General features: G+C 40.5%; 1 protein-coding gene and 1 pseudogene across 1 annotated transcript; both read left to right on the top strand.

Moving 5' to 3' along the window:
• Positions 1 to 1,314, top strand: part of LOC117270211 (G2/M phase-specific E3 ubiquitin-protein ligase-like) — an 8,602-nt pseudogene extending 7,288 nt beyond the window's left edge.
• Positions 1,315 to 37,314: 36,000 nt separating this feature from the next.
• On the top strand, positions 37,315 to 39,185 carry LOC144466478 (uncharacterized). The gene is made up of 2 exons (XM_078173542.1): positions 37,315 to 37,374; positions 37,636 to 39,185. The coding sequence occupies exon 2, from the start codon at positions 37,645 to 37,647 to the stop codon at positions 38,524 to 38,526; it is 882 nt and encodes a 293-aa protein (XP_078029668.1). The 5' UTR covers positions 37,315 to 37,374; positions 37,636 to 37,644; the 3' UTR covers positions 38,527 to 39,185.
• The last annotated feature ends 32,904 nt before the right edge of the window (positions 39,186 to 72,089 follow it).

Below are 72,089 nucleotides of genomic sequence, written 5' to 3'. Positions count from 1 at the left end.
ACAGTCTGACACTGAGTAAACTTTGTTAAAGACAAATATTTAACTTTTACATACGCATGTCCACTGGATTCAATTGAAAGTTCTGTCTTATGTACCTTTTGACATGGCAAACCATATCTGAGCTCCACTGGTTTATTTCTATTCATTATACACAATTACCCAGAGTAACCAGCTGGTACTACTGACACTAATCAGCTGTTTGAAACCAAAAACTCATTTTCTCATAAGGGTTCAGTAATTAGCAGCTCAGGTTATGCTCCATTTGACCCTCAAATACCATCCGGCTTGTCTGTCTATTTTTCCTTGGTGTACTTAGTGCTCAAAGAAATTATTGTGCTTTGTTTAGCACACTTCTGTTTCTTGCAATGTGAAAGCAAGATTTTTAGGGGAGAAGTCCAAATCATGATGATCTCTCCTTTTTTGACATCACTATTAATTTCTGTGCACTATGAAATGTTTTCTGTATGCTCCTATATAAACAATCTACCTATGACATGAGATTATACAATCAGAATTTATGTCAGAATATATTAAATTAAAAATCTGGTCTGTAAGTATATTTGCATACATTGTTGCTATATGTTTGGTAGTATTTTTTTTCTGTCAGACCTGATAAACCACACCTATGTCTTACACAATAATTGTCCTTGATAGATTCAAAGATGGACTGGCAAGTCTGCAGTTTTTGACTGCACTGCAGCAGCATTCTGGTGTGCTGGCTCCTGTCCTATACCATTCTTCCAAGGCCCTGACTGCTGCAGAAATGGAAAGCATGTTCAGTCCAGACCTCAGCCCAAGAGGAAGCAACAGGCAGCAGAAGGAGGTCAAAATAATTGGATTTTGGGCTGATTTTCTTCTCGATTGTGAAGGTTTGTGAAGGCTGTTTTGTTAGATATATATAAATTGTGTAGTGTAGTTATATTTGTAAATCTTAGTTTCTTTGATGAAATATAAGACTAATGATTCACTTTATGTTTTTAGATAATGCAGAGTCAAACAATGCACTACAATGTTGACTTTCTCTTTTTAGAAAAAGTGACGGCTGTGTCCCTCGAGGATGTGCTGATGTTTGCCACTGGTTTAGCAGCACTTCCACCAGCAGGAATAACACCCACTCCAAGCATTGAGTTTTTAACTGATTCACCTTTTCCAATGGCAAGCACATGTACAAACACACTGAAGCTACCGCTCTTGGATTCCTACAGTGTCTTTACAGTTTTTCTCAATTGCTTACACACTATTACCAGACTTATGAACTAAATATCCTAATGCATAATGCCATCTCCCAAAAGACACACCCATTTCCCTAAACTGTTTACCGTATTGAGCTGTTTACACACATGATTCAAATTAGTTTAACTTTTAGTGCAAAACTGTACATACAAATCCCCTTAATTATCATTGGCTGCACCTTGTGTTCATTCAGAAAGCACAAGCATTCGATATTGTTCACTCAGTCAGCAAAGGCTGAACCCAATTAGCACACAATTACTTGATTGAAAACACGAGGAGACAAAATTGTTCACACACCAATCAAAACGTCTAAAAGGGCCCTGGGTCAGTTCATTTTTTAGAACAATGGATCCTGGACGGCAAGAAAGAGGAAGAGGTCAAAGAAGAGGAGGAGGAAGAGGAGGAGGAAGAGGGAGGCGGAGGACGAGGAGACAAGTAGTGAGTGATGAAATTCGTGCCACTCTTGTCGACTATGTCCTTGTGCATGGCCTGACAATGAGGGAGGCTGGGCAACGAGTGCAGCCAAACCTTAGCCGCTTCACTGTTGCCTCCAACATACGGACCTTCAGGCAGGAAAATAGGTAAGTATTTTATGTACATACTGCTCTCTACTGTACTCTACTTTAGATTGCTGTACCCTGAGCTCTTACAGTACCATACAGCATGTATAAATTTACAGTATTGTAGCTGTTTGCTCTATCATTCTGTATGCATCTCAGTTACAGTATGTAATGTGGAATTACTGTAGGCTCCCATTTTGTTACAGTAAAAGAATTGTTTACAGTTACAGTATCCCATCCCACTTCTGTTTTTGCATGTGATGTGGATGAGGTTCTCTGGCCTGACACAGACCAGAGACGCGATGCTGTACAAGAGTGAAATATTTTCTGTATTTGCCATTTTATTTTGCCATTTTCTGTATTTATATTTTTGTGCAAATATGATTTTCTTTTTTTCCTCCCTTATGAATAAAAAAAGTAAAAACAATTGTCTACTGTGTTTATCATTTAAAGAGATTTTGTGGAGGAGAACCAGAAGCAACATTATTTATTTTAGGTTTTTGTGGCAGTGTTATGAATTGATCTCCACAGTGTCTAAGACTATGTTGTAGTGTGTGTGTTTTTCTGGACTATTGTGTGATGTGTGAAGGCAACATTTGGTCTTGAACTGGAAGTCTGACATTTGGGGAGTTGAGTGTGCAGTTTTGGATTTGTGTTTAGGGTTTTGAGGAATGGAGCTTAGTTTCGAGAAATGTGTCTAAGCAATCGAGAAAAACTGTAATATAATTGTGAGCGATGACAGATGGATTATTGTTTGTTGGTCCACAAACAAGCCACATTATTTTTCTTGAGAAGCCATCTATACATCCTGAAATGGTTTCAGTTTATCATATCTGTCTACATGCCATATGTAGTTTGGACCCATGGAGTGATATGTACGTCTTGTAAACCTCCTGCGTGTTCTCAAAGCCGTCCCTCGTGGATTCAGTTGTTTCAATAACCTCATTACTACATCACGTGTAACGTGAAGTCTGTGTTTTGTTGGAGAACTTGCCACATAGTCCAATAACTGAAGAGTTGCCCTGGTCCTTCCAGCTCAATCAGAATTGCACACCTCACCTCAGGGAGTGGGGAATAGTTGAGTCTTCTATACAGCCCTGCTTCTTTTAAACGTGTCTTCAGCGTACGCAGACTCATGTTTATGTTGTGAATTGTCGACAGCATATCCAGTATCACGTCATATCCGTGTCCTGCATCAAAATATCCTTTAATAGCAGCGCGTACGTTGTCACTGGCGGCGCTCATATTTTGAAAACATGTAAACCATGTCCTTCCGGTTCAAAGGACGGATCAGTCCAATCAGCGACGATTCATGTCGCCCGATGGTACCTTCCTCTTCCAGTTTGGTTAATGTCGTTGTCGTTTCTGTTTTGTTGTTGTGTTTTTTGATTTGTTGTTGTGTTTAGTAATTTGTTGTTGTGTTTTCTGTTTTGTTGTTGTGTTTAGTAATTTGTTTTTCTGTTTTCTGTTTTGTTGTTGTGTTTTTTGATTTGTTGTTGTGTTTTCTGTTTTGTTGTTGTGTTTAGTAATTTGTTGTTGTGTTTTCTGTTTTATTGTTGTGTTTAGTAATTTGTCGTTGTGTTTTCTGTTTTGTTGTTGTGTTTAGTAATTTGTCGTTGTGTTTTCTGATTTGTTCTGACGTATTATAAAAGTGGACGGCGATAAAACCGCGAGAGCGAGGCGGCCGCAGTTTTTAGAGCCAGGCGCTGCAGCTGCTCTCCACCGACTGCACCGCCTGGCTCTCACCTGATCTAACAGCTGATTGGTTTAGATTTCGACTCAACAAGATGACGTTCTAGATAAACTATTCATTTTTGTTGAATTTTAGAGATTAAGATTGTATTTGTCTGATTTGAAGGTTTATTCTGTAACAGAAAACATGTTGTGTGACTGATGGTGAAGTTTAGTTGTCAGAGACTAAATACATTCATCATAAACTATACAGTCTACTGTATATTAACACTGGACTGTTTTAATTGTTAAAGTATTTAGCAACACAGAGACTTGTGGTCAGTGGGATGTGAGGATTCTTAAAATAACATCAGATGTGAAGCCCTGACTGTATCTGACTGAGTCTTAATGAAAGCTGTTGTCTTGTATAAAATATGAACCTTACAGTCAAACACAGTTTATTCAGCCTGTGTAGTTGAAGGGACAGATCAAACTGATATGATGCTGATTTACAGGAGAGTTCATATGAAATGGAGGATAAACCATGAACATAAACTACAGATCACCTGTAAAGCATTTTAATAAATGAATCTATCATAATTAAAACAACTGGAGACTGAGAACAAACTGATATATGGGTCTGATCACTTTTGAATGAACTGACATCATTCCAGACAGGATGTAAGTGTGTCTGTGACTTCCTGTACGGACTGAAGGCTGCTGGAAACTGTCGGGAAACTGTCCGACTTCACCGTGGCTTTTTGTCACCGCCCCCCGCTGCGGCCGCCTGCTCTCGTCTACTTTCCAGGCGAGGCGCAGTTCATCTCGAACGAGCCTATTGTCAAAGAGCATGGATACCAAGAGGCGAAGCTCCGTTGAATTTTTGCCAACAGCCACTAGGGGCGCTGCCGCCATTTTGGACTGTTGAGCTTGGACTGTTGCGCCCAGACAACATGCAAGATGTCAAGGAGAGAGGAGAAAAAAAGTAAAAGAAAACAGTGTAGTGCAATTAACTGCAACAACTATCAGTGGAACACCCCGCACCTGGCCTTCCACCGTTTCCCGAAGGATCCCGACAAGTAAGAACTCCTGAGGTGTAAGTTTTAAAGTGTTTTAATATCAATTTAATATGCCAGTTTTGGAGGGAAGGTGACACACACACACACACACATACACACACACACACACACATATATATATATATATATATATATATATATATATATATATATATATATACATATATAAAATAAATAAATAAATAAGTATATATATATATATATATATATATATATATATATATATATATATATATTTAAATATATATATATATATATATATATATATATATATATATATATATATTTAAATATATATATATATATATATATATATATATATATATATATATATATATGGCCTCCTGGACCATTTATATCAGAATTGATTACTGCTTTAACATTAAAATATAGCCTATCATATTAAAATAGCTTATATATTATTATTATTATTATTACTGTCCCCTTACTGTACAAACTGTAAATAAATCTTTATTCCTGAGTATGTGATGTCGCCATTAATGTGTTTCTAGTTAAAATATATTTTTTATTTTTATTTTTTTAATTTTTTTTGGTAGATTGGCTTATGGGGTGATTTTGAAGGAGTAATTAAGTTAATCTTCTCATAAGTGGATGTAATATGTAGAGATGCCATCTAGGCCGTTTTTCTTCGTTTTTTTTTTTTTAAAGTCTATATTTTGCTTTACAAAAACGTGAAAAAGCAGCTGTGACCAAGCTATCACGAGGTGAGTAGCATTGTAAGCATAATTAATAGCGATATACTTGAGTTTGTCTGTGTGTTTTTGTATGCAAGCGGGTCTGCTGCGGTCTGCTGACAGTCCAAAATGGCGGCGGTAGGACGAAACCATGGGCGAGTCTGTTGCTATGGGGCGTTCTATTGAGCTTCGCCTCTTGGTATCCATGCTCTTTGCTATGGTCTATGGTCTATGGATCAAGGCGAGCGCTTCTTCCTACGTGCTCAAAAACGTAGGTGCTGATTGGCCGAAGAGGAGTCCTGTGTATCTGCGCTCGATTGCTCTTCCTTCATCCCTTAAACTACCTGGATGTCTGTCACAGTAAATTGAAATTGAATTTTGAGAACTGAATTTGAATTGTGAGAACTGAATGTGAAGATATATAGAAATAAATTCAATTTCAAATTATACTATTCAGATTCAGTTTTTCAATGCAATGATTCAAATGAACAATACAATTTCAAATTATGTGATTCAAATTCAGTTTTTCAATGCAATTATTCAAGTTTAGAAATTCAAATTCAAATATAAACGATTCAAATTCAGTTTCTGGTGGGACATATTTCAGCCCATAGTAATACTATTTGGACTAAATACATAAAAACTACTTCAGTCATCAAGAGAACACCATAATCAATTTGTAAAATAAAAAATTACATTAAAAAATTGGTTCATTTATATATGTATGATGTATGATTCAAGAGTTATGGTTATCCCTCATTTTGACCTGTCTATCACAAATTTGGGAGTAGACATAGCTCTAACAGTCTAAAGTAAGATGGTGAACATATTGTACCTGTTTAGCAGCGTTGTCGAGTCAAGGCCTCCTAAACCAAGACCAAGTCATGATCAAAGACTAGAATTTGTCAAGAACCGAGAGAACCCCTCAAAGACAAGACTTTCAAGAGGAATGCATGACACACTTACGATAAAATGTGAAACATGCAAACCATAGGGTCTCATCAAATTGAGATTGTACCATGAGAAATGTCTGGATAAGTCATCAAAAGGCATTGCAAAGGTAAATGTTAGGATGTTATCTATGAGCAAACAAACACAAACACTAAGGAGCTAAAATCACCTTAACCATCTTTATTCAACACTCCTTTTTTGCACAGGCAATTTGTGATATCCCTTCAGTTGGTCTTAAACTAAAATCCAGAGTCCTCTTTGTCCAACACCAACACAAGACCTAATTAAAATGTGGTCAATTCCGAGACAGTCAGACTTTATTTTTTTAGTTACAGCAACATGTAACCAATCAAATGAAAGCTTAGAGTGCTGGGCAGTTTTCTATAGCTATTAAAAAACTGATGTTTCTCACCAAATACCGACAAATTGGGAAGATTTCCTATAGGTCATAGCTTTTTTCATATTTTTTCTGCTAAATTTTGCAAAAAAAAGCCAATTACGCATAGACATACATTTTAAATCATTAAAATAACCATTTTAATTGATTTCTCGTGCTTAATGTATGCAAAAAGATGGTTTATTTGTCTCTGTACAATATATGGTTCAAAAGTTGTGGATACATTTGATTTTTAATTTTTTCCATATATTCCGATTGACTGAATTCGAAATTCCGCCGGAATTCCGAGGACTACCCTTTTTAGCGATGGGAACATCAAAATTCATTATCTACAGACCTTCACGATTCCAAAAATATAGGTTTCATTTAGAAATCCACCGTGACCATGGGGACCCCCCCTTCCTACTAGACTATATTATTGTCAAAACCAGGGTTCCTACAGCTAATGGCAAGTTAGATTTAAGAATTTTTAATGGCACATGAAAAGAAATTTAAGACCAATAGTACAATAACTAACTGAAAAAACATGAACTGACATATAAAAATAGAGACAATTTGGCACAAATGTTTTTTGCAGCATAAAACACGACTTCTTTGTATCTTGGTGAAGACAAGGGCAGAACAGAGCCTGGAGATATCTGCTGTTTGTTGGTGAGTTTTCTGGGTGATTTTGGTTTCCCTCCATATCTGAAGAATACCACTGCACTGTCCTGACCGATGACAACTCCTGGTCCTTTCTACTCTGGACAGTCCACTCATTTGTAGCGCACTTAATCACCCATTTTGTATCTCTCATCTGTGTGATGTAGCTGTTTTCGTAGTGCTCTGCTTATTCTTTCTGGACATACTGCTTCTGTAAATGCCTTCCTTGATGCATGTAAGACAGAGATGTGTTTTGCCACCCATTCACTTTTTGTTGTGCCATCTAAAGCTGGGGTTTATCAGTTAGCACAGAGGGCAGGTTGGGATTCTGTCCAAACACCAAGTGATATGGGCTGTGTTCATAGACATTTTGCATGTTGTTCTTTACCATGAGAGCCCAATCCAGCGCAGTGTTCCAGTCACCACCATTACTTGTCTTCACTTTCATTATGATCTCAGTAAGTGTCTGGTTGTGTCGCTCCGTAAATATTGTAAATAAATAATAGTTTTTAAAAAAGAATCCTGAGACGCAACCGTTGCTCAGATGTCATAGCTCCTCGAGTTCTGTTGTCGGTGTAATGTAAGTTTATGTACAGCTGCTGACAGAAGTCTGAGGAGAAATCCTCTAACAGCTCAAATTAACTTAATGTGTCACCATGTTTAAGAATGTGGCTTGTCTGACCAATTCTGGTTCCATATGTGTTAAAATAACAAAACTAAAAGTAATATTTCTGTTAATTTAGCCCAGGCATGTCCAAAGTCTGGCCCAGGGGCCAATCGTGGCCCCGTTGTTATTCAAAATATACTATATGTGGTCCACCACACAATATTGGTGAAACACGAAGATTATTTTTTTACTGTCATTCAGTTTGTAGACATGCACCAAGTAGGAACTACACAAGCTGACCTAATGTGTTTCCTTAAACAGATGACAAACAAGCAAACGAGCAGCTACCTAAGAGCAGATATTTCCCACTATAGGTAGCAGACATGGCCACAGTAAAGTCAACAGCGAGGGCCGCAACTTTCAGGAGCGCTGGAAAGTAGAATGCTTTTCACTAAAAGATTAAACAGTTGGGTTTGTTTCATTTGTATGTTTTGAATAACCCATGTAATGTGAGAAGCAGTGGCCCCCAGGTATTTTCACATGATCTAATCTGGTCCCCATCCAGAAAAGTTTGGACACCCCTGATTTAGCCTGATAGATTACATAGGTATCAGGAGATGTTGTTATTCAACAGGACTGCGCCACAAAATGAAAGAAGTATCAGTAAAATCAATAAATCTGAAATTAACATCCTGTAGAAAAAAATTGTTGATGTATTTTCCTGTTCATTTCTGTTTTCCTCTCATCTACTACTCTGGTCTTCTGTAGTCTACCAGCTGTTCCAACTGCTGAGCTCATCATTTTGTCTTTACAGTGTTTCAAACAGCTGATTTCAGCACTGCTAATATGATGGCTATATCACTGAGTCATTTATTCTGATTTTCAGCATCATTGTGAAGGTGGTCTGGCACTGAGAGACAATAGTGTCCAAATGTCAGTGTCACAACAAGCATTGGAAGAATAATGATGAAAAAAGAGCGACTCCCCAAGAGACATTTGATCATACAATTAGGGTTAGTCCTTAAAACTTTGGACTACAGAGTGCTCCAGGAGTAAGTCCTAAAACCTGGAAATGAGTCAGCATTTTAGCACTCCCAGGTCCCTCGCTTCAAAGTCAGTGGGTTTTTGAATGAGTGAAATAAGGCCTGTGGTTAACACAAACTTAAGAGACTTTCACATTTTGTTCACGGACATAAAATACATCAGTAAAAACCCCTCTTGTGAACTTTGAAGCATTTGTGTGTCGTAAAAAAGGCGTCTGCTAACAAGTAGCTAAATGAAAACATATAAAGTCATCACGCTGAACACGGCCTTACAGCCATGATTGCTAAACTCTTTAAACCAAAATTCCTGGAGGCTGAAGAGTGATGACCTCCACCCCTGCTGTGAGTAATGTCACAGAAGGCTGACTCATAAAATACACCGACTTCACCAATGATGAATCTCTCTTGGCACCTGATTGAAAAATAAGCAGTTCTGTTTGGCTGTACAGTTTTTGAGAAAATTAAAGGTTAAGTCAAATTACACTATAATGTTCACAATCATCCAGTTGGTTCTGTGCACATCCATCACTGTGTGGTTTGGATCAGACACCAAACAGGACAGGAACAGACGACAACAGGCAGTCAGCACTGCAGAGAAAAAGTCATTGGTGCCAACCTGCCCTCCATTCAGGATTTATACATGTCCAGAGTCAGGAAATAGGCAGGAAACATCACTGCAGATCCTGCACACCATGGACACAACATATTCCAACTTCTCCCCTCTGGTGGGCGCCACAGAGCTTTGTACGCCAAAACAACCAGGCACAAGAGCAGTGTCTCCCCACAGACTGTCACTCTGATGAACAGTTAACATCAGTCATACTGTATCTGTAACCCTCCAACACCAAACCACCCACTTAGTTGCATTAAAGACAGGATTTTTACAGTTTAAAATAAAGGTGATTCTGGTTGGGATTGTGATACTGATCACCTTTATGTTATGCTATACAATATTTCAGCACAACATAATTATACAGGTAAATTGTAGGCTATATCTTCCTTTATTAAAGACAGCAGGATACTATTACAGTCTGTGTAAATCTCACTTGATGCCATGTTATATTATTCTCTGCTAACATGATGATGATATATCAAAATTAATGATTTGTTTATTAATTGGTTAACTGTAGACATTTCATGCATCTGCATTTTTAGAACAGCAAATAGAAATGCCCTCTTTCTGACAGACAGGTAAGCTATCCAAACATTTCATACGGCCTGAAATGATAACATGGGCGCATTCCAGGCCTGTGACGGCCACAGATACTGGATTTTTTCTCTTTTAGAGCATTTCATTCATTGATTGCTCGGGATGTAAATAGAATTTCAACAAAAATAAGTAACTACCTGAAAGGTAAGTACGCTGTCTACCCTGACATTAATTTCACAGGTGTCATTGCATGGGGCTGCCCTGAGGACCCGTCCTACCAATGAAACATCCTGGACTTCATGAAGCCAACCAAACCTATACAGAGCCAAAATGAAACCAGAACTTTCTGGGTTCAGTTCAAAAAGTAAGAAAACCTCATTCAAAAGCTAAGTGGGGCTAAGTGGAGACACGCCGCCCATCTTTACATACAGTCCATGTTTCCAATGTGTTGTCATCCCAGGTCATCAAACACAGACTCTTTGTCACATCCCTGGTGTGTGAGATACCAACGCTGAAGGCATCATTTAGCATCTTTATGAGATGCACCCTTTAAAGTTTGTATGTGACGCACAGCTGTCACTCAGGTGCAAGTACATCATCATATAGGCTACATTATGACTCACTGAAACAGCACTGAATTTTGGTTTCAAATGGGACATGAACAGCATGGCTGAAAGTCTGTGTTTGTTTGACCCATCCACCACCCCTCCCACCAGCTTCACAGAGATGCCAAAGCGGTGGTTTCAGCGTGACAAAGCATCAGTTTTTAACAACCTGGAATTAATAACAGGTTGCTCTTTCTCAAAGTCCTGCCAAGGACGCCGTTATTATTTTTGCAGCTGCGACTTCCACAGAACTGAGACACACATGGGAACACACACCCTGCCCTCTCTCATGGATGTTAAACCTGCCACACCAACTGAGCTCTGTCAAATAAATGTTTCAGCATTTGGTCTCTGTATTTCTTGTGCTTAACACAGTATTACAACAAAGCTATTATTTTTTTAGGTTTCTATCAGCGAAGTTAAATAGGATGTCAATACAGATATTAACACAGTACTGAGTTTTTGGAATTGCTATTATTATAGAAGGCAAGACCCCATTCATCATGATTCTCCTATGTAGAGAAATATATAAAATAGCATTGACCTTTTTGAAACTGGTTAAAGAACCCATGGCCTCACTGTGTCTCCCCACATCTGAAACCAAACCTATAGAAAGCTGAAATGAAACCAGAACTTTCTGGGTTCAGTTCAAAAAGTAAGAAAACCTCATTCAAAACCCCCATCGACATTTGTAATACTACAGTGTGTTGTGTGTTTTACTCCATTTGTTTAGGTTAGGACAGTAATATTTAAAAAAAAAAACAATAGCAAATAAAAACAATTTTGGTACCTGTAGTTTTTTGTATGCTCACAATGTCAATCACATAAAGTTGCTCTCAAATGTAACACACGCACTTTGCTGAGAGTGGAAGGAAGTCGCCTGATAAATTTGTCTTTTTCTTTACACTCAGGTCTTTGGAGCACTTTTTTACTCAAAAGAGGTGTTTTGACATTAATATGTACCAACATATTCTTATCCCAACTTGACAAATATCACTATTTGGTCAGTGGACTTTCACGTCTACGTTATGCACGTATCATCCTGTGTCTGTTGTTGACACACTGTCCTGGAACGTCAACAACAGACACAGGATGATACGTGCATAACGTATCATCCTGTGTCTGTTGTTGACGTTCCAGGACAGTGTGTCAATTTACACCTGTAAAATGCCTTGTGTCTTTTCAAAATACATGCATGCATGGTCTCTGCTCATTAGTTGCATACAGGCTTTTTCAAAATAAACTTACAATGTCAGCATTTACGTTTATTTCCTTGTGCAACAAAAGCACGTGGGTAGGTTTAGAACAAAACATCATGGTTTGGCTCAAAATGTATACGGGAAGTGAACAGTGGGTTCTTGAGTGAAACTCCGAGGTTATGTACGGCATGGTTACAGCCAACAGTAGCCAAGTTTGTGCCTTAATAAACACCCGGTTGCAAGCAGGTCAGTCCTCCTGTTCATTCAAAGCATCCATGCGGACAGGATGCTACAATATTATGGTATGATGGGTGGTGTTTCAAACTGACGCCCTTCAGCGACATTATAGGCTGACACTGCTCAATGGCGTATAATATAATCGCAAAAAGTGCCTCTTTGGTGTCTGCCACTGAAATCACTGACCAAGCTGCGTTATTTGAGGACTTGGGAATGAGAACGGGCTGTATGTACAGGAAGCATTTCAAAAAGAAAATGTTAAATAAACTTCAAGTTAGAGCTTTATATGTGGAACACATTTTTCAAGTCTTTTTTTTCATGTTTGGTGATACTGGGTTGTTAATAGGAAGATGCATTTCTGATCTCTATAATTAGCCACAGGTACTGAGATGAATTTGGGCATGTTAGTATATTCTGATTAAGTGTAATACAGTTTTGTCTCAGTGAAGCAGAATTCACATGTTCAGGATAAATGATTGACTCTGATTTTTCTGCAGTATTTTATATTTGTATCCTCACAGCTTCTCATTTCCAGAAAGACTTTGGCTCTGTCTGAGTTGAAACAAAACACATTTGTATTCAATGTTATAGATGTTTTAATAGTTGCACACCAAGTGTTAAAATGTGTCTACAAAGACCTCTGAAAATATTTTACTGATTTAGTTTTCTTTCTCTGCCACCTGTGTGGTCACAGTTCAATAATAACTGATGTGTCAGAAGACAGTCTTTGAAAATAAAAATGTGGTGCTAACATAAAGTCGATGGTCATGTGGAATCGTAACCTATGATTCAGACTAAGTGTGATGTCAAATAGAGAATGTAGTGCATTCACACTGTACAGTATGTGGACTTTGTGTATGTGTGAAGTGCCCGCATGTGTTAGTAGATTAGCAGGAATTTCAGAATATGTGGTGTGAGCCTGCTTGACACACTCAAGTACCCACAATGATTTGTGTCCCAGCAGACTGTGCAATGGTGGTGATCTTGAGCCAAAAGTAGTTTCTCTGAACCTGAACCAAAATAGATATACAGTCCATGTTTCCAACGCATTCTCATCCCAGGTCATCAAACATCAACTCTTTGTCACGTCCCTGGTGTGTGAGATACCAGTGCGTGTTGTGGCAGGAGCTCAGAGGTTGAGCTTGAGAAAATTTGATGAGTGCTAATCAGCACATTCATCTGGTTTCCATGGTGTTTGATAAGAGAAACATTCCTTGGAATATAACTCTTCACAGGTAGTGACTGCTCAATAATCAACCTGCTGAAGAGATGATGTCAACAGGTTCAAGGGTTTAGATGTGTAACAGAGACATGTATCAAGACAGGAAGGGCGGGGGGCCCAAAGAGACTGTGAATGTATGGGACCCAGAATTTGGTGCTACACCCCTGAGCATCAGGCCCATGTGCATGCTGTTTTACACATAAGGTCTTATCACAGGATCCAACAGACTTGACATTGGACAACATCAACATATGTTTTACCCTGCAATCATTATTACGTATCTGTATATGACAAAAAAAAAACCCAAAGAAAATAATTGATTAATTTTGTGTAATTCTATAGTTTATGTAGTGTACACCTATAATTTTGTTCAAGATGCTACTGACAATTTTGAAAAAAGAAAAAAACATGACAGGGACGGGTTTGTTCTTTTGAAGGCATATATTAAAAATGGCACTGTTTTAAATTCAATGAGCATTCTTCTTTGAACACAGACATATTTCCAAGGTGGAAATCACTGATTACAGCCCATTCTCCACCCAACACATTGCTGGAGGGCCCCCTATAAAAGTAAAAATCCTTCACATTTATTACTCAAATTCTTAACTTTTGAATTTCTTACAAAAATGTATTTTAAGTTCACTTGTGCTTTTGCAAAATGAAAAGTAAAATGCTGGGATTCTTTTTTAGAGAATAGTGTTTTATTGTTACAGTTGAAACTTTAAGGTATGATGTAATCACACACACGTTGTCTTTTCCCCTTGATCAGTGTGATGGGATTGAGTGCAAAAGGGTGACAAATTAGACAGACACAGTGATGGTGAAATATACAGTATGAAACACAATACATAACAAACAGAGGGTCAAGCCTCTTAGACTCCAAGACTTTTATTAATGGGTGTGTGTGGGTGTGGCTTTGACTTAGACACAGTGATGGGTAACGTGTTGATTCTGGCACTGAGCTTTATGGGTATGGGCAGGTGCTGGTTTTCAAAAAGGGAGCCATGCAGGACTCGTGCAGGACTTGAGTAGGGCAGATGTTTTGCTGTTTTGGTTAGTGGGAGTATCATATGTGTGAATACACAAACATACTTGCACATACACTCAAATATGTATATTACATGATAACACTAGTGATAGTCACAGCACCTTGGGCTTTTCAGGGGTTCAGTGCAGTTCTCTTTGTTTATCAGACCACAAATGAGACAACAATTAGCAAGCTAACATTAGCCACCCCACCACTGTGGACTGTTTATGCGGGATTAGAGCAGGCAGCAGTTTGGGAGACAGACCATTGGTTCGACATCCCATTGTTCCGACCATATTAAACTCATTGCTCTGAAGTCCGTTCCGAAATCATCATGATGCCCTGTGGTTAAGGTCTGGTTAGGTTTAGGCACAAAAACCACTTGGTTAGGGTCAGGAAAAGATCATGGTGTGGGTTAAAATGAAAAATAAAGTGACAAACATAAACCGTGAGCCTGCTCCGCCTCAAGCCGGTCGCGGCGCACCATATGCCCGCCGCGAGCAGTTCAGCACTGCGGACAGTCGGACTAATGGGATGTCGAACCAATGGGCTGTCGAACCAATGACATGGACCCCTTGAATTCCAGGTCTAAGCGATTAGCTGATCCGACAGAGAGCCGGGGCTGTCGGATCCCCCATTGCTGTGGTTAACGCTGGCTAGATATGTGTTGCCATAGCTGCTGACTGGGGGTCCGTCTCTGGAGCTGCTGCCCTCTCCTTCCGGTGAGACAGCCCGTTCTTACTTCCAACTCGTCAAACTGTGCACTTTCACCCGGGAGCCTGCAGCTCAATTCCTTTGTGAAACCAAAAGTTGTTTGAGTTATTTTTATACCAATGTCGTGTGCTAGTAGGCTATGTGTAGCATGTTACACTAGTGACACATGTCACATGACGTGCGTCTTATGACGTTAGATAATTTTAGTAACAACCACACTTATTTTAAGCCAAACCATGATGTTTATTTATTTCTAAACCTAACCATGGGACTTTTGTTGCTTAAAATTAAGGAAATAAACCTACAAACAAAGTGTATGACATACATTGTAAGTTTATTTTGAAAAAGACTGTAGTTATTTAATGAGCAGAAACTGTACATTTCTTGTGACAATGGAAGTGTATTTTGAAAGGAACAATGCATGTAATGAGTTTCAACTGACACATCGTCCCTGATTTTGACATGTAGGTCCACTGACAAAGTGACAGTATCTGAGGAGTTGGGATGAGAGTGTGTTCCTTAGTTGAGGCAGTCTGTAGTGGCGGGGAGTGAAGCGGAGGACAACCTGTGATACGTTAGCTACATAAATGTAAACATGAAGCTGCAGCAATGAACCTTTAGCTCCAGCTAGCAGAAAGCTAAAGTATTAGCAACATTTTTTCTCCATCTCTGAAACACTTTGCTGACACATGTTTTATTGTGTTTATTGTCAGATTCTTTTAGATTCTCTCCTTGAGAAGTCCCAATTCATTTCTTGGGTTGCTTTGCAGTGTAGGCAGTTGGTGCCATTGCTGGAATAGCAACTTTCTCTGCAGGATTCTCTGCCATTAAATCAGGCTTTTACCAAAGGGACGTACACATGCATCCGCATTTGTTGAACAGCAAATAGGAGCACCTTCTCTCTGACAGACAGGTAAGCTATCCAATGATTTCATTCAGCCTGAATGAAGTGATTACAGGGGCTGATTACAGGCCTGTAACTGCCACAGATACCACATTTGATTCTCTTTTGTTTTCTGTTATTTGAGGGGACCCAACTCTCACCATGTGGCCCCATGGTGCTCAGTTCATTAGGTCATTACTTTGTGTTCAAATACATGAAAACAAATGAACACGTAATAACATTATTATCTGTAGAAAATTCAAGTTTGAAACTTTCAACAAATTTTTAAAACGGATGCCTTGTTTCCATTCAGCTCATTAAGAAACACGATATTAATGCTAATGCTTTGTTTCAATTCCACATCAACAAACCAAAAGTTTATTTTAGATGTCACTTGTTTTGAAGGCACAAAATGAAGAAGATATGTGGAGTAGTTGTGAAATTCTTCTGTGAAATGCAGTGATAAATTATGCTCAGATTTGAATGAATGTACAATAAATGTTTGAATCTACAAGTTCTGCTTTTTTGGATTCACACGTCTCTCCAGCGTGTCCTCATCCAAGGTGGTCAAATACAGATGCTTTGCCACGTCCCTCATGTTTGAGATACCGACACTGAAGACACCATTTTGCATCTCTATGGGATCCATACGTTGTGTGTGATGCACAGCTGGTGAAAGCAGTAACACATGGTTAAAGTTGTCAAACAGTTGTAGTTAGGTTTCAGCACCAGAACGTGGTTAGGTTTAGAAAAAACATCACATTTTGGGTTAAAATAGATATAAAATGTGTCATAAATATGTCACATGAGTAATGTAAGTACATCATGGACAGACATCTTAAAGCAGCACTGACTTTTTGGTTTAACACGGGACATGAACAGCATGGCTGAAAGTCCGTGTTTGTTTGACCCAACCACCACCCCTCCCACCAGCTTCACAGAGATGCCAAAGGAGTGCCTTCTGTGTTTGCATCACATGCTGGGTGGAGTGACAAAGCATCAGTTTTTGACAACCTGGGAATAAGAATGAGTTGCTCTTCCTCAAAGTCCTGCCAAGGGCACCGTTATTATTTTGCAGGTGTTATTTCCACAGAACTGAGACACACATGGGAACATGTACACTGCCCTCTCTCATGGGTGTTACCTGGCACAACAACTGATTTTTATCAGACAGATATTTCAGTCTTTGCTTGCTGTATTTCTTTTGCTTAACACAGTATTAAGACATAGCTATTATTTTTTTATGTCTCGATCAGTGAACTTAAATGTGATGTCAATGCAGATATTAACAGAAAACTGAGTTTTACTAAATTGCTATTATTTTGGAAGGCAAGACCCCATTCATCATGATTACACTGTATAAATAAATACATAAAGTAGCACTGATGTTTTTTCCACTGCTTGAAGAACCCCTGGCCTCGCTGTGTCTCCTCATGTCTGAAACCAAACCTTTTGAGAGCTGAAGTGACACCAGAACTTTCTGGGTTCAGTTCCAAGTGTACCAACCAAACACCAGTAGGTTAATAGATGTGCTCAGTGTAATTATTATTAGAGAGTTTATATGATGATTCCATCTTCATGACAGTACCTACTATCGCAGTATGTTTAAGTTCTATACTGACATTTAGCTACTCACTTATTATTCTGGCTATTCTATTCTTTAGAATTAAAACATAAATGATAGGTAAATTGTAAACATATATATGAAGAATATGGATTAGGACGGATGTTGAGCAGCTTCCAGGTGTCTCCAAACACACCTGAGCCACATGACCTGCTCTCCCCCATAGAGACCTGAATAGAGGTCAGATGACACAAACACACAAGAGACTAAACTGAAGCACACTGATAGGAGAAAGCAAACAAACTCCCACAAGGCCTGAAGTAACCAAAGAATAAGTAACTAACTGAAAGCTAAGTGAGAACCCTAGGGACAGGATCTTCTTCTGGCTGAAGAGAGAGAACCCAACATACATCTGTGATGTGGCTGCCACTGACTCCTACAGATCAGACACCGACTACCTAAAAGGAGGTTACATCTGTGTGGATGAAGATACTAACCGAGGTGCTCAAGGAGGAGGAAAGCCTGTCTTCATCTGGTTCCGTCAGACCACCGACTCCCAGGGTGCAGTCAATGATCTGAAAGTCTCCACCAATAAAACCGACTATCTGGCCTACCAGCAGCAACAGTATTCATCAGTGAATATTAACCTGAATGAGGGGAGCAGTGGTGACAAGGTGACCCTGTGGTTCAAGAAGGGATCCAACAACCCCATCCAGGCCATCACCCTGCTTCTCAACAAAGCTTTGATTGAGAATTATCGCAAAGCTGGTCTCACTGTGATTGAAGAGGATCTCAACACAGGCAATGGTGGATGTCCTGAGTACCTGTGTTACTACAATAAGTGAAATCCTGAGAAAGCCTTCTTCATGGCAGCAGAGCTGAGAATTCTCAACACTCTCTGAGGTGCAAAGCAAAGTCCAACAAAGTTGTTTAATCATTTTGGTGATGGCCTCTTTTACTTTTTACTCTTTTCCTTCAGTATATAAAACAATGTGATTAATTATATGACAGTAATTCTACCGGTAAAATCAGAAAGTATGGATGGTGTATGGGATCCAATATTAAACTTGATGTTAATGAAATCAATCAAACAATTTCAAATGGCAATTTTTCTACAAAGATGTTAATGACAGATTGAATATTAAGGCTCTGTATCACTTTATTCTGCACATTTCCTGCTTTTCAATAAAGACAACTTTGCATGTGAAGTGTGTTTGTTTCAGACTCCACACAATAGAAACTTCACTGTGAGTATTTACATGTGTTCTTTTAATCATCATAGCCCCTTCTGAAGAAGAGTAATTTAGATCCCAATGTTCTTAATAATTACCGACCTGTATCCAATGTACCATTTTTAAGTAAGATTTTAGAAAAACTGGTTTTTAACCAAGTAAATGATTTTTTAAATAGAAACAATATTTTAGAGAAATATCAATCTGGTTTTAGGGTGAACCACAGTACTGGATCTAAGTGCTGCTTTTGATACAGTAGATCACCACATTTTATTAAACAGACTCAGAAACCTTGTCGGCCTCTCTGGTACTGTTTTTAACTGGTTCAGCTCTTATCTCAGATCAATGTTTCTTTGTAAGTATGGACACATGTTCCTCCAGAACACATGAAATTAGGTGTGGGGTGCCCCAAGGGTCAATTTTAGGTCCAATTCTTTTTAATCTATATATACTTCCGCTTGGGGACGTCATCAGGAGGCAAAGCATCAGCTTCCACAGTTACGCAGATGATACACAGTGGTACATCGCCGTCTCCTGATGACACAGGGCCAACTGATGCCCTTTTTATCTTTATTTTAGATGTCAAGTCATGGATGGCAGTGAATTTCCTACAGCTCAACCAGGACAAAACAGAGGTGTTACGCCAGGGCCACACCGGACACAGAAGCGCTGCGAATAGTCTCAAAGCACCAAGAAGCGAATCCAGTTTCCTTTCGGCGCCCATGTTAACTGATTGTGTCATCTACACAGCTCTGCAGCCGGCGCTGCAGCGATTGTTTCGGCGTCTGGTCTATTTTCTGCACGAGCCGCGAGTGAATGTGTCAAGCCAGGCAGGAATATAGGCTATACATATTAGTCAGTGGTATCTAAACAGAGCGCGAGAGAGATGAACACACACACACACACACTCACACCCACTAACAGACACAGACACACACACACACACACAAGAGAAAGAGAGAGAGAGAGAGAGAGAGAGAGAGTGAGTGAGAGTGAGTGTGGGCTGGCTATAGGGGGTGGGGGTGGTGGCACACACACGCAAACAGAGAGAGATACCCATGATGGAAAAACAGCCCCAAATGTGACGGAGACAACAGCTGGGAGCAGAAGCGCTTGTCGACGGGCATGGAGAAATGCGCGTCTGATGTGAACGGGCTCGCGCGAGATTTTCGGTGCGCTGCGCTTCGCAGCAGTTCGTTGGCAGTGTGGCCCTGGTGTTAGTCATTGGTCCTGAAGGCAAGAGAGAGAAACTTTTACCAAAACTACAAGATTTTAAACCTTCACAATGTGTGAATAACCTGGGCATCATTTTTGTCTCTGAGCTTAATTTTATTCCACAGATCAAAAATGCAACAAAGATTGTTTTTTATCATCTTAAAAATATAGCCAGAGTCCGCCCGTTTCTCTCTCAGGCTAACACGGAGGTGCTGATGCATGCTTTTATCTCTTGTCATTTAGACTACTGTAATGCCCTGCTCTCTGGTCTTCCCAAAAAGACCATCTCTAATCTGCAATTACTTCAAAACTCAGCTGCACATGTGCTGACAAAGACCAGAGGGCGGATGCATATTACGCCGATTTTAAAATTGCTGCATTAGCTCCCTGTGTGTTTCAGGATCGATTTTAAGGTTCTTTTATTAGTTTTTAAATGTCTTAGGCCATCTCCTTTATCTGACCTGCTTTTATCATATCAACCCTCGCGGATCCTGAGGTCCTCTGGCACCGGCCTTTTAATCATCCCAAAAGTCAGAACAAAAACCCACGAGGAGGCTGCATTCAGCCATTATGGCCCACACTTGTGGAATAGCCTGCCAGAGAGCATCAGGACTGCAGAGACTGTTGATGTTTTTAAAAGAAGGCTCAAGACTCACCTTTTTTGGCTTTTAACTGATTTCTATATTTTATTTTATATTTTATTTTATCTATTTATTTATTTTTTAATGTCTAATGTTCTTAATGATCTACTTTTAAATCCTTATGCATTTTATTATTATTTATTTTAAACTCTTTATTTTTAGAATTTTTAAACATCTAAATTGGGGGGCTCTGCACCATGTGTGGAGTCCACCCCGATCTATCTGGGTTGGGGTGGTCTCTGTGGCGGCGCACAGGGAGCGCTGTGTGTGTGTGTGTGTGTGTGTGTGTGTGTGTGTGTGTGTGTGTGTGTTATAAATGGGGGGTGGGAGGGGCGGGTTTTTCATTGTTTTTATTTTGTGAAGCACTTTGTGTTGCAGTTTTAATGTATGAAAAGTGTTATATAAATAAAGTTTGATTGGATTTGATTTGATATTTCCATCACATTTAATCAGGGCCCATATTCATAAAACTGCTCAAGGGGACATTTTAGAATTGGGATGGTGGAAGTACTATTAGTACTACAGTACTAGCATCAAAATACACTGCCTGGCCAAAAAAAAAGTCACCACCAAAAAAAAGGTCATACACTCTAATATTTTGTTAGACCGCCTTTAGCTTTGATTACGGCACGCATTCACTGTGGCATTGTTTCGATAAGCTTCTGCAATGTCACAAGATTTATTTCCATCCAGTGCTGCATTAATTTTTCACCAAGATCTTGCATTGATGATGGTAGAGTCTGACTGCTGCGCAAAGCCTTCTCCAGCACATCCCAAAGATTCTCAATGGGGTTAAGGTCTGGACTCTGTGGTGGCCAATCCATGTGTGAAAATGATGTCTCATGCTCCCTGAACCAGTCTTTCACAATTTGAGCCCGATGAATCCTGGCATTGTCATCTTGGAATATGCCCGTGCCATCAGGGAAGAAAAAATCCATTGATGGAATAACCTGGTCATTCAGTATATTCAGGTAGTCAGCTGACCTCATTCTTTGAGCACATACTGTTGCTGAACCTAGACCTGACCAACTGCAGCAACCCCAGATCATAACACTGCCCCCACAGGCTTGTACAGTAGGCACTAGGCATGATGGGTGCATCACTTCATCTGCCTCTCTTCTTACCCTGATGCGCCCATCACTCTGGAACAGGGTAAATCTGGACTCATCAGACCACATGACCTTCTTCCATTGCTCCAGAGTCCAATCTTTATGCTCCCTAGCAAATTGAAGCCTTTTTTCCGGTTAGCCTCACTGATTAGTGGTTTTCTTAAGGCTACACAGCTGTTCAGTCCCAATCCCTTGAGTTCCCTTCGCATTGTGCGTGTGGAAATGCTCTTACTTTCACTATTAAACATAGCCCTGAGTTCTACTGTTGTTTTTCTTCGATTTGATCTCACCAAACGTTTAAGTGATCGCCGATCACGATCATTGAGGATTTTTTTCCGGCCACATTTCTTCCTCGAAGACGATGGGTCCCCACTATCCTTCCAGTTTTTAATAATGCGTTGGACAGTTCTTAACCCAATTTTAGTAGTTTCTGCAATCTCCTTAGATGTTTTCTCTGCTTGATGCATGCCAATGATTTGACCCTTCTCAAACAGACTAACATCTTTTCCACAACCACGGGATGTGTCTTTCGACATGGTTGTTTAGGAAATGAGAAGCAACTCATTGCACCAGTTGGGGTTAAATAACTTGTTGCCAGCTGAAAGATAATCGCCCATGCAGTAATTATCCAATAGGAGGCTCGTACCTATTTGCTTAGTTAAATCCAGGTGGCGACTTTTTTTTTGGCCAGGCAGTGTATATATAAGGTACAAATGTTAAAGTACACACTACACAGAATGGCCCATTTCACAATCAAACATATAATATGATGATACGTCAATAAGTAATGCATTTCTCTATATCGCTTTATTGCAGTTTCTGTACTGTACTGTAGTTGTTGTTGTTTTTTAAATGTAGCTATTACCGGGAAGCAAGGGATCAATAAAGTCTCATCTTTAACCATGACGTTACATCATCATTTATCTATTGACAGTCAGGACCATTACACACCACCATACAGGAACATAATTTACAGCATAACCTGTTGAATTATAGCAACCCATATTCAAACAGAATGTAATGAACATAGTGAGGGTCACCCTGAACAGATATCCCTTTAAAATTGCATTTAAAAAATGTATGAGGAAATTATGAATGTAATAATGTAACTAGAGACACTAGGAGACACAGGAGCAAGATGGCTGATGAGGACTCAGGTGGTTTGTTGGGCTCCACTCAAGTCCTCCTTATTTTAAGATTTTTCTTGCCATTTGTCGGTGTTTTAACATATTTCTCATTGGAAGTAATTAATTGGAATAAGGTTTCTTTAAAGAACACTTTAAAGCAACAAAAACCCGTCAAATCTAAGCTGCTTGATCCAGGGAAAGTTTGTCTGATGCTCTTCTGCTTTGTGATCCTGCTGGTTCCAATTAGACACTGCTGGCAATTTAAAGACAACCACAGTGAACCAAGCTCAGCATGGTTAGATAATCATGTTTGCCAAATAGATCTTTTTTTTCTGTGGACATGGATATATATCATATCCTTTACACTGCCTGCTCACTAAAGGGATTAACACATTAAGGAAAATCAAAGACTGGTTCGCAACTTTCTGCGCAGCGTGGTAACGGGCGCGTGCCAAATTTCATACTGGTTCTGCTACTCCTGGCTGGCGATATATGATATGTATATATATATATATATATATAAATAAATATTGAAGAAATTTGATAGCCACACGGAAACAACTAGGACTATATATGGAGATTTTAATATTAACTGGTTGAGTAAAGTAAACAAAAACAAATTGCAAGTAATCATGACAATGTTTAATTTAAAGCAGATGATTGAAGGACCCACGCGCATTAAGAGAAACACACAAACTCTAATTGACATGGTATTTACTAACAAATCAGATTGGATAAAAAAACTAATAATTTAATAACTGGATTGTCTGATCATAATATGACCCTGTCTGTCAGGAAACCAACAAAAAAACGACTCCAGCTATGGAGGCTGTATCTCAAAGACAGTCATCCCTAAATCCAAAACTGCACAATTTGAGCAGGAACTTAGGAATGTTAGTTGCGATGAGATAATAGAGTTTCACGATTTAGAAATGTGCTGTGACTCCATGACTACAGCTTTAGAAACTTTAATAGCAAAATATTCCAAAAATATTAAATGTAAACAAAAGAGAGCAACTCCACCATGGCTAAATAATGAAATATGTACACTAATGAAAAACCGGGATCTGGCATTAACAACATCATTATCATCTTAACTTAATACTGATAATCTTCTCTACAAAAGTTTGAGAAATAAAGTTGTACAGGAGTTACGCAAAGCAAAGTCATCATATTACACACAGCTGATAGGAAATACTAATGGCCATAGTGCATCCCTGTGGAAACACTTAAATAATTTAACCGACAGATCACACGGCCAAAAAGAAATTAAAGAGCTGAAAACAAACGGAATAACCATTACTGATCAGGCCACAATGGCTCATGAATTTAATATATATTTCATAAAATCAGTCCAGGAATTAACACAGAATTTTGATTGTCCAACAACTGTAGCTGACTCGGAGGCTGTAGACATATGTAATTTATTTTGCATTAAAGAGGTAAATGAAGCAAAAATATTGGAAGTAATTAAAAATCTGTCAAATTCTAAGGCAAAGGATATTTATAACTCAGACACTCTGTTCATTAAGAAGCACAGCGCAGAGCTTGTTAAGCCCCTGACTCATCTTGTTAATTTATCAATTAGAGAAAATAAATTCCCAAATAACTGGAAGAAAGCTATCATCACGGGGCGGCACGGTGGTGTGGTGGTTGGCACTGCCGCCTCACAGCAAGAGGCTGGGAGCTCTTCTGTGTGGAGTTTGCATGTTCTCCTCGTGTCAGTGTGGGTTCTCTCTGGGTACTCCAGCTTCCTCCCACAATCCAAAGACATGCAGGTTGGGGATAGGTTAATTGATAACTCTAAATTGTCCGTAGGTGTGAATGTGAGCGTGAATGGTTGTCTGTCTCTATGTGTCTGCGATAGTCTGGCGACCTGTCCAGGGTGTACCCTGCCTCTCACCCAATGTCAGCTGGGATAGGCTCCAGCCCCCCCGCGACCCCCAAGAGGATGAAGCGGTAAGAAGATGGATGGATGGAAGCTATTGTCACACCAATTTTTAAAATCGGTGACTGTGATTTGGTCAGCAACTATCGCCCTATCTCCATTCTGCCTGTGATGTCAAAGGTGCTTGAAAAGGTTGTGGCATCACAGGTTATTGAACACCTAGAAACCAATCAACTTCTTCATCCTCAACAATTTGGTTTTAGACCAAAACATTCAACCGAAACAGCAAATATTTTTTTCACTGAAAGTATAAAGCAATCTCTTGACAGTGGTAACGTTGTGGGGGCAGTGTTTCTAGACCTTAAAAAGGCCTTCGACACTGTCAACCACAACATACTCTTGTCTAAGTTAAAATCTTTCAAATTTTCTAAAGAAGCAGTTGATTGATTTGAGTCCTATCTTCAGAATAGAGAGCAGTGTGTAAAATTAATCAAGAAAAAATCTTATTTTTTAAACAATAGAATGGGGATTCCTTAAGGATCAATTCTTGGGCCATTGCTTTTCAGTCTGTTTATTAATGATATAACTAAAACCTGTCCTGAGGCTGGCTTCCAGCTTTATGCAGATGACGCGGTCATTTATGCTCCTGCTAAGTCACCTAGCAAGGCAGCAGAGACCCTAACACAGCACTTGTATGAAGTCCAACAGTGGCTGGAACACAATCATCTCATTTTGAATTTAAATAAAACTGTGTCAATGTGTTTCTCAATAAGAAAACCAAGCTCGCATGAAAGTTTACATGTTAAAATAAAGAATGAAGAAATACAAGAGGTCAATGAATTTAAAGTCTTAGGAATAGTTTTAGATCCACAGCTCAAGTTTGATAAACACATCAAGAAAATCACAAAAACTGTGAAGAGCAACCTTAACTGTTTCAGATTAATTAGGCATTATATTCCAACTCAAGCAGCTCAGATCTTCATGCACTCTGATTTTTTCTCATGTTGCATATTGTTTGACAGTATGGGCTCAAGCCTCACCTTCTACAGTAAGGAAAATTTCTTCATTATACAACCAGGCTCTAAAAATAATGGATAATAAACCCATCCGGTGGCATCATCGCCATCTACAAAAAAAAAAATAATAATCTTATGAGGTTGACAGTTTTGTACATTTGGTTTTCTTAATGTAAAAATGTGAAAAAAAGACTTGAAAAATGTGTTCCACATATAAAGCTCTAACCTGAAGTTTATTTAACATTTTCTTTTTGAAATACTTCCTCTACATACAGCCCTCATTCTCGTACGTCATGCGTACTCACAACCCAAAGCGACGCCGTAGAGCCACACATTCTGTTCGACGCTCCACGGACCCGCTTCTCCCTCCAGTGTTGTGTCAGATCCCAGTTCCCCCTCAGGCTGTGTCTCTCCTACTGTTTCCCACGGAGCTCTGCCCTGTTTGAAAGGCAAAGGAAGCCTGTATGTGGAAAGATGTTGCCTCCAAGATGTAAAATGTGTATTATAGAAGAGAAACACACATTTCAGGACTACTGACTTGTATCATCACAACAGACATGTCCTGTGATTTTCAGCCTCCTTTCATATTTAATAGAGGGGGGACAATACCTGACAGTAATATTCTCAGCTGTCAGGATGTGCCTGCTGTAAAGGGTAAATTCAATTCAAATAAACACAAGAAGTTTATGCTCTAGAAAATAATCAGCACTCAGTGAATAACCTCCTAAGCCCTATGATAAGCTACTATGGCAAGGCTTAACTATACAGATCAGTAAGCAGTGATAACTAACTATGTCTTTGGGGTCATCGGGTGGGAACCTCCTTTCACCGGTGTTTCGTCTAGTTGGTCCCACGACACCTCCAGGAGGCTAGACAGTGATCTCTGGCGTCCCAGAGACACTCCCCTAATGCCAGGTCTCACTGCTCTCCACACCAACATAATAACCTCCTTTACCTTACTTACACATGGCTTTCTCAGCCCAAACAGCACTGCCACCTTCAACCAAACCCAGGCTCCGTACATGCGAGCTCCAGGTAGAAGCAATGCTGATACTACCTTTCCTAGAACATTCACCATACTCTGTTTCACATGCTACATAGCATAACTCCAATATAAGCTAAAGTTAAAGGAGATAAATAAACTTACAGGATTAGCAAACACACTCACCTTGCAGCATGGTTTCAAACAAAAGGGATTCAAATAGGCCACTCCCACACTTAAATAAACTTCCTCTTCCTGGATTTCCTCCTGAGAGGAAGTGGATCTCTCCACCTGATCTCAAGGAGTTATGTACCCTGCTTAGTAGTTCCCCCTGCTGGCCCCCAACTGACATTATTTCTTCTCTTATAGATAAACTGGCTGGCTCTGACTGCTTAATCTGACATTTCCCTCACTGTCTTCCTCAAACTCTGTCCCCGCACTCCGAGTTCCCCCAGGAGCGAGACAGCTGATCTTGCTATGAATCCCCTACACCCCACTTCCACTGGACAAATCCTAGTTTTCCATCCTCGCTGCTCAGCTTCTGCTCCTAAGTCTACATATCTAAGCTTTTTTCTTTCATAGGCTTCTTCCACTACTAACTTATCCCTTCTGTATTTCTCTCCCTCACGGACAAACTGAATTGCTGAACTCCTATCCTTAACACCTTGTGAATTCACCTGTCTTCGTTTCTCTTCGATTCCTGCAGCTAAACATTTCAACACCTGGTTATGTCGCCATGTATATCGGCCTTGTGACAAGCTAACTTTACAGCCTGACAAAATATGCTTTAAAGTTGCGGTACGTGAACACAATGGGCATGATGGGTCCCCATTTACCCACAGTTTTAGGTTCTGGGGGGTTGGTAACACATCGTATGTAGCCCCTACCAGGAATCTAATACGATTGTCCTCCATACTCCACAGGTCCCTCCAACTAAGCTTACTCTTCTCTACACTTTCCCAATTCAACCACTGTCCCTGTTTAGCCTGGGCCACTACCTTTGCACCCCTTACTATCTCCTCCTGTCTACGTATCTGTTCCACAACCAGCTTTCTTTTATCTTTGAGACCTGCTGTATTCCATACCGGTTTACCTGAGCCAAGCCCCAGGCCTCCCCAGCCAAACTGAACATTACCTACAATCTCTGCATGTCTAAGAGCTGCCTCTGCCTCCTGAACTGCCGATTGTGGGTTCCACTTCCTCCCCTTGGTTGGATTTGGAACCACACTCCTAACTACCACGTCCTTACTTCCAGATAACAACAGCTCTGTCCTGACCTTGGTACATTTAAATTCCTCTGTTAAACTAGATACTGGCAGCTGAAGTATCCCTTTTCCATACAATGCAACACTACTTAGGCACCTAGGAGCGCCCAACCACTTCCTAATATAGGAGCTAACCGACCTTTCAATTCTCTCCACAACGGATATTGGAATTTCATAAATTGACAATGGCCACATTAACCTAGGATATAGTCCAAATTGCAAACACCACAACTTCAACTTTCCTGGAAGTTCTGATTTATCTATTCTATCCAATCCTTCAGCCACATCTTTTCTAAATTTCACCACCTGTTCCTTATCATTCAACTCAACATTGTACCACCTACCTAAGCTCTTCATTGACTTTGCCCTAATTGTTGGGATGTCCTCATCATCTATGACAAACTTCCTATCACTTAACTTCCCTCTACATATCAAGATGCTTCTAGATTTACTAGGCTTGATCTTCATGCTGGCCCACTTGAGGTTCTTATTTACCTTCTCTAGTAGCCTCTTTGTACATGGCATTGTTGTGGTCACCAGTGTCATGTCATCCATGTAAGCCCTAACTGGTGGAAGATGCAACCCGTTCTGCCGTCTCTCTCCACCTACCACCCACTTAGAAGCCCTGATGATTACTTCCATCGCCATAGTAAATGCCTATTTCTAGCCTCTGCCAACCTGTTGTGAAGCCTGCCGTACTTAGACACAACCTAATATCCTGAAAGTATGCTTTCACTAAGTTGACAACTACCTGTGGCACTCTGAAATAGTCAAACGCACTCCAAATGAGGCTATGCGGTACTCAACCAAACGCATTTGCAAGATCTAAAAACATTACATGTAAGTCCCTTTTGTTAATCTTCGCTGCCTGAATCTGGTGCCAGATCATGCTAATATGCTCTAAACACCCTGAAAAACCTGGTATTCCTGCCTTCTGCACCATGGTATCTATTAAGCTATTCCTTTCTAAGTAGCTAGATAATCTCTGCACAACTACACTAAAGAAAATCTTCCCCTCCACATTCAAGAGAGAAATCATCCGGAACTGGCTAAGGTCCACAGACTCCTTCTCCTTAGGAATGAGGACACCCCCTGCCCTACGCCATGCTCTTGGTATAATTTGTTTTTCCCAAACTATTCTTAGCTGTTTCCACAAAAATTTAAGGGTATCAGGCGCACTTTTATAAACCCGGTAGGGGACTCCATTAGGCCCTGGGGCCGAAGAAGCCTTTGCACGCCTGACCACCTCCTGAACTTCCTTCCACCTCGGTGGCCTGACATCCAATATATAATCATAGAAGGCTGAAAAATCACAGGACATGTCTGTTGTGATTATACAAGTCAGCAGTGTAAAGCTCAAGCATGTGGGGGCCTCCTTTCATATTTAATAGAGGGGGGCACTGTATCTAAAAGTACAGCTGTCAAGATACCCCCCGCCACAGGCCTTTGCCACCTTGGTCTTGAAAAAAAACCCAGGGAAAACCCTGCCATCTATATGGACCCTGAGCCGTTTCCCTGATCCCTGACATTCTTCGGGCACTGCCTGAGGAGATGGCCGGGGAGGCCACACCCCCAGCAGACCACGGGGCGTTGGCGAGGGTGTGTGGCGCTGTTTGATGATTGCAGAGACACAGCACGAATCAGTTCAGTCACCTCAGCTGCCCAAGCAGGTTTGTTGTGGGCTGATCTGCTGTCCACTGCGGTTCTTACAACTGGGCTATTGTCTCTCGGTCAACTCTCCACGGCCCCGGCTCCCACAATCTCTCTCTTGAGTGCCAGTTCTAATGCCTCTTGCAGGGTACGTGGGTGTGCCAGTTGAGTTTGAATAAATAAACTGGATAAACTGATCCCTGGCCACTTCGCTCTGCACCGCGGGGTCACGTGGGCATATGCTCTCCTGGCGAGAGTCTCAATGTCATTGGCCAAAGCACAGAGGGGCTCACCAGGTTGTCTGCGTCTGCCACACAGTTCTGAGTGCAGGAGGCCGAGCTGTTCACAATGTCCAAAATGTCTTTGCAGAGCCCCAACCAAAGCCCCGTAGTCGCTCCAGGCTAAGCAGCAACAAACACGGCAAAGCCTCGTTGGTAAGACACAATGCCGGTTGCAGAGCCATGTGTTCCTCTGACCAGCCTGCAGCCCGTGACAACAGTTCAAATTGACCATGAAAGGCCTCCCAATCCACCTTACCGGAGTACTTCAGAGTTTTGACTGGAACGCCATTGCTGTTGGCGCCGCTATCATTATTTACAGCCGGAGTGAAATCCTTGTCTCCACGCCAAACTGTTGCCTCCGCGCTGTAGAGGGCACTCGAGCCATTCGTCCCGCTCCGCTGAGTGTCGGCAGGGCTCAGTCCCGCGTCGGCAGCTAGCCTCCTGATCGTATCTCTCAGACGGGCCTTTTGTTCCGTCACCTGCGCAAACTCCATCACCAAACTTGCAGTCAAGGGAGAATGAACACTATCCGCCTTCTTCTCCTTAACATTCGGGCGCACCCCATACCTCAGCGTCTCCTCCATCACGGTCGCAGCTCCACTCGACAGGCTAGTTAGGTGGTGGCTAATGCAGGATGGCACTCAGTCGTTTTTACTCAGTTGTTTTTACATCAGTCCAAGGCTTTAGTGGAGTTGTTCAGAAAGTATAGTACGTGGCCACCTAGGAGTTTGAACTTTTGATCTCTGTATCCACAGAGTAGGTGACTTACTCACTGGGTTTGTTTGTTTGTTGTGTCTTTTTAGCCTTAAAGCCCTTACAACAGTCAAAGCACCGGTGATAAAATTTTAAAAAACAAAAAATCTCACTTCATTCTGCTGTTTTTTTTTTTGATATTGTCAAATACTTTGGTGACAAATGAGATGAATTAGAGAATGTTGTGCATACAGTACAAATTACAAGATACTAAATATCACTGCAGGCTCACTATTAAACTGATCTGAACACCACTTGAAACGGGGTCTGCCCATTGGTCCGACAGTCCATTATTCCGACATCCCATTGTTCCAACCATATTAAACCCATTGTTCCGAAGTCCCGTTGTTCCGAAATCATCATGATGCCCTGTGGTTAAGGTCTGGTTAGGTTTAGGCACAAAAACCACTTGGTTAGTGTTAGGAAAAGATCATGGTGTGGGTTAAAATGAAAAAGGAAGTGGCAAACACATAAGCCGTGCACCTGATTCGCCTCAAGCCTTTCCCAGCTGACCCAGAGCCGGTCGTGGTGCATCATCAAGGTAGAAATATGCCCGCCGGGAGCCGTTCAGCACTGCGGAAAGCTCCCCACACAACCCGGACCCCAGAGTAATAACAGGAGGTTATGGTGTTTCATTCTCTCCTCTCTACACTTGTATCTCGACCAGTAGCCTACTTTTGTTGCATTGCTGATCCTCTATGGTACACAAATACAGTATAGCCTAGTATAATCACATATCATAACAACGGGACGTCGGACTAATGAGAAGTCGGAACAATGAGAGGTTGGAACAATGCTACGGCACCATTTGAAACGTGATATCTATTATCCAAAGAAGGTCTGTGCCCATTTTGCTTGCTTTTAAATGAAGACTTCTATAGATAGAGATGCTAATTAATTTTGTATATACTTAAAAATATAGAATGACAGACTTCTGAATTGGCTATACGTTACAGTGAGGCAAACTTTTGCCACAATTCAGTGGATGAGCTGAAAAGATTTCTGCTCTGTAGGATGCACTTGTGATTTATTATGGTTTTTTTAAGCTTGGAATATGAAATGTCTTGAAATTTAGATGTATTGTCATAAGCCACTCCCTATTCAAGCAATAATCACCGCATTTTATGCACTGATTGAGTCATGACCCAAGAGGGTGCAGATCAAATTTGGTACGAATCTCTGTAGCTGATTATGATATAAACTCTCAAAAATGTCTGTGCACGGAACTGGTGGCTGCTAATACTCAGATATCAGTCAGAATATGGTCTGATAACTTTTCTCCAACTCAGCCAGACCTAATATCCTGCATCACTTGTCCACGCTGACTCAAACTTGGGTACACGAGCTGAGACCTGATGAGAGATTTGATCGTGTCCTCTGCTCACGTCCACATTGATAAGCTGAGGTTTACGTGCAAATGGCCGCACGCCCAGTTTTCTGTTGTAAAATTTGTTTCATAAATGAGGGCCACTGTCTGTGCATTGAATCATGTCCCTCCTGACCTTCTCCCTTTCCTACTGCCTCTGACAGCATTTGTTAGAATCAGACCCCAGCGTACCAGAAACAGCCAATCAGAGCTGAGGAGTCTCACAGCTGTCAGTCATGTCGATCACTGCTCGTGAACTGTGGTTAAACTGTCAAACTCGGCAGCACTGATCAAATATGAATCAAGATTCTGTTACTGCATTTCTCACCTGAAATGTTTTTAGAAACATATCTTAGTGTACTGTTTAGCTGTATGATGGGAAAGTTTGTGACCCAGCCGCCATGTAGGATACTTTTGTCTGGAGTACCAAGCACTGCTCACGAGCCAGACCACCTCTCTTATTTTACAGCTAAACAGTACACTAAAATATGTTTCTGAAAACGTTTGAGGTGAGATAAAGGCATTGCAGTAACAGAATCCTGATTCATATTTCATCATGAGCAGTGACTGACATGACTGACAGCTGTGTCAGAGACTCTTTGGCTCTTGAACGCCTGACTGAGGTTTACTCTTTTTTTTTCTCTTCTTTTATCACTTTCCTTTTTGCTCTTCTTTGCCTCCTCAGACAGAGGAGCTCGTTTTCTTTTGCTAGGCCGTTTTTCACTTATTTCCAGACTTTGTCTGTCTGCCATTGTGCTTGTGACTCAACTATCTCATGCCCAACTACTCATAAGGACCAGCTCCAGTCCCTGATTGGCTGACCGACCAGTTTCGCAATACATGACGCCAAGGGCGTAAGTTTGATTTTCACATTGGTAGGGACATTAAAGTGCTCCATGGCGACGACCTGTACGTTGAGGATTTTTTAATGCAATTTCACGTCATGTGAAACTGATCACTGCTTTATAATGCATATTTAGATATCTACACTAAATACAAGAATGTCTTGGTTAATGTATTCTCTAATGTTATCAGTTACATGAATATACACTGATAACTTCACCACATGTGTCCGTATGTGCTTCCCAGGGTAAACTATAATAATAATAATAATAACAGTATACTCCGAAGGGGCGTAACTTCAGTACCAGCCTGCGGTCTACAGTTGGGTTGGTAATAGTGATCCGAATTGATATTGATATGGGGTAAAAACTTGTATTATGTATGAATCAATATTTTTACTTACCCCTAGTCACAATGCTGAATCTCACTATCAACATATATCCTTCACCATTCAATCTCACCTGTGAGGCTCCTGTCTCTCCGCTATCTCCCCCTGTCTCTCTTCCTGCCTCTCCTCCTCCATCTCCTCCATCTCCTCCAGTCTCTCTACTACTTGTCACCTGACAAAAAATATATTGATGCAAGACATGTGAACAGTGGGACAATTTGAGATGCAACAGTCATAGATTTTGATTGTCGTAGCCTGAGGAAAACATACTGTATGTTTTACAATTGTGTAAATCATTAAACAACATCTGAATGTATATAGGCTAAAGAACAGCCATAATGTCAACACAAGTTAGTCAGCTTCATCATGTTAAACATAAATAAAATAAAGCAACAAAAATGCAAATGCTCCAAAATTATTATAATACAACTGTGTGCAAAATGTTGCACTTACACCCAATATCTATTACATAAATATAACTCAGTGTTGGTGTTTTTACTGGGAGCAGTGGATCTCTATTCTCCTAAGTCTCTCCTTCACACACCATGGATGCTGAAGACTGTCACTGAAGGAGCTATTGTTTATAGTGTTTACACTTTATTTATTCAGACTGTTTCTATCATGTCATCTTACTACAAACATTAATTTGAACTGTGTCATCACTACATGACATCTATGATTGCTGATGGAGCATGTGAGGTGGAATTTCATGTTTTCTGGCATATAATATTGATCTAATAGTTGCCAAACTTAGCTCAGCTAGTATTAGCTCATTAGCATCTCATTATCTGGCAAAGAGCTGCCAAGGAACGCCATTCAGTTAGCCTAACATCATCAGGTGTTGGCAGAAAATACGATTTTTTTTAGCTCATTTACTGAACCAACCGACTCACTGTTCACAGTCGGCGCTCCGCTGTGGAACGCTAACAGTGACACACGTGTATGTGTCGTTCCCTCACAAACTGCCGTGAACTGTACGGTGACGCGCACCCACAAAGTCAGTGGAGAGAGTGGCGCTGGGGAGGAATAATCACACGTTACCAAAATAACAGTAGAGCCAATCGATGAGCAATACGAGGTTAGAGGCGGGACGTATGGTAGACACCAACGATTGTTAACCCTTTGTGTACCATATTGAGCGGACGCCGACAGCCAGTGTTTATATTGGTAGGGACAATACAGAAGGGGCTGAATATTGGTAGGGGCGTGTCCCTACCGCCCCTATCCAATCCTATGCCTGTGCATGACGCGTTTCCTGCCCTAAAGCAGATTTTTTTCTGCGAAATTACGCCCCCAGTGGAAGAGGCTTAAAACAAAGATTGCAAAGCCACTAAGTAACCTATGTAAACGCTGATAGTCTGATTTTATTGTGGCCACTACCCTGTGCAACCCACATTATTTTCATAATGATATATTTAGGAATATATGCTATCTGTTGCCTCTTTAAGGAAGAATTTGTTCATAATTTTTTGTAAACAGGAATTAATAATTTAAACATAAATTAATAATTGTTGTGTTGTTTTAATTTCATGGACTAGGCTTAAGTCTGCTGCGTGTCAATGCTGCTCGATCAATCGAGACTTACACTTGCCAATGTCTATCCAATCAATAATAGTTATCCTATCAATGACCACAAGACAACCACCCTATCGTCCTTAACACACATAAATCTATCACCCAAAGAAACAGTGGCCGCCAAGCGGTCCGTCTGTTCAAGGTAACAATTTCCACTATTAACACCTGCTGCTGAGCATCGGGGCCGTCAGGCGGTCAGTCCGTCCCAGAACAGCAGTGTCCCTCACGCCAGCAGAGGACTATGCATGCGTTTTTCTTTTCATTTGTCCCACTCTCAATAGTGGACGCCTTATTAGTCCCATTCGCTAGCAGAGGACTATGCATGTGTTTTTCTATTCATTCCTCCCACTCTCAATGGTGGACGCCTTATTAGTCCCTCTCGTCAGCAGAGGACTTATATGTGCGCGTTCTTCTTATTGCCACATTTAATTTAATACTCTCTGTCCCATAAAAAACTGACAACACACCGCCTCAGTCACACCACAATACACAAAACATCACGTATCTGCCTATTTGGTGAGCATGCCCATGTGGCAACGTTGATACACAGCAGTACAGAGCCTTTCAGAATAAATCAGTTGTAAGCAATGCAAGTAATTTCTCAGAATCATCCACAGAACTACTCAGGTACTTTTTACGTGGGCCTTGAAGGTAAGCAGAAAAACTCCATATATGAGAGATGAAGAAAGAATTCTGCTTACCTTTAAAGGTGCACCTTGACCTTTCGTGACACAATTGAGAGTAGGTGTTTCTGTGATGATCTGGAGAATGCAAGGATGAGGCCGATCACGGAGTTCTTTCTTAATACACGTTTATTACGAGCTCGGATCAACATTTGCTACATACGGAAGCCAAGTGTGATACATAAACAGTGAGAGACACAGCTTATATACTTAAAATGGTATCACGTGTGCTGTTACCTACATGGTACTTTGCCAAATTTAACTTGGCCTTCAGCCAACTGAAATTAGTCTAACTTGTAGCTGTCCTGGCGGAACATGATCCTCAGGGGTTCTTTGACCTAGTATCCATTGGTCAGTGAAGATGTAAAGATACATACTAACACGTGTTAACATTCTGCTCTGCTCTCTGTAGCCTATTGCCCACACAGACATGGGTGCACACACACAGGTGAGCACGCTAGAGCGCGGCTTGGGCCGCATTTTCCTGACCAAACCTGACCCGAGCCCGGCCCAGTTTGTTACCTGACATAGGTATTGTTATGGACAGTGTGTAAATAACCATCAACAGACTGCTGTTACGTACAGTCAAACAGTCCTCTCAGGTGGAGAGGAGCCTGTGTTGCGTTCAGGCGTTGTCACGTAAATAACAACTTCCAGCACAAATGGTCATGGCACAAAACAGCAGCATGTCAAGTGACTTTTTGCTTTCATTATGTTCAATAAAATTGTATTTTCCTAAATCTTGAGACACCTCATATGTAAGCTAGACAGACATTTCACCTGCTCATTACTGTGCACACATGTACTCCATGCACTTTGTCCTAAAGAGCCCTTTTGGTGCCAGTAGATACATAGAAACATCCCAGCAGGCTGTGCTTTGCAAGCCTACAGAAAGGTTTCGCGCGTGTGAATTTTTTTTTTCGTGCGTCACCTCCGCTGCTCCATCACTCCATCCTAGGGGAAACACTGCAGGCTGAAATTGGCATTTCATACTCACATGCAGCCGCAACAAGGGTCAAGCTGCACGTAGCCTGCAGAGTTTAACTGAAAAGGAGTGAAGTCACTAATGCGACATAATGTGGTCCTGTTTATCTTATTCTTAATTAGCATTACCATGAACCTTTTCATTCCCTCTGAATGGGTGAGTGTTTCCATCTGAATAGGTTTCCCAGTCACTCAGATCATCACACCAAGTGGGCTATGCAAACTTTTGATGCAAACATTCAACAACACATTGTCACTGTCGATGTCTGAACTACCTTGTAAACGGGACATTAACTCAATATCTTCAGACAGGGGAGACCTGGGCCAATTGTAACAACATTTTAGGTTTTCCTTAATAACTAATGTGTTTATAACACTGATGCTGCAGCAGATAAAGGTGGTCATTTTATTAACTTAAATACTGCTTGGTGGCTTATTGTAACCTGTAATAATATACCTTAGCAACACATTTAGGCTATATTATTGTACAAAAGTACTGTAACTAATAGGCCAAACTAGATCTTTAAAATAAAAATAATGCAATTAAAGTGTAATATTCGCATCAGAGACAGTGGAGTAGATTAATAATGTAGCACAGAATGGAAATACTACTAGGTAAAGTACAATCACCTCTAAACCTCTGTTAGTTTTTGTCTTTCTGTGAGGGAGGCGCCATCTCATGGTGACACCCTGTAATTGAATAAATGGGTGTGTCACGGTGGAATCTGGGCACACCTCCACTTTGGTGGGGGGGTGGCATTTGGCTGAAGTTGGCTGGCTTCCGGAAATTTGAAGTGGCTGCATCTGTATATAAAGGCAGCTGATTTGTGGTAAGCACAACAGAATTCAGCAGATCGGTTGACTTCTTACTGGCCAACATCCATCGTCAGCAGACATGTAAGTGTTAATAATTAATATTTTCTTGCTGTGGACTGAACATTTTTTAAATTTTAGATCTTAATTGGTTATTCAGTATGAATAATGTAAATAAGTGCAATATGCATGCACATTTAAAATATAAGTTGTTTTGGATGCTGTTATGGTGATCCATATTTGACAACTGATGTATAAATTGTTTTGGATTATTGGAGCTCACCTGAAAAGGCACAGTCATGCTGCTAACTTGTTATTTTGTGTTTACTGACCTTCTTCATGCAGTTACCCACAATGAGCAAATACATCACAAAACTTGAGGTGTCCCTTGATAAAGCTGAGGAGCAACTGCTCCAATCACAGGGCTTCAAGAAAATCCCTACTGATCTGAACAAAGGAGCATACGGGAACTACATCTATATTTGGTATAAAACAGAATCCTGCGACGCACCAATCACCAGGATTCAGTTTACATTCAGAGATGATATGGCTGCTGGATTGATCACAGCAGGGTTCACAAAGATCCCTAAAGATCTCAATGCTGGAGCATATGGTGATGCCATCTACCTCTGGTACCTTCAGGGGAGCACCGAGCATGATTATCCAATAGAAGAGATTGAAGTCACTGTAAGTGCAGCAAGTGAAGCCCCACAGTTTAAACATGGCTGGGAGAGACTGGCCCTTAATCTAAACCGCGGAAATGATGGTGACTTGATCCACGCCTGGGTGAAAAGAGAGAAGGAAACCTACATCTGTGATGTCACTGCCACTGTTGGCTTTGAATCTGATGCTGACAACTTTCAGAAAGGTTACATCCGTATGGATGAAGACATCAACAGAGGTGCAGGAGGAGCCTATGTCTTCATCTGGTACCGTCTCACCACTGACCCCAAGCTTGCACTCAGTGATCTGAAAGTCTCCACAAATGATAGCGAATATCAGATGTATCAGCTGCAAAATTACACGTCAGTGAGTGTTAACCTCAACGAGTGTACCGGAGGCAACGTGGTGTACCTGTGGTGGAAGAAGGGGAAATGCAGTCCCATTAAGGATGTCACCCTCCTTCTCAACATGGAAGCTATTGAACTGTATAAGAAGGCTGGTGTCATTGTTATGACTGTAAATCTCAACTCGGGCAATTGTGGCAGGTGTGAGTACCTGTGTGTCTATCGCTGAAAGCCTTCATCATGGTGGCAGAGCTGAGAATTCTCAACACTCAATCAAGGAAAGCAAAGCCCAATATTAAATCATTTTGGTGGTGGCCTCTTTAACCTTTTTTTTCTTCATTTTTTCATATCTAACAATTTGATTAATTATATTAGAGCAGGCTAATACTGCCGTCAATATCAGGAAGTATTTATGGTATATGGGTTCTAATGGTGAATTTGCTGATGTAATCAAAGAATAGGCAACTAATGTAGAGTTAAGACAAAAATATGAGTTTTAGTTGACATTTAAAGGCTTAGCTGTTTGATATCAGCAGGGAGGTTATTTTGTATTCTGAGGTTGAAGTGGATCAGACAGGTGAAGGGGCACAGTTCAATAATCTGATTTGGTGATGGCTTTTTTTTTTTAAACTTTTTTTTGTTTAAAACAATGTGATTAATTATGTTACAGTACTACTAGAAGTAACATCAGGAAGTATCAATAGTATATGTATTCAAATGTTAAAGGTGTTGTCAGTGAAATTAGACTCTGTCAAATGGCTGTTTTTCTAACAATGATGTCAATTAATGATGAAATATTAAAGCTCTGTATCACTTTATTTTGTAAATCTTTTGCTTTTCAATACATACAACTGAGAAGTATGTTTGCTTCTGACTCTCCATTAAAAACCTTACTTACTAGTATTTTCATGCATTTTTTTGTCTTTGTATTCCCATCACTGCAATCATGCTGACACATCAGGGCCAAACTGCAGAAGTGATATTTTGGACTTGCTTGAAAAATAAAAGTAAGAAACATTCACATTTATTACTTGCTCACTTACAATTAACTTAATAATTCCTGATGAAGTAGAGTGCTCTTTGAGAGAGCTCAGGAGGGCTCAGGTTAGTTGAGATTGGATCCTAGATAACTGCAGTACAGTAACATAGGCACACAGACAGATATTAGTGATATCTGCGCATGACAGTGTATGCAAATACATAAATACATAGAAAAACACAATAGTGATAACTAGTGATAAATTGGGTGGCAACAATGAACACTAATGACAAACATAATAATGATAACATCATGTTTGTGTATTGTTGGATTGTGCTTGGTGGGGGGTTAGGTACATTTGGGAGTGGGTGTGGCTTGTGGGGGAGAGTGGGGTAAGGTCAGACAATTTTTACTTATGTTGCCCTCTAAGGAAGGAAAAATAAGACAAAAGATGAATGAACAATGAAAACATTGAAATTGAATTGAAATCATAAGAATGCATCTGTGACAAAGGGCCTGAAAGAAAAAAGTGGCTCCAGAAAAAATGTGTTTCTGTGGCTCAGCTTGCCCAAGGTTAAGGGTAAGTCGATCCGAGCTGGTGGGTACGTTGAGCCATCTGGCTTTTTTAGGCATAATGCCGTGTAGCATAGGCAGTATAGGCTAATGCTGAGGGCGCTGTCAACTATAGGAGGCGCCACAAATGGGGAAAGAAAAGAAAATCAAAATGTTTATCTTTTGCTATCTTTTTCCTAATACTATTACTACTATTATTTTGAAATATGACATAAGGCCACAACAGCATAACTACATAGCAAATCCTACTGAATAATAGGGAGGGCTTTTTTGTCTGGGTTCCTGCAGCAGGAGGAGAGCTGGTTATCATTACCTTAGCAAACAGCTCATGAAGGTTGCATTAATTTACACTGTGAAGCATTTAAGCTCTATTCAGTAAAAATGGGTATTGGGCTAAGGTAAATTATAAGGTCCTCATGTGTTGATGTTTTCACAGCACTATAAAATAGACATTAGAAAGGGAATTATGATGTATCATATACACAGGAAAAAGGCGTTTTGCTTATTTTTTAAAGATGTTTTTTATATGAAAGAAGGTTATGTTAAAGGTTGTTTCATAAATGTGTATTTGTTGTGCCCTTAAACAGGGGGAAAAGTAGTGAGAGAGGAATGAGGACAAACACAAACTCACTTATGTTCAATCAGGAACATATTCAACACACACAGTATCAGTCCCACAGATACCCTTGCAAATATGTATTTTTTTTTAACTTCGCTTAAATTGCATGACAAATGAAATGAAATGTGTTTTTAACCCACTAACTTATTTCTACTACCAATATGAACTTCTCAGGGACAGAATAAATATTTTATCTCACTGCACAAGCATAAATGTAACAGTAGCCTAACTAGCTTAAATGGTGAGACGAGAAGGTAAACTTTTCAATATTGCCGCGCTGCCATGCAGTATCCAGGAGCCGACTTATGCATCGACTGAATTCACAACAAACTCATTCAACAATAAACCACACAAAACATATCACTTCATTCATATAACATCACAATAACACATGAAAAACTATAACATGTTTTGTTAAGTTTACAGTGCTTTATGTACGGTAATTGCCTTAAACAGGGGGAATAGTAGTGAGAGAGGAATGAGGATAAACACACGCAGCTCTGTCGATCACTCATGTGTTTTGAGTGAGGAAGCAGAGCACGTTTCCTCTACTGGAACCCGAGCAATCAACCCACTCATACAAGGCTCTACATCACCTATGTGTTCATGTGTGGAGAGCGGAGGACCTGCACCAGCTTCACCTCCAGCATCCTGGCATTAAGATAATATTTTCTTCATTGGCCCAAAGGTGCAGGTGGCAATCCAGCAAAGATTGATAAGGCCAGGAAATGTGTTATGTGTTATGGCTACATTTGTTCATAGTATAAATGGTGCCATAACTGAGCACCTTCACATCAGACATGACAGTCCTGGGCTATTTTTGAAAGATGGAGTTTATTTCACACCTAGGGGAAATTATATGTTTTTAAGTAAATTAGTTAACTGTCTTAAAGACCACCTCCAAACGCAGTGAACTGCTTACTGTTGGCAGTGTCACTGCTTTTGAATTTGGCCTTTAGGACACATTTTGTTAGGCCTGAACATAGCCCAGGCTGTCATGGCCAATGTTGAGTTTTTGTATTCCACAATCAAATCTGACAGTTGAAAGGACAAACAAATCATACACTACAGATAAATCATAAAGCATTAATGTTTAACATTGTCATTAACAAATAATTAAGCAGTCCATTTCTGTGTGGGCCAGATTTAACTTTGTACTTGAAGATAACTAAGCACCTTACACCCAGCAGCAGAGCCTGAGAAGATTTTGGAGAGTAACCTTTGTTTGCTGCTCTGTTAGAACTCTAATTTTAACACAGAAGAATGAGACTGGATAAAAGGGCTCAAGTGAAAAACAAAGAATTAGCTGGACACAATAGTTTTGAAGCCCCCAAGGAGGTATCATTTGTTCGCTACGTTGCCAACTCTGAGAGGGTCTTCCTCAGGCAAAGGTATTGTGACGTTTTTATAGTGAGGCAAACAGAAACATATTCAGCCAATAGTGTGTTACGTTTTTTTAGCCTCACTATATAAGCCTCAATACCGAGTAATACACACAGAACCTTCTCATTTGTCACAACGTCACAAATAAATAATACCTCCTACGGGGCTTTAAACTATTCAGTGTGCAGATATTTACTTGTTTTTCACAAAAGGAGAATCGTTTCTCAGTGAATTTTCTTCATTTGTCTTAAAGAAATGTTCAAACAAAATGAGCACATAACATCAGCTTTTCAATTCTTTTTTTTTACATTCTGCTAAGATAAATGCAAACTTGGGTAAATGTTAAGACATAAATGAAAACATTAAAATGCCATTAATAACTATTATATTTTGTGAATGGTTTAAATCACCACTATATTTCCAATCATCACAGGAAACTGATGAATGACAGCTTTCAAAGAATTTGCTTTTACTCTAAAGTAAATCTTGTCTGATCCATTTTATATAACAAAAATTATAACCATTACACAAACAGTTTAACAAAATAAAGTCATGAAAACATCCATATTAAAAGGTTACAAAAAGACAAACACAAACTCACTTATGCCCATATTAAAAGGTTACAAAAAGTACACATGAAATAAATGAAAAGATTTGTAACAGTAATTATAAAACCTATGGATTAGGACCCAGTGTCATAATTTGCAAAATCTTAATTTCTTGTGAAACAACCTCTTTACTGTGGAGTAAACATCACATTGGTCGAGGCGTTGTAACTTTCCTCAAGTGTCCTACATGAGAGAAAGATGACAGGTTAAAAACACAGGTAGAAAACACTGACTATGTAGTATCTGAAGTTCTACATGGTAAATGATTTCCTGGGTCTGATATGATCAGTTAGGGGCCCAGGTCAAGACTTTATTATGGCCCACGTCAAGGATTGATAAGCTAGGTTGAACGGTTGGATTCCATCTACACTGTCTCTCTGTCACCTGTCTCATTTTGTCTCAAAGTTCACAAAAACAACCAACCTATATAGGCAGGGTAGTTGGAGCTGTTATTCAGAGCAGTTCATATTGGCTTCGAACCCTCTCTCAGGCAATCCTAGGTGCTTGATTTGATGCTGGACTTCTTGTAATAAACCTTTCTATATACAAGCAAGACGGTGTCAGCGGAGTCTCCTTCATCACCTTCACATCATCGCTATTTAATAAACAACAACTTCATCCTGTCTTGGTTAAAAGCCCACTCACCACCAAAATGATCTTATTGCTGAGTACATGGCTGTCATTCATAAAATAGTTTTGTGTTTAAGTTCTGTAGATATTTGACTTTATATTTGAATGTGATTTTAAATTTAACAGTGTACTACCAAGACAACTGGAGTATGAATGTACAGTATGCAGTTCATCAGCATTAAAATAATTGTTGCTATCAAAAGGAAACTGAACTGTTATCAAAGCTCACTGCCACTGTGGAATCATGCTATGTTCAGCTGTCTCATTATGAGAATATTTTTTTTCCATTGGATCTTCACAGACTGTATGTGGGGGGAAAAAGTAGTAATTCTTACTATGATAAAGGGTCTTTGCGTAAAATGCACTAAAATATTAAAGTTGGTAAATACATGTTATGTTCCTTGATTAATAAAATCTTCATTTGACCTTTTGCATCAGGGGAACACTAAACTGTACTGGTGTGTCAGTAATTTCACCTTATCAGTAATAGTGCTGTGCACTAATCGAGTACTTAGTAATGTATGACAATTAGTAATTTATGTAATGCATTTAAATGTATTATGGTCAATAATTAATCATTTTAAACTAATAAGTTTCTTGACTCTTTGTGAGGTACTGTATGAAAAAAGGTCTTTATCCTGGAGTCAGTGCTGAAGTGATGACTCTCAAAGTGTTCACTGCACAGATGGGAAGTCTTGTTTGGAGTCCAGTTCTGTCTTCTCGTGTTGACTCTTCACTGGTCCAGTCTGTCTGGGTCACCTAGAGGAAAACCTTACACAGACAAATAGATATTAAAAGTAATATATGTATTAGGTTACCTACTTCACAGACTCCTTTACATGCAAACAATACAACTTAAATTACTTCAGTGTTCAACAGATCATAATCAATTTATTTTAGCAAAACAAATAGGTGGTGGCCATCACAGTCCTCATATTCTGTCTGTACATTATCTATTGTTGTGTAACTACACGCCTACAGGCCTATATCATACACTAATCTTAATATTTTTCATGTGACAGTCAAATGTCACATTAGTTTTTTTAATTACGTTACACACCTTATTGTAATTTCACACAGTTCGCCATTTTTTAATTTAGATACACAAATATAGCCTTAATGTTACGTTAACGTTACATTGCTCATATAACACATTTAACGTTAACATTGCATAACGTTAGCTAATTAACGTGGTGGACCTTTATTTTCAAAGCTCACACAGTCTCAGCCTTTTGTTCAAAATATTCTCTCCCCAAATGCCTAAATCCTAACACTTCTCTGTCAGGCTCTGACTTTGATGCATCCCGGATTGGTGTCTTGCTTGAAGGCTAACCGTTAGCTGGCTAGTTAGCTAGTTAACAAGCTAAACTTGTTTTGTATTGTATTGTATGTTGCTCTGTAACTTGATGTGGATGTTGCTGTTGTGATACCGGTCGCACTTGAAAATGAGACCTCCGGTCTCAATGTGATTTTACATGTCCTAAATAAAGGCTTAATAATATAATAATAAGCTGACAAGCTAGGTGGTGACCGCAGACACCGATACACGCTAATTAGTGCTAATATATAAAATAAAATAATACTAGAATTTCCAAATTTCACTTACCGAAAAAACTGGAGCACAGACTTCTTGGGCGGTTCAATGCGTACAAAAGTACACATTCAGTAACGTTACCTAAGTAGAAGTACAGATACTTGTGTACAAAAGTCTGGTAAAAGTAGAAGTACTGATTAAAGTTCTTTACCGAGTACGGTATATGTAAAAAAAAAAAAAAAGTGCTGGCTCTGAAATGTATCTCCAATCTCCAAGCATAAAATAAATAAAATAAAATATAGCCCTCTGAAGGACATTTCTACTGCCTGTTTCTGTGCAAAGCTAAAAGCTCTCTTCTGATAGCTTGAAGCCATTTTGTCCTCCTTTGTGGTTCCGTTTTATTATATGGTAAAATGTAAAACTTTAATTGGTGATTTTTTTGTTTATTTGCGGTGCAAAAGGGCACACAGCAACTCTTCGGCGTTGTGGCTAATGGCAGAGACCGGTTTGTTTTCCCCCTCGGCTCTAACCGGATGTGACGTTTGTGGAGCCGAATCGACACTCTCCCTCCCTAGATTACATCCTCCCGTTCCGCCGGCTGCAGGTGCGGGGTTACGTCCTTGTACAGTACACGGAGGTGGCTTCCCTCCCGCGAGTGGCCGTGGACTGAATGGCTGCAGCCTGGAGTCATGAGACAAGAGGCTGCAGACATACCCTTCCAGACACGCCCCCAGCATTTCACAGCAGAGAGAAGTGCTTATTTTTCCATGATTTTGAGAGCTAATTTTATATACTTAGCGATTTTTTTAATCTTTCAAATTTGTCTCAGTGATTAATGACACATATTTCTGTGATGTGACAAACTTATAACAGACATTTTTTGTTGCTTTATACAGACTTTAATGTATAATATAGAGGTCATGATTAGGCCTATATTGTAGACTTATTCATTATAGACTTTTAACAGCTCATATTATAAATAATTTGATATTAGTTTTTGGGTTATAAAATTGAATATTATCTACTAGTGTCTAGAGCTGAACCGCTGTGAAAAAAATCATGAAATAATGTTTTCTCTGATTTGCCTGCTGTCTGTCAGCGCTGAGCGCCGCCTCCTCCCATTCAGTCTGTACCGCGGACACAACGCTGCACTGCCCGAGTCCGAGGCGGAGGACAGAAAAGACACTTTTGCTACTCATAATAAAAACTCCATGTGCTGCAATAATCCAAGATCAGAGGCTCACTGCAATTATAGGAAATATGCACGAGTGGGATAAAAAAATGAAGGTGAAACTGATCCAGCAGGATTATGATGATAATAATAAATAATAGCAATGATAATGATAAATAATCTACCCCAATACATTCATAAAAATGAAACAAAAGAGCCTAACATAGGAAACAGATTATCATGACATTTATATTAAAATCATAAAAACAAGGAAATTCAAATCAAATAAATCCACCATAAAAACACTTCCAAGACTTCTATCAAAGTTTTTTTTTAATGAATGTGGTTTTGATATGCTTTATATTTAGTTAAAAGGCAAGTTTCGGGGCGTCGGTGGCTTAGTGGTAGAGCAGGCACCCCATGTACAAGGCTGTTGCTGCAGCGGTCCGGGTTCGACTCCAGCCTATGGCCCTCTGCTGCATGTCCTTCCCTCTCTTCACTCTCTCTCTCTCCCCCCTTCACACTTAAGCTGTCCTATCAATTAAAGGCTAAAACGCCCAAAAAATATCTTTAAAAAAAAAGGCAAGTTTCAATATTTTGTAAGACAGCCAGGCTGTCATAATTTGTGCATACGCATGGTCTGTGGAAGTTCTAAATTTGTTTGCAGAATGAGGCCCAATGTGTACACAGGAGACAGTAGATTGCAGCTGAAGGTCCTCTCTGCAGACTGGATAATGTGCTGCAGCCTGTTCTTGCTGAAAAATGTTGTCTCTTTATCTTTTTCTCCCTTTGTTTGTCAGGGTCAGCATCGGACAGCCCCACAGAAGAGGATCTGATTCGGAAGTATTTCCATCTAAAGAATTCACCAGTCATTTCACTTTATATGAGTCACTGGTGTGTGAGCATACCTTCACTGTTTTCTGTTCCTTCTTAGACTTAAGACGTGTCTTTGAAAAGAATGTCTTTCTCTCCCTTTCTTTTATTTCCCTAAATTTAAGAAAGGACTCCACCAGACCTTGCTGCTACAATGAAAATAAGAAAAGACAGGAATGAAATATTAATTGCTCTTTTATTTATTCAGTACTCCTTTATTAACTCTTTTAAAGGGGACTTAAGCATTGCATTGCATGCATTTTTCCTCATCACATATATATAATATACATGTATGTACTGTATATAATGTTAAAATATCAGCTGCTCATATTACACATGGCCAAAGTTTCAAATAATGGGGTAAAATACATAGAAGTAATCCCCGTGAGTAGAAGGCACAAGCCTCAGACTGCTCTGAATGCCAGCTGATGTCATCTGGCGAGTCGACATATTCCATATTTCATATGCTCACAAGCACGTGGTTTCTATAGTTTGTTTCCGTTGCTCCAGAAGCAAAGGAGCAGAACAGAGTGGGCTCATCGGGATCTAAATAGCTTTTGTGGCTTAAACAGTTTCAGAAAAAGGCTGAACTGAGGGGCTGCATAAAGGTACAGTACAAGACAAAAAAAAAATTTTAAGACTAAGATTCATGCAAAGCTCTCGTGGAGTCTGAGGATAAAAGCGGAAAATGAGCAGATCACCTTTAAGCTCACTAAAGGTCTCATTATTGACCTTTGCAAGTCATTCTGAAACACATTTAACATGCTTGTAACTGAATTAGGCAAGCAAGATAGTACCAAGATCTATTTGAGTACAAGAACACAATTTGAACTCTTAAACCAAGTCTTCTAACTGCCTATTTTTTCTGCACTACAACTACAGATCTATGTACCTGCACAAGTGCTTGGCTGTGCATTAGGATGTGCACTGGTGGTGGGCATCTCCTCTGGTGGGTTGTTTGCCACATCTTTTAGAAATTTAATGCTTTTGCTGCACACTCAACAAAAGCCTGGGGAAGCTGTCACGGTAGAGCGACAGAATGGACAGTAGTAACCCACATCTGCAGGGCAAAAAGAGGAGAGTTTGCAAGGTCGGCGAGGTTATGTCAGAGACAGTTGATAGTTAGTTTTCCTACATATTTAAATAATATTATCTGATTACCGTCATCTTCCTGTGCTCTCACCGTTATTTACCTGCAATTGAGTTGTCATCTCTTCACAGCTTAACTTCTTTTTGCCCTCTGCCCGTTACATTTCTTGGGAGCGTATCTATATTTCCCGGGTTCTATGTTCCCCACTTAACCCTGCAACCCTTTTTTGGATAAGCGGGGAACATAGAACCCGGGAAACACAGAACCTTTTTGGGTGGTAAGCGGGGAACATAGAACCCGGAAACATAGAACCCAGGAAACATAGGGATGACCCCCATTCAAAAGTCTGTCACTGATCAATAAAGTATCCAATCATATGTGGAGACGAGGTCGAAAATAAACTAACGTTAAATACAATTAAATCCCTGGGGTGTCCCGGAAAGTAACCTTAGTTACAGTAATGTCATAAATTCAGTTATCAAGACAAAAATCTGAAAATACACATCTTGCATCTAGACAGCATGGAGATGTTATTAATTTGTGTTTTGTTTTTGTTTTTTTAACAATGATTGACTTACTCCATAAGTGGAAAAACTGATGTTTAAAAATGACTCCAGTTGTTCACATGAGAGCAAAATTCAAAATGCTGTCAAAACTTCAGTTTTTGATATAAAATTCTGATATATGCCAAACATCATCCATCGTGACTCCAACGTTTTTTTCATGAACACTGAAAAATTATTTAGCAAGAATTTGCAAGTATATGTTTACAGTACTGTTTGCAGTCAAACATCTTGATGTACTGTAGGCTCAATTTTTGATAAATCAAAAATCTGTGAGGACAATTTGTGGAGGACAAGTTTGGTGTCAATTGAGCAAAAATTGTGGGAGGAGATAGGTTTAAGAAGTTTTACAGTTTTTGAAAAAAACAGAGTGATGGACTTCATAATTTGCAATAGGTTTAAATGTACAAAAGTTTCTTCAGTATTGGGGCTACATGTTGGTGAAAGTTGCGAAGCTGTAGCACATACGGTCGATTTGTTGTGAATTTTCAAAGTTTTGAACTTTAGACGCTTGCTGTAGAGCCACCATCAGGACTACTGACTTGTGCTTGCAGCTGAGGCAATCTGGCATAGGACTGGACCTTTGTGCAAAGTTTGGTGATTTTTCGCGCATGGGAAGTAGGATTTCCTCAGAAGAAGAAGAAGAAGAAAGAACGAGCAGCAAAACAACAGGGTCCTGGCAGGACTGCCTGCCCGGCCCCTTATAAACAACATGAAAAAAGTCAACACACTGTTACTCCCTTAAAGGGATAGTTCGACATTTTGGCAAATTCGCCTATTGCCGTAATCCCTATAGTCATATGAGTAGGTATATTACCTTTAATTGTAAGTGCGTGCTGTTCTGAGATCGGTGTGGCAGAGCTGCCCACTGAAATGGAGGTGAACGGTACAGCCCCCTCTCTCCCTCAAAACTAATCAAATACACCATCAAATGACTCCAAAACGCTCTAGTGGACAACACATGGCTTACGCATTCCCCACGCTATGAAATAATAATGTATAATTAAGTAACATTACGACACATGAAGCAAATACTCAGAACTACTTTCTTGAGTAAACCACTGGGTGGAGTGACACAGTACGTACCTGAGACAGTGCCGTTGTTATTGCTTGTAGCCATTTGCGGTATTGTCAGCTGGACGCACCTGGGGCCCGTTGCACAAAAGTAGGATTCAGACATCCAGGATAAATGACTGCGCTGGGTTCAACGAATCCAAAACAAGAGCGTCCAGGCTTAATTGGTTGCATAAAGACCAAGCCAGGATGAGCAGACAGGGATTCATCAAGCTAGGTGAAACCAATCCTGGATCAGTGCACGCACGCAGCTTCCTCAAATAGACCCCGCCATTGATCACAGATTCACTGATTCACCATGGCAACAAGAGCGGCGTACTTTTCCCCGTCGGAGGCAGAAATCCTCATGGAGGCTTACGAAGAGGTAAAGGATCAAATCAAAAAGAAAGGTAACACCGCTGCAGTTGTAAAACAGTGACAGAAAGCGTGGCAAAGTATTGCAGACCACCTGAATGTGTAAGTAGTGCACAAATACACACTCACTGCTCCGCTGAAACCATCAATTACAATCCAAATAGCTAATTAACATCTCCGAAAACGTAGTTGTACTCTGATTATGAATCAGTTAAAATTGTAAGTGAAATTGTGTTAATGTAACTCCATCAGACTGTATAACTCTTCGATAAATAGATGAGCTCGCTGACTTAATAGAATTTCTCTTTGGGAAAAATAAAGTTCCTCTTATCTTATCTTATCTTATCTTATCTTATGTTTGCTCCTCATTCTCCATGCTCCCCTGCTGTTTCATTATATGTATGCAAGTGTGTGTGTTTGTGTGTGTGCGTGTGTGTGCATGCTGATTGATCATAAGAATATATATATATATATATATATATATATATATATATATTTGTGTGTGTGTGTGTGTATAGATTAAACATGACTGGGCCAAAACAGACATGGCAGCAAGTCAAGATTAAATACAAGAACATCCTGCAGAATGGTAAGTGCCCTGACTAATACTTAACAATGCACAAGCATACATTGTACCCAGAAGGTGCCTGCTCACACATTGTCTGTACTGTTTTAGCAGTCAAAAAAAAAAAAAAACACAAGCAAGGCACGGGTGGTGGGTCACCATCAGCTGACCTCACCCCAGCAGAGGACATAGCCTTGGCACAAAACAAAGGCAGGCCTGTGTTGGAGGGGATCCCTGGGGGGACAGACACAAACATATGTCCCTCCCAAGATGCCACCCGCTTCATACAAGGAACATTCTTCCATCTCTACATGGGACATAACCACATTCATATCGAATCCATTTGGACTATCTGACTTTGGTTTGCCTTGCAGTTTCTGGCAGCACCGTCACACTGTTGGAGCCACCAACACCAACACACATCATGGCTGTGTCAAGAATGTCACTCTATTTATGAGGTTGTGATGATGAGATTTTGTATTGACAGGTGAATTCTCTGGTGTGTTGCTGGGGGACAGGGGGTATGCCTGCCAGCCTTTTCTCCTCACACCATACACAGTCCCTCAGGAAGCACAGCAGGCCTATAATCATGCCCATGCCAGGACAAGGGCCAGGATCGAAATGACCTTTGGCCTCCTGAAGGCACGCTTTCACTGTCTTAACCACTTAAGGGTCAGCCCTTTGAGGGCATGTGACATCACTGTGGCCTGTGCTGTCCTCCACAATGTGGCCTGCCTGAGGAAGGAGAGGGCCCCCAGAGTGCCATCACACATGGACTGGGACAATCCTGCCCTCTTCCCTGATGACGACAGTGGTCGGCTGGTCAGGGACCAATATGTGTTAAATTATTTTAGTTAACATGCATGCTTTAAATTTAAGTTAAATATGTCCTGCAGTGGCAGAGACGCATGCTGTGAATTTCAGTTAAATATGGCCTGCATTGGCAGAGGAATTTGTGTTTTTTTTTTATTATTCAGTTTAAATTGATTTGGCCTCTTATGTTGTTTGTGCTGTATACTGTGTGTATTCAAGCTTGCAGGGAGGCTACTGCATCCATTCATTTGTCTGTTCATTTGTTGTGTATGGATTTGTCCTGCATTTATTTCAGTGTGCAGACATGCGGGGTGTATCATATACAGACCTTTGAATGTGTATTTATTCTTGTGTTGTATAATATGCTTTGATTCCATGCTTTCTATCTTGTAGAGTCACTGTGTGACTTCAGTTTTGAAAGGAGCTGATGGTTTATTTGCTTTGATTTATACTTATTCAATACAGAAACATCATGTTACTCTTTGATGTGTATTTATATTTATATGGAATGTGTATTTTATATATAGTCTATGGGAAACTGTAAATTATCTAATGATTGCAAAATCATCTAAAATCATCATTTATCTAAAATGATTTCAATTAATGATCACAAATGTTTAAATAATGACATTGGGTCTGGTTGAATGTGATAACAATGTGCAGTGGGCAGTGGAATAACTATTGGTTTCCGTTTGTGGTGACTGCTGACTGAGATAAGGGATGAGATTAAATAGATCCTGGAATTTAGCCTGGTCTGGAGCAGGCTAGCTCCACGGAATAAATCTCCATGGTAACTGATGTCATAACATATCCCGCTTTCCACTATCCCGCTTTTGTGCTACCGGATCACGGATAAGTTGAGCCAGGCTAACCAAGATTTCCCGGCTTAATCCTTTATCCTAGTTTTGTGCAATAGGCCCCAGGGGGGTGTTCCATCAACGTAGCTAAGAATATCCAGACTAAGGTGTAATCTTGAAGTTTGACTAAACGCCACCTCCCAATCTAGCTCCAACCCGTTCCATCAAGTGAAATCAGCTGGCTCCAATTGACGCTAATTGAAGCCTCACCTGTTAAGCCTCAACTCATGCACACGCCCAGGGAAAATAAAAAGCCCACACTAGTTGAGTGCCGAAAATGTTGCAAAATGTCAAAAAGCAAAGGACAGGAGCGAGCTGAGGCTTTTTCTACAGCGGAGCAAACGCTCCTTATGGAAGTGTATGAGGACTATAAGGACATAATTAAGAAAACGGCAATACTGCAGCAATTAATAAAGCAAGGGAGGTGGTGTGACGGAATATCGCTGACAGGCTAAATGCGTAAGTGACAAAGAAAATTCAGCATTTCAGCATAATATCATGTTATATAAATTCCTCATCAAAGGGACAAAATATATGTAGATAAGAACACCTATTAAATCTAACAATTCAAGTATGCCTAATGAAATTCACCAAATGTGTAAATTAATATTAGTGATAGACTATGTATCACATTTATCTACTGATTCCTATGTAAAGTTCAGGTGATGCATTTAATCAAACTATTTTATGTCAGTCATCGCATTTATCACATAATTGATTGTAGATTATGACATTTCCGAAATGATCAGTTTATAGGAAATAATCACATGGCATTTATCTATTGATTGTAGAAAATTCCATTTAGCAAACCCATCAATTCAGTGGAGATGAGGAAAACTATTAAGTGAATGCAGGTGATAGTGAATCAGTTATCTATTTCTCATCATTTGGGAGTCAATTGTAAGCTCTATCCCTTATTATATCAAAATAAGGAAAATCCCCTTAAATGTATGGCATGGCTATAGGATGAGGAACAGACAAACCACAATGGTGTGTGTCCCATTTTAATGTGGTTGCTTTGTGTCATGGTTAATTCATAAATATAAAAGATAACCATATGTTAATGTGAACAAATCAAGCCCTATGCATGATGTATGGTGATGCTAGAAATAATCAAAATGAATATAAAATACACATTTTTTACCTCTCTGCGAACAGTTGCCTTACTTAGCCTCTCAGCATCACCAACACTATACAGTAATGTACCACTAGCAAAGAACCTCAGTGCAATACAGACTGACTGCACAGTGGTCAGAGACTGGCTGCAGCGTGTGACCTTCATAATGTGTGGTTCCAGCAAACTGCATAGATACACTATGCTCTGCCTGCTGAACCGGTACCTCTCCCACAAATAGGAGTCTGTCTGTATCAATGGGTTTGTCCTGTCCTGGAAGACCCTTGGGGCTGGTGGTGGTTGGAAGGCCCACTGCACAATGTGGGCCTCCTCATCAACAGGATCCTCAATGAAGGGGCATGCCATTATTTCCTAATTTACTCTCTCTTGCTCTGTCTCTGTGTCTCTCTGGGTGTGTCCCTCTCCTTCTCTGGTCATTGTCAGTTGACCTTAATTGGCTGTGAATTTGCCAGCCAATTGGAAACAGAGTGGGGTGGGGATGGGAGGGCAATCACATATTCATGTACAATCTTTTTTTTTAATGCCTCAGTTTCATTTTATTATAGTTTTGTTTTTATTAAATTGATTATGGCTTTACTGTTGTAAGTGTTTTTTTTAATTATCTTATTTTTATTACATTTTAATTTGTTTTTAATAGTTAATGTTTTTAATTATGTTATACATTTTATGATCTACATATTATTTTATCATTACATGCCAGTTGTGAGTGTGTAAAAGCACTGGCAGAACTGTCTTTTAGGTGTCTGTTCTTATCTATTGAACACTTTTTGATCATAGATGGAGCTAATCCTCGCCTTAATCCTGCTACAGACCAGGACTGCCCGGCAGCATAAGTTACCATGGTTACTAGGCTGGGATTAAGGTTAACCACCTTGATGGAACAGAGTTGTGGCTCAGTTTGATGGAACGGAAACCGGAGTTTAGCTCGATGTATCAGGCTTAGCCAGAACCACGGTTTCCATGGTTACCGATGTGAGGCTAATCTTAGCCACTTTGATGGAACAGAACTCTGGCTCATATTAGCCAGACTTGGCCATTTAAGCCTGGATTTGCCTTTAGCCTGCTTGATGGAATACCCCCCAGAAGGTTTGAGGAAAGTTCACAAGTGTTTTTGTAAATCATGGTTTACACATGCATTGTAAAAGGTTGCAATAACAAGCCGAAGACGTGGAGCAAAGTGAAGTTTTACGTAGTTCCAACCAGTAATACGGACAGGATGAAAAAATGGCTATTTGTGCTGGACATCAATCCCAACACGCCTGTGGAAATGGTCCGGAAAATGTTTGTGTGCTCCTGCCATTTTTTACCAGAGGACTACAGTGAAAGGATGGAACGCAGAAGCTCAGGAATGGTTCAAACGCTTTTCTTGAGAGACACTGCCATACCATCTGTCGGCATCACAAAACGAGCAGACGCGGTAAGTGATCATTATGTATTTTGCTCAGCAATCTCTCTGCTGTAACGTTACCTCCATGTTGAGTAACATTAGCCTACAACCCAAGCATGGTAAATAAGGCTAAAATGCAAATGTTGTGGTTATGTTATGGATAAGTGCTTGCCCAGAGCATATAGTGAAGTGACTGGCATTACTTCTCATTGTTGGGAATAAATAGACTGCTAGGGAACATTTTATGTTGTTGTTCCTTCAGGAGTTGTGGTGATTTATGAGTGTGGAGTTAGCATGTTCTCCCCGTGTTCCGGTGATTATTTTGAGGCGTACTCTATATTTATATTACACAGGTGTACCTAATAAAGTGGCCAGTAAGCCCCACATTTACACCACCGGCTCTGGGTCTCCCCTCAGCCCCTGGTTGTTCGGCAGCCTCAGCGTCTCTTCTTGCTCTCTCTTCTTCCAAAACCTGTAACTCTTCCTCTGTATATTCTGGCTTCTTCTCAACAAACTTGTTGTTTTGATGACGGGAGTAACTGCACTAAACATACGCTGTTTGAAATCACTCCGCCCAGCAAGTACTGTGTCTGGAATGTAGTTCCGGCTGTGCGTATGGCTTCAAAACAACTCTGTCTCGTAATATTACATTATTATTTCATAGCGTGGTGAATGTGTAAGTTACAAGTTGTCCACAAGAGCGTTTTGGGGTCATTTGATGGTGTATTTGATTAGTTTTGAGGGAGAGAGTGACCTGTACTGTTCACCTCCATTTCAGCGGGCAGCTCTGCCACACCGATCTCAGAGCAGCACGCACTGACAATTAAAGGTAATGTAGCTACTCATGTGACTATAGGGATTACGGCAATAGGCGAATTTGCCAAAATGTTGAACTATCCCTTTAATGCAAACATTAATGTGTCCTTGTGTTGGGTCAGCTCCATCATGGACTGGATGCTTTCTGTTGAAATGCTGAAGTATTGATGTTGTGCTGTCGTTTTAAACTAGTTTGGTTTTACAATAGATGCACTGTATGTCATCCAGTGTTTGGATCTTCAGATCCACTTTTGCAGAAAAGCAAAGCGATACAAACTGATATATTTCCTTTCATTTTCATTACATTGTTGTTGTTGTTTTTTTACTCAGACCATATCACATGGTATGGAGTGCAAACATTACATACAATAACAAAACAATGGCAGAGAACAAAGGAAGGACAGTCATTAAGCTCACATTCTGACATTTAAACAAAATACAATACTCATCTCTCACACCATTATCTTCACAGAGGCTGCAGATGCTCTGGTGTCTGTCCAGCCCTTTATATCTTCCAGTGACTTCAGGAACTCTGTTGTTGTTTACTCTAAAATTACAAACAGCCTGTTGGTACTTGTTTATTGTTTAATTTCGACATTGATATCACATGATGTCATACCTCTGAACTCACTTTGCCACTTTTGTATTAACTGATCTTTTAGCCTCTGTTCAACTGTTAGTTATGGTTGTTACACACACTGGTGTGAGCCAGAGGTGAGACAAGCCACATTCATTCTGTGTCTGTATCTGTCACACAGGGACATGGCATGCATCAAACCATGAGCAACACTCTTGGAGACCAAACATAACACATGTGTAACCTTAAGCCAATGATTTACCAGTCACTACTAACATCTTAAAACAAACCCATTCCCTTTTCTCTGGAACTTGTAAAAACTTCCTACGTTCAATTTTTACACTCTGCGGTAACTCTGCGGTAGCAGTGACTCGTCTGCCTGATAGTTTGCCACTGTGCTGATGAGATAGGGGAGATAGAGTACTCCTGTATGTCTGTTGTTGACCTCGCTGGAGATGAGCTGTGCCTCGCCTGCAAGGTGGACGAGATCGGGCGGCTGCAGCAGGAGGCGGTGACAAATGGCTACAGTGAAGTCAGACGGTTTCCTGACAGTTTGCAGCAGCCTTCAGTCTGTACAGGAAGTCACAGAAACACTAACATCCTGTCAGATCTGATGTTGATTATTAAAATTTTATCAGACTCATATATCAGTTTGTTGGCAGCCTCCAATTGTTTAATTATGACAGAGTAGCATATTAAAATGATTTACAGGCGATCTGTAACTTGTGATTGAGGTTTCGAATACAGTGACTGTAAACACACGTGTGTTTCCCTGAAGTTTTGGTCAGTTCTGTGGAAGTCACACCTCTGCTCTGAAAAAAATAGATAACAGTGTGCTTGGCAGGACTTTGAGGAAGACATGTGGATCAAGAAAAAAATAGCAGAATTTGATTTGAACACACGCACATGTACACACACACACACACACACACACACACACAAACAAACACCTCCACACACGTTTAACTTACACACACTCAAATCCTAGCATATATAGTAGAATATTAGAAATATATTATAAATGAAATAAAAACTAATTTTACACACACACACACACACACACACACACACACACACACTCTAATTTGAACGTCATTAATTATAGAATTTAATAGAAGAATTTCACAACTACCTCATGAATTTTCTTCATGTTCTGGCCTCAAAACTGATGAAACATAAAAGAAACATTTGTTTGGTTATTGTAAAATGGAAACAAAGCCTTAGCATTAATATTGTGTTTTTGAATGTTTTGAGTGGAAACAAGGCATCAGGTTAAAAACATCTCAAGTTTTAGAATTATACGTTCTATAAAGAATAATGTTATTACATTTTTTGTTGGCAGACATTTGAAATAAAATAATGAATTCATGAACTAACCAAATGATAATAACTGTTTTGTGTGCACACAGAGTAGTACTTGAATAGTTCCTTACGTGTGGAATGATGCTGATGTGGAATGTAACAAGTGTTCATTTTCATGCTGCCCCAGAGTGTCCACAACTGATGCTGGAGGAGCACCAGAGCGTCATAGCCTGACAGGTAGGGGCACTTATCATATCATGCAGTAAGGAGAATTTAGTACCATGATGACAAGTGCAGACAATACAGATGCATGAAAAGTGACTGCAAACAAAATCAGTACCAGCTTTATTGGTGCTGTTTGCACCCCTGATAAATGTAAAAAGAAGCATAGTGGGTAACATCCAATCAAATGTTTAAATGAATGCAAATAATAAATGAAAACCACCCTGTTCTGATTCCTACATATTGCTTCAGCTAACATGTTATTAATCATGACCAGTCACAGTTTGTACAAACGTGTCAGGAGGTGTTTGTTCACCTGTGTAACTGGACTGCAGTTATCTACCATCTACTCTTAACTAACTTGAGACCTGCTGAGCTCTGTTAAGAGCATTTATACATCATAAGAGACTCTTCAATCAATCTTAAATTTGTGAATATTAAATGTGAGGGATTTTAATTTTTGTTTTTCACATTTGGTCCAAAGTGTCACTTCTTACAGTTTGATGAATATGGGCCCTGATTTGTCAGCATGATAACACTGATGAGAATGAGAAGAAAAACTCATGAAATCACTCAAAGCCAAGTTTCTATTGTGCGGAGTCTGAAACAAACACACTTCACATGCAAAGTTGTCTTTATTGAAAAGCAGGAAATGTGCAGAATAAAGTGATACAGAGCCTTAATATTCAATCTGTCATTAACATCATTGTTGAAAAATTGCCATTTGAAATTGTTTGATTGATTTCATTAACATCAAGTTTACCAGTAGATCCCATACACCATCCATGCTGTCTGATATCACCAGTAGTATTACTGTCATATAATTAATCATATTGTTTTATATATTGAAGAAAAAGTGAAAAAAGTTAAAGAGGCCATCACCAAAATGATTAAACAACTTTGTTGGACTTTGCTTTGCACCTCAGAGAGTGTTGAGAATTCTCAGCTCTGCTGCCATGAAGAAGGCTTTCTCAGGATTTCACTTATTGTAGTAACACAGGTACTCAAGCCATCCACCATTGCCTGTGTTGAGATCCTCTTCAATCACAGTGAGACCAGCTTTGCGATAATTCTCAATCAAAGCTTTGTTGAGAAGCAGGGTGATGGCCTGGATGAGGTTGTTGGATCCCTTCTTGAACCACAGGGTCACCTTGTCACCACTGCTCCCCTCATTCAGGTTAATATTCACTGATGAATACTGTTGCTGCTGGTAGGCCAGATAGTCGGTTTTATTGGTGGAGACTTTCAGATCATTGACTGCACCCTGGGAGTCGGTGGTCTGACGGAACCAGATGAAGACAGGCTTTCCTCCTCCTCGAGCACCTCGGTTAGTATCTTCATCCACACGGATGTAACCTGCTTTTAGGTAGTCGGTGTCTGATCCGTAGGAGTCAGTGGCAGCCACATTACAGATGTATGTTGGGTTCTCTCTCTTCAGCCAGATGTGGATCCAGTCCCCAGTGGCCCCACGGTTCAGATCACAGGCCACTCTCTCCCAGCCAAAATCAAACTTCCCGGCTTCATTGGCTGCCTCGGTGGTGACATCAATCTCCACTATGGGAGTGTGGTGCTTTCCGGACCCTCTGAAGTACCAAAGGTAGACGGGACCACGTGTTGATCCTGCATTGAGATCTCTGTCGATCTGTATGTACCCTGCTTTTCTCAATCCAACAGACATTTCATCGCTGAATGAGACTTGAACCCTGGTGATTGCACCTGAGCCAGTATCTTGTTTGTACCAAAGATAGATGGCATTTCCTCCTCCTCTTTTGTTCAGGTTGACATTGACCATCCTGAAGTCTTGAGATTGGAGATTGCTCTCATCAGTTGGATTAATGGACACATTGAGGTCTGTGATGGGCATTGTGGGTAACTGCATTAAAGAAAGAAGACAAATCATGAGTTAACAGAAAATGATGAGTCAGCTGCATGACTGTGCTTTCTCAGGTGAGCTCCTATATAATCATGACTAATCATGAAATCAAACCTGCCAGTAAAAGTGATAACAGCAGGCACAAGCAGAGGGGGAAGTTGCATCAGCACCTGTCCCCTGATGTCCAAAGTGAGCGTTTGCTTTGATCGAGAAGAACATTTAATAATTAATAGTATCTGAGCTATGAATAAAAAATGTCCTTGCTGCCATCATCAGTTACGTCACATGATGACCTTTCACCTTATGACCTTTCACCTGATACAGGTGAAAAGTCATCATGTGACAGACCCTCCATCTCAACACAGGACCCTGCAGACACACACTCAGCAGTGACATTTGGATGGTGAGTGGTTTGTGTGACTCATTATCACTTTATGTTTATAGTTTCAGTGTTCCACAGCATCACCTTCAAATCCTGCATCACTCACACAACATAAGTGTAATAGTTGTCCCTATTGCTGGTTCCTTCTGCGGTCAGTTGAGCCGCTGTCTGAGAAGAGCCACAGCATGTTTAATCACAAAACGGCATGCACTGTAATGCTCTGGTTTCTGGGTTGGGTGACATGTTTCTTCATAATGGTGTGCAACAGTGATGGAAATAAGATGATGAAAACACATGAGCAATTTGGGATAATTAGGGATGTCACGATACCAAAAATTCAGTAGTCGGTGCAGATACCGGTAAAATTACACGATTCTCGATACCAAAGTTGATACCACGGTAAAAAAAAAAAAAAAAAAAATCCTAAGATCCCATTTACTTAAACAAGAAATAGGCCTACTTCATTAAAATATTTGTATATAAAATAACATTCCTATCAACATATTGATATTACTTATATTTTTTCTTTCTCTCTTTTCCTCTTTACCTATTTTTCGTTGTAAAAAACATTGATCAACAACCGCAATAAACTCAATAAACTATTTAAATATTTACTATTTAAATCACGCTGACAGCCTTTGAGCTGACCACAAGAATGTGTGGAATTTCGTTGGTTTCATTTATAGTTTGTCCTGTCCCGGTGCAAACGGCGTCTTTTGACCTTAGTGGTCCAGTTGTGGAAAAATCAAACGTCCCAGTACAATAAATCAAACGCACCCCAACCGCTGTGTCTCAGAAGCAGACACGCATGCGCAGTTGCGTACTGCTGAGAGTGAAATCCCTGATCTTTGGCTCACATGCAGCTTGTTCAAGCTGTTCTCTGTGTTGTTGAAATTAAACAAAATAACATAGAACATATCTGCTTATTGCAACTGATTTTAATTGGGATATTTTTTGATGAACTGAATGATATTTAGTGGAGTGTTGCACGTCTCGAAGGCTGGGCTCATAGGAGACCACCGGACTCTCTCCCAGGGGAGGGGCTGGGGGAGACAGGGAGATGTCCGGAGTCCAGACAAGGCTATTCAAGAGAAGGCTGAGACGAATTCTGCGTTCCAGTACCCATACTACCATACTATTTAGTATGCCAGAAAAAGAATTAGTGTGTCCCAATACATAGTATGTCAGATGCAGTATGCCAAAAGTACCAGGATGTTCTACTACATCCGGTCATATTTCGCAGTATGCGGCCCAATTCCAATCCGATCCCTTACAGACTCACTGACTTAGAGGCGTGTTCATGTGAAGTGCGTGAGTGTGTGAGGGCTGTCCCATTGTCAAATCGTCAAGTCAGTGAGTCAGTGAGTGAGCCCTTTATGCCCCCTTACCGTAGGTCAGCATCGATGCGGACTTACGGTAAGGAAATTACCCACAGTTCATAGCGTTGTGACGTCAAATACAGGGGTTGCCCTCGGAACACCGGAAGTAACATGGTCGGCAGATATGCAAACATTAATGTTATGGAAGGAGAGCGAAAAAACAGATAAACAACGAAACATTACATTAACAAGGATTTAAGATGGTACATAAACACACATGAAGTCAGAGGAATACCAGTGGTTATATTCCACACACAAAGAATATATATCTATATAGATAGATAGATAGATAGATAGATCTATCTATCTATCTATCTATCGATATATATAGATATATATTCTTTGTGTGTGGAATATATGCTGACAATAACCGATAAATGATCACGCCCAGAGCCGCCAATGTTAACAACATTTTGTAGAGAGGGGGATAAGTGCTGTCCCATTCCTATTTGTAGCATCCGGAGCCCTTTCAGACTCTCACACTCAATCACTTACAGCTGACATCAGTTAAGTCAGTGAGGGTTCAGGGCTTGAGTCTTTAGGGGCCGGATTGGAATTGGGCCTGCATGTCAGCATGCTACTTTGGCCATTCTGACCCACAATCCTTTGCGCAGTGGAAGTTACATGGCACTGACTGAGCTGCCTGTACAACCAACGCCCACACTTCCTTTCATACATGGTTTATTTAATTTGAGATACTAAGACACTACATATTAGGACTGCAATGATCTAGTTATATACTGTCACATACCATACAGTTTTGCAAGAACACGGTTACAACATTCAACTTTATTGTGATTATAGTATAATCAATGTTAGGGTTCAACTATGACTACAATATAGAAGATTTTACCAGTATAGGCAGTGGTGTAAGTGTGGTATAAATAATGAATGCATATGACTAAATATGAATACGGTCAGGGTACATTCAGGCAGTTCGTTTTTTCGTTTTAAACCAAAAACGAAAAAACGGAAATACCATGGTTTTCCCGTTTTTTCCTTTTTGGTTTAAAACGAAAAAATGAAAATACGGAGCTGTTTTTCCGTCTTTGTTGTCAGAACCTAAAAACAAAAAACGACAAAACCAAATTCAAATTACAGCCCGATTTTTTTTTTTTTTTTTTTTTGCAGATTCATTTTTTCATTTATTGTTTTGGACAAAAAGTAGAACGGCGGTGACATCAGAGGCGGAAGTAACTTCAAAATAAAAGACAGGAAGATAAGATTGCCTATAAAACTTAAAAATATCCTATAAAACTTTCCCATGTATCTTTTATTTCCACTTACACCTGATGTTTTACGCATTTTGAAAAGCTGCCTGCCATTGCTGTGAGGAACTTTTTATTCATAAAAATAGAATGTTATGATAGAAAGTTTTACGGCTACAGTAAAACTTGTTCAACCATAACGTTGCTGTTCAGAGACTAATAAGGGAAACCGTCATGCATATTGTTCCCATGAAGGACGTATAGGGATTACCTCAAGGGTTGTGTTTTAATATTCATTCGCCGAATTGTTTGAAATAACGTAATCGAGGATATAAAAAAATAAAAATTGTGTGTGCTGCGTTGTTACTGTTAACACGGGCTTTCTCCATAACGCATCGTTGCATCAGTGAAGTGTCAAGCTGATGTTTATCCTTTTTACCAGCAGATGGCAGTAGGCCTATGGATTTATTTGCTGTCATTGAATGCCTGGTTTTCTGTTTCTGTTGGATTACACAGACCTGCAATTCTTCAGGTTATTGATACGGACAATTCAAATTATATGCAGCATATATTTACTTGTATTCTTTTATATTGTTGTATCACATAGGCCTATGCATTGTTGGCAGAGATGGGCAGCATTTTAAGTACATGTATTTAAAATGTTTTATCACCTAAAATGACAATAGAAATGTCATACAAAAATACATCCTGTGCCTTTTTTCAAAATCTGATTAATCAAATAAAATAATCAATGATTACTCAATTTTTTAAAAAAAAACCAAACATATAAGTTAGTGGCAGCCCTAACTGTATGCAACAGAAATAATTGTGAATTTGTTTTGTTTTAACCATTTCTTTTTTTTTCTTTCAGAACGTGATAGTAATGTTTGTTCATTCATTGTGTTAATAGACTTTACAAACACCAGAGTAGTCTAAACGGTGATATAGTGACGTGAAAAATGTGAGATATTCATATATACAGTGGTGGAAAAAAGTTTTTGGACACCCTTAAAATTTTACACAATCTCAAATATTATCGTGAAATATTTGTGGAAAAATCTTTTTTGTGTTTCAAAAGGTGTGGCTGCATTAGACAGATACAAACAAATACAAATTATATTGTTTTGTTTATTGTTTACAAGAAAAACTAACAAAACTAAATTCTTGACAGTTTCAATATGTCAGTTCTCAACATTGTCGGTATCAAAGTCAACAAATAACAGAGAATGTGTTCAAAACTGAACAAAAAATAAATAAACCATCACATCATCAAATTAATATTTAGTAGTCCTGCCACTGGCACGTAGTAGAGCTCTAATCCTGGCTGGCATGTTCCCCACGAGCCTTTCACACTGTTGAGGGGTAATCTTGTCCCATTCTTCTTGAATTACTGCTTTTAATTCTTCCAAATTATTTGGTTTATGCTTTGAAACAGACCTTTTGATAATCCACCACAGATTTTCAATGGGGCTCATGTCCGGGGATTGAGCTGGCCACTCTAAGACCTGGATACTGTGCTCCTGCAGCCAAGTTCTACTGGCCTTGGATGTGTGGCAAGGGGCATTATCTTGTTGAAACATCCAGTTTTTACCTCGACGGAACAGTGCACGCGCAGAAGGGAGCATGTGGGTTTCGAGAATGGTACAATACTTGGTAGAGTTCAATGTGCCATCACAGACAGTGAGATGACCAACACCAGCAGCACTCATGCATCCCCAAACCATGATACTGCCTCCACCATGTTTGACAGTAGGTTCTGTACATGCTGGAGATAATGCTTCGCCTGGCCTTCTGCGTACCCTCACATTAGTAGGAGGAAGATAAAGCTGGAAACTGGACTCATTTGACCACAAAATCTTCTTCCAATTCCTGGCTGTCCAGTTCTTGTGTGCCTGGGCTCAACGACGCCGGGCTAACCTCTGTCTCTCATTGATCAGGGGCTTCTTGATAGCCTTGTAGGACCTTAAGCCATGATCTAAAAGTCGGCCACATACAGTGCGGGTGGAACACTGGACACCAGTTTGGTTTGACCACTGCTGCTGAAGCTCCTGTGATGTCATTCAGCGGTTTTGCCTGCACATGCAAATCAGGATGCGGTCATTTCTTGCTGAAGAAACCCTTGGACGCCCAGATCTTGGTTTGTCTTCCAAGCTGTTGGTTCGTCTGTATTTCTGCAGAGTGTATCCAACTGCTGAAGGACTGCATCTGCACTTCCTGGCTATCTGGCGGCAGCTGTACCCTTCCTGGCTGAGAATCTTTATCTTCAGGCGTGTTTCCTGCGTTAGGTTCCTTGTTTTAGCCATTTTTGTGTCTGAAGAACTTTCAAATGTGCTGGCTTTATGTAGACACAAAGCTTGGCAACAAAAATTGCGTCTTTTAATAAAAAGAACGACCTTCATCACTGGTACCAAAATGACCCAATACTCAAAATTTCTTATGTATTTTTATGGAACCAATCAATTTTAAGTTTTTAATGGCTTTTTTAGGATTTATTTAGTATTTTGGCTGTGACTGTACTAAAAGAAATTGCACTTGAAGACCTAAGAGTGATTCTTAATGCAATATTTCACAAATGCATGGGGTGTCCGAAAACTTTTTTCCACCACTGTATGTAGCTAAACTCTGTTGGTTTTCTACCTGGAAGTATTTGTAAACAACAAGGTGATTCCCTCCGAAGGGACACTAACAACTCAAAGTACACATCAAATAAAATTTCTCCAAACATGTTTCTTGTTATTTTAGGTAGTTATTATCACGCTAATGTATGTTCAAGTGTTCATTTCCCCGATAAGTTGGTTTTAATTCGTTATTTGATTCTATAAATAGTCTGACCATCTTGAGCTTTTATTTTGGTACTTCTGGTGACCGGCAGTGTTAATTTGCATATTAGCTAAATATTTAGTTTCACCCAGAACATTTAGATTTAACATTTAACATTTAGATTTAACATTTAACATTTAGGTGCCACATTTAATATTTAGATTTAACATTTAGATTTAGATTTAATATTTAGATGTAACATTTAACATTTAGGTGCCACATTTAATATTTAGATTTAACTATTTAATATATTTCTAAGTTAACAAATATTGCTGTAAATGTGGTAAAAGGTGACGTTAAAAAATTCACAACACTTTTTTAAACATCGTTTGAAGCTAAATGTGGCAAAATGTTGATGTTATTTTCAGCATGAGACACTTTACAAACGGCACCCCATAGTTGCATCCCTCTGTTTTGTTCCATATAGGTACAGCTCATTACCTCATGTTCCCTCGTTGAGGTAAACACTCACTGACTGGTAATTTTTCTGTGCACGTGTGTTCCCATAAAGTGTTTTAGTCAGTTTTGTGGAATAGAGTAAAAATAGATAACAGTGTGCTTGGCAGGACTTTGAGGAAGATGTGTGGATAAAAAAAAAAAAAAAACAGCTGTTAATCACACACACACACACACACACACACACACAGTGGAGGTCGCATTTCTGTTCTGAATAAAATAGATAACACTGTTATCTGCTTGTCACATTCCAGTAGGTGGGACATGGTCTGTACTGTACTTGGCAGCTGCATTTGTCTTCTGTGTGATATTTCCATTCTTTCATCAGTGCTTTGCACCTCCCCTGCTCCACACATAGTCTGTTGAGGGTCTTCCAGGTTGGCCATATTAATCACACACACACACACACACACACACACATATGCACACACACACATCAGGTGAAAGGTCATCATGTGAAAGGTCATCATGTGACGTAACTGATGATGGCAGCAAGGAATTTTTTTATTCATAGTATACTATGAATAAAAAATACTATATTAAATGTTCTTCTTGATAAAAGCAAACGCTCACTTTGGACATCAGGGGACAGGTGCTGATGCAACCTCCCCCTCTGCTTGTGCCTGCTGTTATCACTTTTACTGGCAGGTTTGATTTCCACAGAACTTCATCAACATTATCTTATGGGTGGCATTGCCTTGTCCTGGCCCCAGACCTTACCCCCAGATGAGTTACATCATCAAGTGTTCAAGAATTTATTGTTTTCTTGCAGTAGACCATACATTTTTCTGTTTCAGATCTTTATTGATTATATTCAGTGTAAATAGTAGAATTGGTGCAGTATGCATGCACATTTAAAATATGATTTATTTCAGATGTCTTATGGTGACCGATCTGAACCCAAGTGGTGTGCAGTTATTGGACTTCTGTGCGGGTCGCAGTTTGGCCATAACTAACACCATGTTCGAGTATAAGGATGTCCATCGGTGCACGTGGCACCAGGACAGCCTAGGTCGCAGGTCAATGATTGACTTTGTAGTCATGTCATTTGACCTGCGACCATATGTTCTGGACACTCGGGTGAAGAGAGGAGCAGAGCTGTCAACTGATCACCACCTGGTGGTGAGATGGATCAGGTGGCAGGGGAGGACGCCGGGCAGACCTGGCAGGCCCAAACGAGCAGTGAGGGTCTGCTGGGAACGCCTGGCGGAAGAACCTGTCAAGATGATCTTCAACTCACACCTCCGGGAGAGCTTCAACCGCGTCCCGAGGGCGGAGGGGGACATTGAGTCCGAATGGGCCTTGTTCCGCTCTGCCATTGTCGAGGCGGCTGTTGCGAGCTGTGGCTGCAAGGCCGCGGGGTCCAGTCGCGGCGGTAACCCCGAACCCGCTGGTGGACACCAGAGGTGAGGGGAGCCGTCAGGCTGAAGAAGGAGGCCTACAGGGCATGGTTGGTCTGTGGGTCTCCAGAAGCAGCTGACGGGTACCGGTGGGCCAAGCGGAGCGCAGCAGCGGCAGTCGCGGAGGCAAAAATTCGGGCGTGGGAGGAGTTCAGTGAGGCCATGGAGAAAGACTATCGATCGGCTCCAAAGAGGTTCTGGCAAACTGTCCGGCGCCTCAGGGGGGGAAGGCGGCAACTTGCTCACACTGTTTACAGTGGGGGTGGGGAGCTGCTGACGTCAACTGGGGACATTGTCGGGCGGTGGAAGGAATACTTTGAGGAGCTCCTCAATCCCACCAACACGTATTCCAGTGAGGAAACAGAGACGGGGGTCTCAGGGGCGGGTCGTCCAGTTTCGGGGGCAGAAGTCGCCGAGGTAGTGAAGGAACTGCGCGGCAGCGGGGCCCCGAGGGTGGACGAGATTCGCCCTGGATATCTCAAGGCTCTGGATGTTGTAGGGCTGTCCTGGCTGACACGCCTCTGCAACATTGCGTGGACATCGGGGGCAGTGCCTCTGGAGTGGCAGACCGGGGTGGTGGTCCCCATCTTCAAGAAAGGGGACCAGAGGGTGTGTTCCAACTATAGGGGGATCACACTCCTCAGCCTACCCGGTAAGGTCTACGCCAGGGTGCTGGAGAAGAGGGTCCGGTCGATAGTTGAACCTCGGATTGAGGAGGAGCAATGTGGTTTTCGTCCTGGACGCGGAACCGTGGACCAGCTCTTTACCCTCGCCAGGGTGCTGGAGGGGGCATGGGAGTTCACCCAACCAGTCCACATGTGTTTTGTGGATTTGGAGAAGGCTTACGACCGTGTCCCCAGGGGCATCCTGTGGGGGGTGCTCCAGGAGTATGGGGTTGGTGGCCCTTTGCTAAGGGCCATCCAGTCCCTGTCCCGAAGGAGCACGAGTCTGGTTCGCATGGCTGGCAGTAAGTCGGACCTGTTCCCAGTGAGGGTTGGACTCCGCCAGGGCTGCCCTTTGTCACCGGTTCTGTTCATAACTTTCATGGACAGAATTTCTAGGCGCAGCCGAGGGGTGGAGGGTGTCAGGTTTGGTGACAGGAGGATCTCGTCCCTGCTATTTGCGGATGACGTGGTCCTCCTAGCTCCATCGAACAGTGACCTCCAGTTCTCGCTGGGATGGTTCACAGCCAAGTGTGAAGCGGCTGGGATGAGAATCAGCACCTCCAAGTCCGAGGCCATGGTCCTCAGCCGGAAAAGGGTGGATTGCCCACTCCAGGTCAGTTTAAGTACCTCGGGATCTTGTTCACGAGTGAGGGTAGGATGGAGCGGGAGATTGACAAGCGGATTGGGGTGGCGTCAGCAGTGATGCGGACGCTTAACCGGTCCGTTGTGGTGAAAAGGGAGCTTAGCCAGAAAGCGAAGCTCTCGATTTACCGGTCAATCTACGTTCCAACCCTCACCTATGGTCATGAGCTCTGGGTAGTGACCGAAAGAACGAGATCGCAAGTACAAGCGGCCGAAATGAGTTTCCTCCGCAGGGTGGCTGGGCTCAGCCTTAGAGATAGGGTGAGGAGCTCAGACATCCGGGAGGGACTCGGAGTAGAGCCGCTGCTCTTCCACATCGAGAGGAGCCAGTTGAGGTTGTTCGGGCATCTAGTAAGGATGCCTCCCGGACGCCTCCCTTGGGAGGTATTTCGGGCATGTCCAACCGGGAGGAGACCTCGGGGCCACCCCAGGACACGCTGGAGGGATTACATCGCCCGGCTGGCCTGGGAATGCCTTGGGGTTCCCTGGGAAGAGCTGACGGAGGTGGCTGGGGAGAGGACTGTCTGGGCTTCTTTGCTGAGCCTGCTGCCCCCGCGGCCCGGACCCGGATAAGCGGAGGATGACGAGACGAGACGAGACGTCTTATGGTGATCCATATTTGACAACTGATGTAATGATTAGTCATGATTATATAGGAGCTCACCTGAGAAAGCACAGTCATGCAGCTGACTCATCATTTTCTGTTAACTCATGATTTGTCTTCTTTCTTTAATGCAGTTACCCACAATGCCCATCACAGACCTCAGTGTGTCCATTAATCCAACTGATGAGAGCAATCTCCAATCTCAAGACTTCAGGATGGTCAATGTTAACCTGAACAAAAGAGGAGGAGGAAATGCCATCTATCTTTGGTACAAACAAGATTCTGGCTCAGGTGCAATCACCAGGGTTCAAGTCTCATTCAGCGATGAAATGTCTGTTGGATTGAGAAAAGCAGGGTACATACAGATCGACAGAGATCTCAATGCAGGATCAACACGTGGTCCCGTCTACCTTTGGTACTTCAGAGGGTCCGGAAAGCACCACACTCCCATAGTGGAGATTGATGTCACCACCGAGGCAGCCAATGAAGCCGGGAAGTTTGATTTTGGCTGGGAGAGAGTGGCCTGTGATCTGAACCATGGGGCCACTGGGGACTGGATCCACATCTGGCTGAAGAGAGAGAACCCAACATACATCTGTGATGTGGCTGCCACTGACTCCTACGGATCAGACACCGACTACCTAAAAGGAGGTTACATCCGTGTGGATGAAGATACTAACTGAGGTGCTCCAGGAGGAGGAAAGCCTGTCTTCATCTGGTTCCGTCAGACCACCGACTCCCAGGGTGCAGTCAATGATCTGAAAGTCTCCACCAATAAAACCGACTATCTGGCCTACCAGCAGCAACAGTATTCATCAGTGAATATTAACCTGAATGAGGGGAGCAGTGGTGACAAGGTGACCCTGTGGTTCAAGAAGGGATCCAACAACCCCATCCAGGCCATCACCCTGCTTCTCAACAAAGCTTTGATTGAGAATTATCGCAAAGCTGGTCTCACTGTGATTGAAGAGGATCTCAACACAGGCAATGGTGGATGGCTTGAGTACCTGTGTTACTACAATAAGTGAAATCCTGAGAAAGCCTTCTTCATGGCAGCAGAGCTGAGAATTCTCAACACTCTCTGAGGTGCAAAGCAAAGTCCAACAAAGTTGTTTAATCATTTTGGTGATGGCCTCTTTTACTTTTTTCGCTTTTTCTTCAATATATAAAATAATATGATTAATTATATGACAGTAATACTACTGGTGATATCAGACAGCATGGATGGTGTATGGGATCTACCGGTAAACTTGATGTTAATGAAATCAATCAAACAATTTCAAATGGCAATTTTTCAACAATGATGTTAATGACAGATTGAATATTAAGGCTCTGTATCACTTTATTCTGCACATTTCCTGCTTTTCAATAAAGACAACTTTGCATGTGAAGTGTGTTTGTTTCAGACTCCACACAATAGAAACTTGGCTTTGAGTGATTTCATGAGTTTTTTTTTTCTTCTCATTCTCATCAGTGTTATCATGCTGACAAATCAGGGCCCATATTCATCAAACTGTAAGAAGTGACACTTTGGACCAAATGTGAAAAACAAAAGTAAAATCCCTCACATTTAATATTCACAAATTTAAGATTGATTGAAGAGTCTCTTATGATGTATAAATGCTCTTAACAGAGCTCAGCAGGTCTCAAGTTAGTTAAGAGTAGATGGTAGATAACTGCAGTCCAGTTACACAGGTGAACAAACACCTCCTGACACATTTGTACAAACTGTGACTGGTCATGATTAATAACATGTTAGCTGAAGCAATATGTAGGAATCAGAACAGGGTGGTTTTCATTTATTATTTGCATTCATTTAAACATTTGATTGGATGTTACCCGCTATGCTTCTTTTTACATTTATCAGGGGTGCAAACAGCACCAATAAAGCTGGTACTGATTTTGTTTGCAGTCACTTTCCATGCATCTGTATTGTCTGCACTTGTCATCATGGTACTAAATTCTCCTTACTGCATGATATGATAAGTGCCCCTACCTGTCAGGCTATGACGCTCTGGTGCTCCTCCAGCATCAGTTGTGGACACTCTGGGGCAGCATGAAAATGAACACTTGTTACATTCCACATCAGCATCATTCCACACGTAAGGAACTATTCAAGTACTACTCTGTGTGCACACAAAACAGTTATTATCATTTGGTTAGTTCATGAATTCATTATTTTATTTCAAATGTCTGCCAACAAAAAATGTAATAACATTATTCTTTATAGAACGTATAATTCTAAAACTTGAGATGTTTTTAACCTGATGCCTTGTTTCCACTCAAAACATTCAAAAACACAATATTAATGCTAATGCTTTGTTTCCATTTTACAATAACCAAACAAATGTTTCTTTTATGTTTCATCAGTTTTGAGGCCAGAACATGAAGAAAATTCATGAGGTAGTTGTGAAATTCTTCTATTAAATTTTATTATTAATGACGTTCAAATTAGAGAGTGTGTGTGTGATTTGATTTTTGATTTGATTTCTTTATTTAAGTGTCATGCTTCAAAGAAGCCCAGCCCTTATGGGCCTATAAGACACTTTATCTCCAAAACAGAAACAATGATCAAACATACAAGTTGGAAACAACCAAGATACAAAACAAATGTACAATAATACAGATGTACAATAGTAGAATATGAACACAACAGTCCTCATGATTAGGACAGTGAACCCTAATCTAATCCATTGATATATCTCACTTAAAGAGCAAGGATTGCCTTCTATTCCAGGCTTTGAAAATAAAATTAGCAGTCTTAAAAACCTCAGTCTTAAATAACCACTCCAACTTCTGACCATCATCCACCCAGAATAAATCAGCTTTTTGTTTTTGCATTTCATCAAACAAGGGAACCCTTAAGTCCTCATACTGTGAACAATAAAACATAAAGTGAAATTCATTTTCAACCTCTTTCAGATCACAGACATTACATATCTTATTGTCTTCAGGTACCGCAGTGAACCGCCCCACTTCAATAGCGAGGGGTAGGATACCAGCTCTCTGCTGAGCACACAGTGACCTCTGGCTTCTGGTTAGAAAGGAAGTAACGTAGGGTTCAGGGCCAAAACTCTGCTTCATTTGAACATATGATCTAAGCTTGGGCTTTAGCCATATGTGATTTAACCATTTCTCTTTATACTAGAGAATTAACTTTTGTTTCAACATATTGACGTTACAACAGAGCATGTTATGAAAAATGTACACAAGGTCAGCCTCCCTAAAAATACAAAGA

Source organism: Epinephelus lanceolatus, chromosome 13 (assembly GCF_041903045.1).
Source record: "Epinephelus lanceolatus isolate andai-2023 chromosome 13, ASM4190304v1, whole genome shotgun sequence".
Taxonomy (NCBI): Eukaryota; Metazoa; Chordata; class Actinopteri; order Perciformes; family Serranidae; genus Epinephelus; species Epinephelus lanceolatus.
This window is presented reverse-complemented; position numbering and strand designations above follow the sequence as displayed.

Excerpts from the sequence above, each read along its gene's own strand:
- LOC144466478 (XM_078173542.1), top strand. The coding sequence starts at position 37,645 with ATGAGCAAATACATCACAAAACTTGAGGTGTCCCTTGATAAAGCTGAG.